This window comes from Aplidium turbinatum, chromosome 15 (genome assembly GCF_918807975.1).
Source record: "Aplidium turbinatum chromosome 15, kaAplTurb1.1, whole genome shotgun sequence".
Classification (NCBI taxonomy): Eukaryota; Metazoa; Chordata; class Ascidiacea; order Aplousobranchia; family Polyclinidae; genus Aplidium; species Aplidium turbinatum.
Genome location: NC_137486.1, coordinates 5,274,954 through 5,347,042, shown reverse-complemented (window position 1 = coordinate 5,347,042; position 72,089 = coordinate 5,274,954). Strand labels below are relative to the sequence as shown.

The 72,089-nt window shown below is 38.2% G+C and overlaps 3 protein-coding genes across 4 annotated transcripts; all 3 read right to left on the bottom strand.

Moving 5' to 3' along the window:
* Positions 1-29,445: 29,445 nt before the first annotated feature.
* Positions 29,446-43,926, bottom strand: LOC145784286 (uncharacterized). Of its 2 annotated transcripts, none has more exons than XM_082596078.1 (6): positions 43,865-43,926; positions 38,136-38,282; positions 37,601-37,690; positions 35,594-36,304; positions 32,993-34,231; positions 29,446-32,911 (listed from the first exon to the last, which is right to left on the bottom strand). In XM_082596078.1, exons 2-6 carry the CDS (start codon positions 38,269-38,271, stop codon positions 31,863-31,865), a joined length of 3,225 nt encoding a protein of 1,074 aa, XP_082452204.1. In that variant the 5' UTR covers positions 38,272-38,282; positions 43,865-43,926; the 3' UTR covers positions 29,446-31,862. The 2 variants fall into 2 exon arrangements, with proteins under 2 accessions (XP_082452204.1, XP_082452203.1); XM_082596077.1 differs by lacking the exon at positions 43,865-43,926 and adding an exon at positions 40,714-40,847.
* Positions 43,927-59,423: 15,497 nt separating this feature from the next.
* LOC145784721 (uncharacterized) lies at positions 59,424-60,026 on the bottom strand. Its single transcript, XM_082596576.1, has one exon. The coding sequence runs from the start codon at positions 60,024-60,026 to the stop codon at positions 59,424-59,426; it is 603 nt and encodes a 200-aa protein (XP_082452702.1).
* Positions 60,027-60,107: 81 nt separating this feature from the next.
* On the bottom strand, positions 60,108-62,706 carry LOC145784720 (uncharacterized). Its single transcript, XM_082596575.1, has 3 exons — positions 61,357-62,706; positions 61,046-61,050; positions 60,108-60,750 (listed from the first exon to the last, which is right to left on the bottom strand). The coding sequence occupies exons 1-3, from the start codon at positions 62,704-62,706 to the stop codon at positions 60,108-60,110; spliced, it is 1,998 nt and encodes a 665-aa protein (XP_082452701.1).
* Positions 62,707-72,089: the final 9,383 nt, after the last annotated feature.

Genomic DNA, 72,089 nt, shown 5'->3' with positions numbered 1-72,089 from the left:
AATCAAAAATCGTAGTCTGAAAGTGCCGCCCCCAGACGTGCCGCCCGGGGCAGTCCGCCCCTCCCGCCCCCCCCCCCATAGCTACGCCACTGCTGAGTGATGGTCTAATCCAGGGTGGTCCAAACCCTGGCATGCGGGCCGCATGCGGCCCGCGTGAAGCTTTTGTACGGCCGGCGAACACTTTGTGCATGCCGGAATTATCAGTACTATATCCAAGGTTTAAAAATACACCTACGTTTTATACATACATTACATTTTCCACAACCCTAAATAAGTCGCGCATAATCGGGTCAATAGGTAACTATGAGGGAACAATGTCGGCTTGTGACAATACAAACGTGCGTTGATATTTTGGTTTTGTTGCTAGCACTTTGTCCAGGCACTTTCTCCGTTATGAAGCGATTAAAAAGCGACACACGGAACAGAATGGCTGATGAAACCCTGGATGCCTGCTTACGTCTGTCGACCACTGAATTTAAACCAGAGATCGACACTATATGCAAAAGCAAAAAAAACAATAAATTGTTTTGGTTTGCTAATTTGTTGATGTGTTATGTATCGTATCTTTTTTACCAGCTGAAAATCACTTTTTGAGTCGTAAGCAGAGATTAAAAAGTGAGTTAGGCGTGCAGCAAAACATTAGGTCGATCAGAATAGCAAACTCAGTCCTTTTTCATTGCAACTGTATTTTGTCAGCGACAAGATTTGTTAATGTTCATAGCCTGCGAACAGTAAGAATGTAGCTAAAACAGATCGAAATCTATAGAAAAGAAGTTCAAAATCGCAACCTAATTAAGTTTTTATTTAACAACGTTTCTACTTTCAGCAACGCGTTATCATTTCTCACTATGCGGCCCGTGAAGTTTTTCTCAGACCCTAATGTGGCCCTTCATGTTCGCAGTCTTGGACCACCCTGGTCTAATCTGTTTTGACTAAAGCAGCAGAAATAATTAATAGATGACGTTAGTAAAGTAGAAGGTCCCTTCAGGTGTCACTATGGGAGAGTTTTATTCTGGTTTTACTGTAATTTGTAATAAATCTTTCGAAAAACACAAAGCAAGTGAACTAGCACTACTGATTAACCTACAAATGGCTTCTTATTAACTAATGTCCTTAGAAGCCACTTATCAACATATCTATCTGCAAAATAATAAACTTTTTTCTAAAGTTAATCCTAAAAGTTTTGCATAGTTCTTTATTATCAACATCTAATACTTTAACATTTTTTTTAGAGACTTTCAACCACTAATTAAACCTGGTCATTGGTCACGGAGATTCACTGAATGATAAGATAGTGACGGAGACTGTCAGAGCTCGTTGGCTACATGGCCGAGTGGTGGGAACATATTCGCTACGTTCCGAAGGACGTCAGTCACCGTTCTAGAGCGCGCAAGTGTATCTCAGCAAGTATAATGGTATGTCATAATTGGGAGCAGATACTTCGATGACGTTGTGTCCATTTGTTGCTTCTAGTTGTTTGTTGTGTTGCATTTGTAATCGCAGTGTAGCCTACTTGATGTTGTCAGAATGGGTGCAAAACAAAATGTGATTATTTTTTAAGAAAACATTTGCTTAAACCTATATTTTTTGGCAAGAATCATCTTTGCGGTCAGCAGCTGGCTTCCACAAGTGGCGCGATCACTCGCTTAAAAGTAACGAGTTTTTTCGCTATCTTGTGTGGATATACAATCTATACAAGGGTATCTTTATTTATTCCAACATTATAAAATATTTATGGCATAAAGATTATGCGTTTCCAGCGCGTACCACTTTAAAAAAGCCAACCAAGCACCGAAATACAGAAAAGAGAAAAAGCACAACGCTTTAACCTCGGCCTGCAATCTATAACCATCATTGTAAGTGTAGTGCAATAAGGTGACAGAGACAGCGAAAGGCAAACGATGCAATTTATAGTCCCGAGATCAAAATGTTCGGGTACAATGTAGAAGCAACGCAAGCTGTTGACAAAGTACGAAAATTCATGGTACCGTATTGTTGATACTTGCTATTCCAGCTAGCAAAGTTGTTAGATGTTGAATAAATGAAAATGAAACGTAGACAAAGAAAAGTCACAAAAAAGGATCTTTTTATCAGTGGTAAAGACTGATTCCATAAGATAAACAAAGTGGCTAAGTTACATTTAGTGTTAAAAGCAAGGTTAGTCATGTTGCCAAAGTTCTATTCTACAATTGTATTCGAAATAGGAAAAACCTAGAACATCACACAACTAAGACGAAAGAGAAAATTGAATTGAGTTCTGTCTTTGTCATGAGTTACGAAGGGGGGTGGGGGGACTTATATACCAGTCCCAGGTATACAAGTCCCCCCCCCCACCTCCCTTGGTAACTCATAACAAAGACAGGACTCAATTCAATTTTCTCTTTCGCCTTAGTTGTGTGATGTTCTAGGCGTTACCTTCGAAATAAGGAGAAAAATATTTTGATTTATAATAAAATCGTTATTTATCGACAAGGGTATTGCATTGGGTTCAACTGCTCTTTGCAAACTTGATTAGCCTAATTTATAACCAAGTTCAAATCTTTACTTTCGATACTTTACAAGTGAAAGCTTGGTATCGATCACTTTCAACTTCCTGTTTAGGGATAAGTAAATTTTTTCCAGTTCGTATTAGAAGTTGGTATGAGCCCCCCCCCCCGTATTAGGGCCCCGTATTAGAAGTTGGCCGGGGGGGCCCTGAAATTTTGTGAGAAGTTGTTGAATGGTTTGATATGCTTCTGAACAGCTGATATTAGTCCCACAGCGGACTTACAACCCCCCTTTGGCACGCGTGTGACGTCACGATATTGAGAATGATGCTTTCAGTCTCCATGTCTCTAAAACAAAGCTTGCCTAATTTAAAGCGAAACTGCATTAAAAGAGCGAGTTTTGCCAATACCAAACATTCAAACATCTCAGCCAGGAATTGACTTTTAAGTCTGAGTTCGGCATTTGCTTCCACTTTGAACTTCTTGTAAATATTTCACATTTTATTGGATGAAAAAGTGTCTTTGTAGCCTATCCAATCACAGTATCTCAACCAATCACAGCAGAAGAAATCGTCTCTGCAAAAACTTCTTATTCTTCATTTGCAAAGTGCAACGTTTATTGATTGAAAAACAGCGTCAGATGTGGCTCTGTCAATTGAATATCCAATAAATTTGCTTTGAAAACAAACCTAAACCACACAAGTTAATTGAGCAACATAAAACTGTTTAATTAATTCGATATACTTGAATGAGGTTGTGCTTGCTTTGAAGTGGAATGCATCTTGGAAAATATTTTGATTACAAAACATGCCACATAAACTAGGAATAGTATCTATACAGCTCAGAGAAAGATGAAAATAGGAAAAAAATAATTAAGTTAGAACAAATCTTGCGTCACTAATCGATTAAATTTGTAATACTCTGTGGTGCAATAAACGCCAGCGACACAGACAGATCATGCAGCATGCCAGATTGAAATGGATATTTTGTACCTGAGGTTTCCTTTTAGCATATAAGCCCAAAGCAAATCTGCATGAATTTAATTACAAAATTAGGAAGTTAGTCAAGTTACAACTTTTATATTGAATCTTCTTTTTAACTGCTAGAAATACATGGATAATAATTGGTTGATTAATGGCAGAAATTTTTATTTTTAAACCGAAAAAGCCCCGTCAGCAGCTCAACCTGTTTTGTATACTTGTAGACTTTATAGACAAGAGACTTTGAGCCACTCCGCAGGCCCAGTCAAAAAAGTACACAGAATGAAGATTTCGTTTGTTTTTGAAGTGCTGTTCTATGACAGTTATTGCATCAACTAGGTGCCATTAATAAAGCAACCTGTCTTTGAAGCTTGTTGCTCAATCGTAGCCTACAATCAGAAGATGGAACAACTGATATTTTATCTTGAGGCCCTTTTTGTACTTCTGATTAATTGGACTAAAACAGTAAGTTAAATGCGTCATTAGACATACATGGTTCCGAAAATAATGAAGAAGAAATGTGTTTATACTCTGATACATTATTGTTTCTTCTTGCTGTTTCTTTGTAGATAAAAAAAATAATTGATTGAATTTCTATCCTCGGACTGGGAAAGGTTCTTGCAGAGCTTAATCCTGGCAATTTTGCATACTTGTAGAGGCTTTGAATCACTGATGCAGGGCCGGTCACCGAAATTGACAAAGTGAAGTTCCGATTGTTGAAGTCTTGTTGCCGGGAATTATTCCATCCACTAGATGCTGCTGAATGGAGAGCAGTCCTTAACGTGCGTTGCTCAAGTGCACACCTCGAGAGTCGAACCAGCACAGCTTGATCTTGAAGCTTCTTCGTTCCAGAAGTCACGGGCTAACCAAGTGAGCTATGGGGCGGGCTACATTTTGTTTCCATTATCTTCCAACCGATGAATGTTTGATAGGCCAATCTTTTTACTACAGTATCTTAGTCCAACTAATCGCATTTTGACTTGAACATTTCAGCTGCGTTGCCTACAGGTTACAGCTTACAAGTACTTTTAGACCTGTGTAAGCTCTGACCTAACCTTAGAAGAAACGTAAGCCGATAAGGAAAGTGCACAAAATGCAATCTGCATTGATCTGAGATGATTTCAGAAGTAGTTGGATCGATTGATTGACAAGCAGGCTTTTAACTGCAGTGAATCTAAATCAACAAAAGCCATGTCATCACAAAAAACTGTAGAAGACCGTGTCGAAATTACACACGTATGGACAAGAAAACAGCACAAGTTGAAAGTCAGGTCACAAAAATGTCAAACAAACAACACTGGTCTACACGATTTTTGCTGAATAAACTTTGAAAACTGATTCAGAGTAGTTTTGGGGTGCTGAATCCGAATCTGGCCTCAGATTTTGGCTATCACATCAGGTTTGTGAGATATGATAACAACAAATTGTTACTTTTGTCAAAATTGAAAAATTTGACGTTGCGTTTATCATATAGCCTACACGTTGTGCTATGTCCAGAAATCCAGGCCATAAGGTGCATAATTATCTGAAATACACCCACAAACTACAATTTTGATACCAATTTGTTTTCTAAGCAACACTATTAACAAGGCAGTAATAACACGCTAAAAGTATAACTGACTCTCTCCCCCCATCAATGTTTTGCATGAAACCACAAAGATTTAAGCAGGCCTGTGGCGATGGTTGTCCAGTAACTTTATTGAGCTGTTTTGGCCTGTCTAACACTAACCTTTCGTTATAGCACTGCATATGTTGGTAGTAAACGCAAAGCCAAATCTTTCACTTTTGGCAAAAATAAAGTATTTTTGTTATCATATCTCAAAAATTTGATGTGATAGTAAAAATCTGAGTTCAGATTCGGATTCAGCACCCCAAAATTACCTGAAATCAATTGTCAAAGTCCAAACAGCAGAACAAAAATATTTTTTTGTAGACCAGTGATAATTAAACACCACGGTTGGGCTATCTAAAAATAGCTTCTAGAATTCGTGGATTATACGTTGTACGAGATTTCATATTATGCAAAAGCAATAGCCTAGGTACCGTATGGCCTACAATAGTGGCCATTAGTAAGTTTTCACGTTGTTTTTTAGCTTTTGCGATTAGCCCTGTTTTCAAGTTCAATCTGTAGAAAAAACGTTCTTTTAGACACTTTAAACTGTAAAGATTACTCTGTCTTAATGATATTGCATTTTACGTTTAGCCAGACCCAGACGTTAATTTAAAGTTGGTTACTTCACAGTGTAGATCCTAACGATCTGTATTAGCCTGATGCTGCAGGTTCGTGGTGGCAATATCGAATTACACGAGCTTTCGGAACACAGTTCCCTAGTCATGTGCTATGACGAATGGTGTTGCAGTCTGTGAGTGGTTCTTAAATGTGGCTCTTTGGTTTAGCTTGAGGCTGCCGGCTATTGATTTTCCGTGCTGTTAGGCGTTATTGCTGTGAAAGCCTAACAGCACGGAAAATCAACAACCGGCAGCCTCAAGCTAAACCAAAGAGCCACATTTAAGAACCACTCACTGACTGCAACACAACACCATTCGTCATAGCACATGACTAGGGAACTGTGTTCCGAAAGCTCGTGTAATTCGATATTGCCACCACGAACCCGCAGCATCAGGCTTAAACAGATCGTTAGAATCTACACTGTGAAGTAAGCAACGATCATGCTGCTAAAAGCGAAACTCAATCAATTGCATGAAGCTGGTTACTTGAAAATTTTTATCGTTCTTTTCTATAAATCGCAGTTAGAAGCAGAATGCTTCTATTTCGTTTGAGCGATTTCTTTAGAACAAATATATTTTTAAACAGAATCAACATAAAAAAAAAACTTTGTAAGTGACACAAACAGAAATATTTCCAAATGATTTGGAAACATTTTTTGTGCTAAATTGAAAAATCTGAATAATGAGAAATTAAAATTCTTTTTTTTTGAATGCACAGCGAAAAGAAATAACCAAAAAATTTTGGTCAAAGCAAAACGAAATATTTCGAAACTTCAAAATATTATTATTTCTACTTTAACTGAAAACTCCATAAATGATTCGCCATCATGTTACTGCGTCCCCGGCATAAGATAAAGAAGATTGAGTAAAGTTCAAGTTTTCATAGTTTTTATTAAGTACAAATACTGTATTATATAAGTAAGTATAAAATATATAAATATTATAAATAGTTACACTGAGCAGCACATATTTAAGAATAAACATTGAATGAAAAATGAAGAAAGTACAAATACAAACAACTTGTGGTCTAGTTAGTTTACATTACTGCAATAAGTTACTTTAAAAACTAAAATCGATTAGAGTCTAGCATTTCCGCATCGTCACTGTAAACTTTTGAAGCACTGAATTGGGTCTATGAAAATGGGAAACGCCATACTCGTGTTTCACCCCTGCGGGTTTCATTTTTGTTCGATCGGGGCCTTAATTGCTTTACAAATCCTCACATCCTCTTGATTACTTTGCAAAGTACAAGTTCTAAAAAAAGCTATCTAGTTAAACTTATATTTCAAAGGTATTTTGATGATCAGGAGTAGCCTATACTTCCATCTCTGATATAATCATCATCAATGCAGCATAAGTAGGCCTACATCAATATAAAAATCTTGTTAATCGGATACTGTTTTGGCAATTTCTTTTCCATTGTATCAGTTTTGGAGATAATCAATTGTCTTGGAAGAAAAACTGCAGACTTCAGAATGAATAATTTATTGAGCATTCTTAGACAGTAGCTACACTGAATTATCTAAAGGACTACAAATTTGTATGAAAATATTTTTTTGTTTTGACTTACTTCTAAATTGTCATACAAAACATTTAACGTTTATTTTAAGTGCAAGTAAGACATGAACACAAACAGCCTTCTATGAAATAAAAATAATTTATTTGTTTTTAAATAAACTTTTTAAATAATTGACTGGAATGACGAAGACACTTTGTTGGGTTTTGGAAATTTGAGACTACTTGAAAGTAAAAAAACCAAACTTTGTGCTTACTATGTTGCAAAATCATGTCAAAATAGCAAGTAGAAATAACTGCAGCTTTCCCAGCGAATTTAACATGCAAAAATACATAAGTAGGCTATCAATCAAATTTGAATTGCCGAATTGCCGAAAAACTTCACGGCAAAAAGTACTGCGTCAGCTCTTAAAGAAATTGACGGCGTCAGAGCTAATTTCTAGCGCTATTTTAGCCAGGGTCTCACAAAACAGAAGTATTTCAACCAAGTTTAGGCTGATAATAGCTATAAGTAAAGAGCAGGTATTATGTTTTGAGACTGTATTGTAATTGGCTGCTGTAGCTTATTAGGTTAGTTATTTCTTTGTAGAAACACAAACATTTCAAAACGTTTGTCCAACAATCTGCTGCGTTTGGGACGCATAATGTCCTTTCCAAGTGAAAACATGCGTTCCACAATAGGGTGCGGTGAAAAATTAAAATTTTAGAATTTCAACAAAAAGTATGTCTTAAATGGTGGCCCAACACCTAAAAACATGTCTGATGGTGTTTTGGAGTTGTTGCTCCCCTAACTGTCCGTGCAACTTTGTAAAGTTGTATGCAGGGGGGCCAAAATCATAAAAAATAGCATAACTCATGATCCATGTGTCGTAGAAAGTTAATTTTTGGCTCTATGGAATCAGAAACACCATGTTTTTATTTGTTCCAAGAGAAATTTCAACTCTAAGAGCAATAGAATCTAAGTTATGCTGAAATATCTAAATTTGAGACATATTGTGGGCAAAACTGTCACAAAATTGACAACAAGTTTAGACAAACCAATGACAAAATTTAAACAAGAAAAATTTTCATTTCTGTCATTTGTCAGTGCTTGACTGTTGAGCTTACACTTCAAATTTCGATAATGGAGCACTGGCTTATAGTATACTGGTACTGTAGCCTACAAAACAATGATGCAAAATTGTGTATGATGCGCTCAAATAACTTTGGGACAAGAAACTCTGTAGTTTGGGCTAATTACCGGTACTTAAGCTAAGCTCTTTAAATGTTGTCACTTGACTAATCAACGTGTGGGACATTAATCATAAGCAATACATTACACAATCATAAGCAGTGCATCAGTCAACACAATACGATGTGTTGTCAGATTTATTTTCTAAGAGAGTTTGTCGACAGTAAATTGATGCTTAGTATGAAACTTTTTCATAAGTTTTCTTGATTTGATTCGCTGGCGTATCATGCCATCTCGTTTTTCAAAACCAGCTACTGCTCCAGCAGCTTCAGTAACAAGCTTGACATGTCTCTCTACTCTTTGATTGTGACAGGGATGTTTTAAACTCAACGGTTTGTCATACAGCACGTTTAAATCAGCATCATTTAAGTCCTTGACAGCAGGTGGCTCTGTGATGCGTTCGAGTGCCAAATCAGTAAGTTCATGATATGACTTTGCCTTGACATTAAGTTTTGGTAAAACAAATTTTCGAATTGCTTGGTTGGAATTACTAACATCTTCAACAATTACATCTTTTTCTTCTCGATGCCATCCAGAAGTAGAGCCATCTCGTAATGCTCTTATTTTATTTACACCCAATCTTCGAATATCATCATCCTCTTCACACAACATTGCAAGCAAGGTGTTTTCGTGGTGGCCAAAATAAGCATTTCTTTGAAGAGTTTTCAAGGCCTCATCTTTTACTTGCTGATTTTAAAATTTGATAACACGCTCGTCGTCGTCAACATTCTGAAGAAATTCTTGCTGTCATCAGAAATCTTGTTATTCAGTTTGATGTCAAACCAAGAAGAAAAATATACTTTCAAACAAAATTCAGCCAAAACTTTAAGGTTCTTGGATCTTCTACATCCAAGAGTTAACCACCGAGAGTGCACGATAGGTTCTACTTCCATAAATCTCAAATCCTCATCCACTTCTCCTAAAATGATGCACCAACAAATTCTATAAGCGTAGAATTGGTCTGAACTTAGATCATCAGTAATGTCATTTGGTAAAGTCGGGAAAGTGGAATATGGAAGTGGCTGAAACTCTGCAATAAGCCATTCGGAAACTGAACCGCCAATTTCTTTTCCAATTGCACCTGAAAAGCTGTCAGGACTTTTTGTGCAACCATCTAGTAAGGAAAAAATTGTAATGGCAGTTCATTGCAATGAAGTAAACAAATTACCCATTGCAATGGGCGTTGAAGGTGTCTCTCCAGGTTTACAATACAACCATTGATATTGCCAGTGTTCACAGCAGTTCCATCAGAACCAATAATTTTCAGTTTATGCTCCAGATCAGTTCCTGACAAGACATTATACAAATTTTTCAGCAAGTGTTTCTCCTTTACTATTGCTTGTTGTAAAGTGTGTCAAATAAACTAAGTCCTCTGGCTCACCCACAACAACAATGTAGTGTTCTTCCAATTGTGTAGACATTGAAGTTTTTCCTGTTTGTTCTTTTACCAAGGTTAGAGTTAAATCCTTTCTGCCATCAAAATAAATCGCATCAACCAGCTGAAAAAAGTTCTCTTCGTTTACTCTGACTTCTGTTCTGAACTTTTCTCGTTCTCTTGGGCCTAAAATTCGATTTTTACACGTAACTTAAATTCTATTGCTCTTAGAGTTAAAAGTTCTCTTAAAACAAATAAAAACATGGTGTTTCTGATTCCATAGAGCCAAAAATTAATTTTCTACGACGCATGGATCATGAGTTATGCTATTTTTTATGATTTTGGCCCCCACGCATACAACTTTCCAAAGTTGCACGGACAGTTAGGGGTGCAACAACTCCAAAACACCATCAGACATGTTTTTAGGTGTAGGGCCACCATTTAAGACATACTTTTTGTTGAAATTCTAAAATTTTAATTTTTCACCGCACCCTATTGGCCTATTCCACAACAGCGCAAGATGGTATTGGTGTGTTGTATTTCAAAAAAAAGCCTTGAAAACGTTTACTCGGAAAGGTATCACTGTTCCAAACGTGCTGTGATGGTGTAGCATATATAAATCCTTTAACGAGGTCCACTGCACCAACATCACTCTTTTCAGGGGCATAAAGCTCTTGAAATAAAGAATCTTCAACCTCCGACATTCATTGATTTTTCGCTTTCTCTTTCTGATCCATCGTTGTCGATACTGCTCACGATATGAGTGATCACCATTTGGCGAACTTCTTCCGCTTGTATTTCCAAGGAGCCATTCCAACCAACGAGAAAGCGGGTAATTCGGACGAGTCGCGCTGGCCAGAATACATTGTGAAACTCTCATTGTGAAACGAGATTTTCCATGAACACAAAAAATGACGCTTAGCGCGTGAAGCTTAAAATCGGTAAAATAGTTGACGGCGCTATCACTTCCGTCAACTAAAATATAAATTGACGGCGCTAGCCTCCGTGTCAACAAAAAGTTGACGCCGTCAACGTACAACACTGGGCATTGACCATGATATGACGTATTCTTGGTGACTGACAACTCAATATGACTGTAATTCTACAACTCAGGTCTTCAAATTGTAAGCTATATGCACGCGCTGTAATATAAAAATAAAGCTTGGGAAGTGAAAAGGGTTAATGCGTTAATGCTTGACTAACAGAAGAGTAAAAATGTGTCCAGAACGTCTCGCTGCAAAGCGCAAACTCAATGCAGATGTTAAAAATCACTGAAGCGTATTGATGAAAAGCATTGTCCAGATCGCAGCAATTGTTTTGAGTGTAAATTTGATGTGCAGAGTAAACACTTCAAGCAGCTCTGAAGGAGATAATTTGCTGAAAAAGGTAGGTTCGACTATACAGGACAGCAAATTTAAAAAAATGTGTACATTTATTTTTCCAAAAACGTAGTAGCCTAACCCTATCATAAGCTACAAGCATAGCCTGCAAAGAATATCTGAACAGTTTACTCCACTACTTGTCGATAGGTTAGGCCTACCATATTTTCATCACCCAAAAAGAGGACATGTTTAGTAAGCAAGCAAAATGCCAGTGGATTTTTACGTTTAAAATTTTTACATCTTCTTAGATCAGGGGTTATTAACCTGGGGTCCATAAACCTCAAAGGGGTCCGCGAGGCGTGCTCAGGGGGTCCGCGAAAGTTTCCGAATTTGCAGCATGATTGATAAATTACGACATTAAAAAAATAGTTCTGCTTTATTTGTGTATTTACAATGATTTTCAAACTGTACCACGCAACGCTATGGTGCGTCGTTTGAAATTTCAAAGGGCGTCGCACAAAAGTTTGGCTTCCTAACTAGAAAAAATTTCATACAAAAGACTAAAATCTTTTCATAAGCCTGTGTGTGTTCAACTTAATTCTTTTGAGACAGCAGGTTGTTGATCAATGCTTAATTTAGAAATGGAAACGTTAGTCTGTAGCCTATTAGCACTCACGGTTTTTCCATGGCTGTGATTACAACGAAATATTGGTTACAAATGAAAAAAGAGAGACATTTTTTGTAAAGGTCACAAAAACTTTATTCATTTGCAATAAAATTTGCAGAAAAGCATTAAATCAGCATATAGAATACAGATTTTTGATCCTGTGTGCCAAGATATAGCTCATAACATAACTTCGTCAATGTCATCAATCATCATAAGTGCGTCGCCAGTTCAGCAGATTCTTCTAAGTGTGTCGTTTCAAAACTTACAAAAAAGGAGACGCGATATGCTATAAATTTTTTAGGGGTCCACGACCGCTTCGAGGGCACCAAAAGGGGTCAGCCAAAACAAAAAGGTTAATTAAGAACCACTGTCTTAGATGATTATAGGGCTATGTAGCAAGAAGTGACAAATGAAAAACATAACATATTTATTTGTTAGATTCAGTCAATGAACATTTTGCTGTTCATTTGATTTTCTCAACAGAAAACATGCGTTTTACATTTACATTTTGAGCAATAGCTTATTGCAGATGAAGAATTACTCGATTTTTAACAATTAATTAAAATAAATCTATAGTTCTGCAATATTTGAACTATTCTGTCCATTTTCTAATATGCCATCATTTAAACAAAGCTAATGCAAGCTAGCTATCAAGTTTATAGTCCGGGAGCGGGGATGGTTGACCCTGCATTGTTGTATTAAGTTTTTTTTACTGTTGATTTTGGTAGCCAAGGGTCTCTATTTTCAGAAACTGCTTGATGACATGTTGTCACCTTTGGGCAATTTGAGAAATTCAAGATGGCGTCCAAGATGGCCGCCATTACCTATAAATGACCATAACTCCCTATCCATTCACCTTAGGAAGGTGATTTTTGTCTCTATACCTAGGTTGTAGGGGTCAAGCTATCCATTAAAACTAATTATTATCTTAATATCGTATTACATAATGGTAATTTCCAAGATGGCGTCCAAGATGGCCGCCATTACCTAAAAATGGCCATAACTCCCTATCCATTCACCTTAGGAAGGTGATTTTTGTCTCTATACTTAAGTTGTAGGGCTAGGGGTCAAGCTATCCATAGAACGAAGTATTATCTTCATATCGTATTACATAATGGTAATTTCCAAGATGGCGTCCAAGATGGCCGCCATTACCTATAAATGACCATAATTCCCTATCCATTCACCTTAGGAAGGTGATTTTTGTCTCTATGCCTAGGTTGTAGGGGTCAAGCTATCCATTAGAACTAAGAATTATTTTAATATCGTATTACATACATAATGGTAATTTCCAAGATGGCGTCCAAGATGGCCGCCATTACCTATAAATGAGCATAGCATAACTCCCTGTAGCCTAAATCCCATGTAACTATCATATTGTAGTAGACGGGCACTAATAATTCACTATTGTCTTTTTAGGTGCTGCCCGTCAGGGCCCGATTAACCATGATGCACATGAGGCACAGGCCTCAGGCCCCCTGGTTTTAGGGGCCCCCATTTTTTTACATTAGTACCGTATGTGTAGGTAGTGAAAGTTATTGTGCCTGTGTGTCCACAGTGGTTATTTTTGAGTAACAATTTCAAATTGTGTAACGATTTTGCCGTAACAGTTGAGCACTCCTGCTCTGCATTGAAAGCGATTGCCAATAGGGGCTCCTAAACTTAGCTGTGCCTCGGGCCCCCATCAGCCTTAATCTAGCCCTGCTGCCCATAGCCTATAATATAGTATGACGATCACCAATAGTGAAACATGAATGGAGAACAGTGCTTTTTCGTGTCCAAATTTGGATGTGAGAATAAGGCTGAACCGTTGAAAGACACTGGTCCTGTCAGTATTCAAAACTTTATCAAGCATAGCAAAATCTATGGGGACAGGTATCATGAACTTCTTGAAGAAAAAGTTAGTGAAAATCCTGAATGCACAGTTAAATGTCACAGAAACTGTGCTTCAACATACACTTCAAGCCTCCAGGTTCAAAGGCATAAAAGGAAGAATCCAGAAAGTTACTCGTTTTACATTCCGCCTAAGACCAGGAGACGGTCATCACTGCCAGGGTTTATCTTCAAAGTACATTGTTTGTTTTGTGGTGAAACTTGTGTGCTTGAAAAATATCCGAAACACCCTAAACGTTGGCGACCAGCATATTCATGTCGGGAAATAGGCAGTGCAGGTGGCAAGAAGTCACTCAAGCAAACTATACGTGAAGCCTGTGAACGGCGTCAAGATGAGCTATCAGAAGTTGTGCGACAAAGGGTAGATATCACTGTAAGTGACCTTCACGCAGCTGATGCAAGGTATCATGTGGATTTCCGAAATAGCTTCTTGTCAGAAAAAATGTGGCTTCAGCTGCAACCAAGTCTGATAGCCAAACTAACATTGATTGTGCCTTTGAATCACTTGTTGTAATGATCAAAGACTCGTCCGGCTTCCTGAATTCAGTTGAGTTGCATGAAGCATAGGCTACAAAGAATTCGAGAGTGATAGTCTCACACGTCGTTTAATTGTCCCAAACCAGATTTACGCAAGGGTGATTTGCCTGCAGGTTATTGGGCGGGACAAGGTTGTGCTTGGTCATGAACTTGCGTCAGTTTCAACATCCATGTTTGATGATACTGGAGATATGAGGGTTGTGAAATCTAAATCTACCTTAAAGAAAATTCTCCAAGTTGAGGTGTCTGATAGAGTTGCTGGCAGCGCAGAAGGTTCTACTAACCTCTTCCAAAAACAAGAAGCAACTGATAGTTGATGATTTTGTCCAGGATAAGAAGTTTCGTGAGGACAACACACAACATCATAAGTTAGTGGTAACAGGAGCAGATCCGGTGCCAATCAAAATCAGTGAAGGTAGAATTGTCATCTCACGGGCAGATCTGTTAACTTCACACGAAGAAGCAGATAACGTCATTGTTCAACAGGTCTTGAGTGGGGCCTCGCAAAATGCAGAAAGCAAAATCACTGTCGTTGCCGATGACACTGACATCTTTGTACTGTTGCTACATTATCATCACATGGCAAATCTCAAGAATGTTGTATTGATGGAGTCCCCAATCAAAGGAAGCGCGGTGCTTGATATAGGAAAAAAACTGTACAGAAGCATTGTCAGGTAGTCAAATGACTACTCACGGCACATGCACTTTCTGGCTGTGACATCGTCGCCTCCTATTTCAAAATTGGGAAGGCTACTGCATTCATAACACTTCGATAATTCAAACGAAATATGGTTGGGTAAAGGATGACCAAAACAAGTCCCTTCAACTAGTCACCCTACCTGATGAAGTCGAACTAGCCCCAGAGATGGTATACGACGTCTAATAAAATATGGATGCCACAGTACTACTCCATGCAGTTCACGTGCTTGTAGTTGCAACTCTGCTAACATGAAATGCACAATATTTTGCGCCTGCTATAATCGGGTTGCTATAACCTGACATCATAGAATAGTATGTAAGATAATTTAGTGTTACTACGGCCATGAATTTCACACAAATTGCGGTGGGATGGCGCAACGTTGTTGGCTTTCCAATTATGCAAACCTGGTTCGACTCCCGGCTTCAGCTGGTTGTTGAAAAACACCGCTCACCTCTACCCAGGGTGTAATAAATTGGGTGGGCGTAGTTGCTGAAGTAAAGGCGGCCGAGAGAAAGGAACTGGCCACCCTACTCTCCTCAGTGCCGAAGGCTTAGTACAATGAGAACCTTATCTTCTCATACCCGACACTTGAATCAAGTATGGGACCCCCCTTTACCTTTTACGGCCATCTTGGAAATTACCATTATGTATGTATTACGATATTAAGATAATACTTAGTTCTAATGGATAGCTTGACCCCTACAACCTAGGTATAGATAAAAATCACTTTCCTAAGGTGAATGGATAGGAAGTTAAGGTCATTTATAGGTAATGGCGGCCATCTTGGACGCCATCTTGGAAATTACCATTATGTATGTAATACGATATTAAGATAATACTTAGTTCTAATGGATAGCTTGACCCCTACAACCTAGGTATAGAGACAAAAATCACCTTTCTAAGGTGAATGGATAGGGAGTTATGGTCATTTATAGGTAATGGCGGCCATCTTGGACGCCATCTTGGAAATTACCATTATGTATGTAATACGATATTAAGATAATACTTCGTTCTATGGATAGCTTGACCCCTACAACCTAAGTTTAGAGACAAAAATCACCTTTCTAAGGTGAATGGATAGGGAGTTATGGTCATTTATAGGTAATGGCGGCCATCTTGGACGCCATCTTGGAAATTACCATTGTGTAATACGATATTAACGTAATACTTAGTTCTAATGGATAGCTTGACCCCTACAACCTAGGTATAGAGACAAAAATCACCTTCCTAAGGTGAATGGATAGGGAGTTATGATCATTTATAGGTAATGGCGGCCATCTTGGACGCCATCTTGAATTTCTCAAATTGCCCAAAGGTGACAACATGTCATCAAGCAGTTTCTGAAAATAGAGACCCTTGGCTACCAAAATCAACAGTAAAAAAAACTTAATACCGCAATGCAAGGTTAAGGGAAAAAATGGCGTTTGGCTCCCAGACTATTAAGACTCCTTTGCACTAGCATGGGTATAGATCGAACAGTTTAACATCATCAATGCCAACATTTTTCTCTGACAGATACTTCCACACACCACTGAAAAGCGTTAACCTATTCTTTGGTGTAAGACAACACAAGCAATAAGCATCCAATCAAAAGATGTGAACTCGAAAAATGAAATTAGTGGTCTATAGGCTACGTCCAAACAGGCAAAACAAAAGTCGAACAATGAAAATACGTCTGACATGGTCATCGAGTAACACTTCCTTCGTTTGCCACAGAAATAAATGTATCCACCATATCCATTGCAAGCAATGTATTGTCAACCTCAAAGTCAATAAACATTTTTCTTAAACAAGGATAACCTACTTCTGCCACAGCTCACAGAAAACATAGGTTACTTTTCTTTTTTGGTATCGTTGCTTAGCCGTATTTAGCTTTCGCCAAGGTAACATAAAAATAAAACCTCGTTGAAAATGATAGCAATGCAAAAAAGAGGACATTTGAGCATTTTCAAGTGTCCTCGGAGGACAATTCATTTTTTATGAAAAAAGAGGACAAATCCTCCTAAAAGAGGACATATGGTAGCCCTACGATAGGTTGTATGTGATAGCCATTAGCCAACACCGTAAAATAGCTTCTTTTATAACTGTGATTGTTTCCAGGTATAGCCTAAGGTTTTTTAGTTCAGGTCTAAACTTGTGCTTTCAGTGAGTTGTAAATACACTCTTTAAAAGAAACAAAGCGTGTAAGTGTAGCCTACTCAGCACAAAAGCTAGAAAAAAGGTATGGAAACAAAAGAGTTACTAAACAAAGATCGAACAGAAAAAGATCCTGAGAAAGTCCAGGCGAATGCTGATCCTGAACAACAAGAAGACAAAAATGCTGCTGATGTAAAACAACGTAAATCTCAATACTATGCCACGTTGTCCAGTACCAAAAACGATTCAGTTTCGCATGTGCTGAAGCCGGTTTGTTTCGTCATGTTTGGTATGATGCTCACATGCATAGGAATTGCGTTGACAATTTTTCATTTCATGTATGAAGATTCTTTGTCAAAAAACTTTGATAATCCTCCATATTATACCTATGGTCCAATTTCCGTTTCTATCGGAGTAGGTTTGCTGATGGTCGGATTGGTTTGGTCGGTAGTCAATTACAGAAAATGGGTTGAAAGACCCAAGACACCTGTTGCAAGTGCAATGGCAGTCGCAACAACCTTTGCTACAAGTGCTACCTACACATCTGAAAACATTAACTCAACACGTCGTGATTCCACGAAGGAGAGCAAGCAAAGTTAATCACTCAGAGGCGAACTATGGCTACGGCTTAACCGCCGCATTATTGGAATATTTAACCATGCAGTTCAAGTGTATCACTTTTCATTATAAAAACGTTATTTCTCGTAACCTAACTGTTGTTAAGTGTTTATTTCAGACCTTGCAATCCATATGAAGCGAAGAAAGTAGGCTACTTCAACAAATTCGTTTGCATGCAACATGCTCAAAAGACGTAGGCTAGCATATACAATAAGATACATTAGGGTAGCGCAGGGCCGGTGCAAGGCTATTTTGTGCCCACGGCAAGGTTTAATTTCTGCGCTCCGTTAGCTCAATATTTTACTGTAATAAATGAACAGTCAAAAATCTTTTCGTTTTTGTAACTCAAATTATTGCTGGATAAAATTTAGGGCTGCCATATGTTCTCTTTTAGGAAGATTTCTCTTTTTTTCTCATACAAAATAAACTGTCCTCCGAGCAGGCCCGGATTTAGGGGGGGGCAGAGGGGGCAGTTGCCCCGGGCCCCCCGATTTTTGAAGGGCCCCCCTATGTGGAAAAAAATGTGATTTTGTGTTATTTTATTCCTTTTGACCTTTAAAGTTTCTGCAAAATGCTGTGCAGTACTGGACTGATGCTACTGTAGACGTAGAGATAGTGTTTACGCGCCGTAGGCGCGAAAAATTTTTTTGCACGGGGGCCCCCCGATCTAAAAGTGCCCCGGGCCCCCCATCAGCTAAATCCGGCCCTGCCTCCGAGGATACTTAAAAATGCTCAAATGTCCTCTTTTTTGCATTTTCAGTTTTCTTACTTATATTTTCAATCGGATTTTATTTTAAAGTAAATTGAATCTCTATTATCAAAGTAACCTTTAACCTACAGCACAGCTTGTTTCAGAAAAGTCTGTTTTCAAGGGGCTGTGACAGAAGTGTCCTTGTTTAAGAAAAGGACTTGTTGACTTTGTAGTTAAATGCGTTGCTTGTAGATATGGTACTGTACAGTTATTTCTGCGGCAATCAAAGGTAGTGTTAGCCTCGATAACCATATCCAGAAGGATTTTCATTGTAGTTGTGTTGCCTACTTGAATTAATAGACCACTTCATTTGTTGAGTTCAATGTTTTAATTTGATGCTTCTGTCCCAAACTAAAGATTAGAATAACGTTCAGCTTTGTGTAGCCTATAGTATTTGGCAGAGAAAAATGTTGGCATTGATGATGTTAAAGTGCCTCTGACAGAAAAATAAATTCGCTAAATTTACCTAAGATACCAAAAAGATGACACTAACAAACTTTTCTCACCAGCAAATCGTAAAAAACATCAACAGGCTACTAAGTTACACGCTTGCAAACTTTCGTTGACATCGGCGAATCTGGCACTCATTCAATTGCGAAAATAAAAACGGCAACACCGCCGTGACGTCACAGTAAGCGGGAAGGATACATTCTTTCTCTGTGATGACTTGGTAAAGTATGGTACGGCTACTGCAAAACGTGAATGTGTGGGGCTCTGTTGATCTAAAGCATGCGCAAATTAAGAATTACCGAAATGAAAAAGTGAACTTATTATTACTATCAGGTTTCGATCAAATAGGTTGAGTTTACTTTTATCAAACAGCATCTCAATTCAATTGAAACTGCAGTTTCATAGGGCTACAATTTTCATACTTTTTATTTGTCCTAATCTGGCTATAGCCATTTGCAGTGTAACAACAGTAGGCACAAACAGCACCTTTGATTTATGGTTGAAGCAATGCCTACAAATTGCTGTTTATGTGACATTGTCAGTGACAAAGACCGTGTGCTTTCTTTTCCCACTTTCCCACAAAACAAGGTACTGAGAAGAAAATGATCAAAGTTTTCTTCAAGTGTTCGAAAGTGGGATGGGCCGTACAAAACTAGTCGTATATGTTCACTTCACTGAAGATGATTTTGTTAATACCACTAAAGTAAAAATGCCTACAGGCATGTGTTGGAGTGTATACTACAAGGTGATGCTCTCGGAAGCAACAATCGATGCCGTCATGCATTGTTTGGCGAATCCGAAACAATTTTCCAGATCCAGATGGCCGTTACACAGGATTTCAATGGCCAACTGAAGGCACATTATGAGAAAGAGAGAGAACTTTTATTTATTTTTGAATAGTGATGATGAATTAAATATGAATGATGATTCGTACGATTTCTTCATTTTTTACTTAAAGTATATTTTAGGTTTTGTAGGAACGTATCCAGTACAGTTTTATTAAACTGTAAAAAACAATAAATCTTCGAAAAAAGCAACCGCTTGTACCAACTCCGACCAAACTGTGATCCACCAATTACATCTAGGAAGCGTTTGTTTCATCTGTTGCTAACGACGTCCACTTAGGATGACGTAATACCACCAAAGTCGTCCCAGAGCAGTGAAATATGGAGTTTCGCCTGTGGTGGCGCTGCGGAGCAGTCGTTTGATTAAATTACGCCCTAACCAGTCGAGCTACGAGGTTAAGATTAAAAAGTTCGCTGAGTGTAATTCTGCGCTAGGAAATGCTTTAAAAAGTTACTGTACTTGGATCCCACCTGTCAGGGGCACTTTAAACTGTTCGCTCTACACACAGTCCACACGAAAGCTTATTTTGTTTCTAGCCGAAACTTTTAGGCCTATTGCATAGACCTAGTCCAAAATGTAAAAAAAAATCATCCAGACAGCAAATCAGTTCTTATGCACATACATTCAACGTCTGCAGACTAGGGTTATGACTTGAAAAAAAAAAATCAAAATTTTGTGTGTCCTGTGGTCACAAATGATGAACTTTTATGTCCTGATTTGAAAACTCACAAAAGTTAAGACCGTTTAAACAAAAATCTCCCGCACCAAATTTTTCCAGTTTTCAATGTATGAAGGATGGGCTTTTTTTGTAGATATAGAGTTATAGACTATATAATGTATATATCGACTAATTTGAATTTGCATGACACAATTTCAATTGCGAAGATTTGAAATTTTTTTTTGGTAAATTGTGATTGCACAGATTAAATTATTCATATCATGGCTTACCACAAGTCAAATGAATGTGTTGAGAAGAACGTGGTAACCTGGACGAAAAATCTTGCTGTAAGTCAACAAGAAGAAGAAACATGCCAATGATTGAAACCCTGATTAATTATGTTCGTATTCCCAAAAAGAAAGACATTATCGGGCGATACCACTCACTTTTGGACCAAGCTAAGGACAAGACTACAAGAACGAGTCTAATAGCTGATGAATTAATTATTCTCTGGGCAAAATTGAACTTTCCAGCGGTGACAAAGCAAACAATAATCTCAAAGCTACTGAAATTGATGGAGAAGCAGAAGAAAAATAGAAAAACAAAAATGGATTCATTTAAAGATGAAACAGAAAACCTGTTTGACATTACCAAGATAGAAGGAGAGTGGCCAGGGGCGCCGGAACGATTTTTGACTGGGGGGGGGGCAGGATTATGAAAAAAAGGCACTTTTTTAAGTTTTAAGGTAATGCTGGGCAGTTAGTTAATCGTTTTTCCCCAATTAGCCATGTAAATTGAAATGCGAGACAGATGAAGATAAATGAATGAAACATATTGACATAGCTTGAACAAGCAGGCTAGAAACGAAAGATAAATTTCACGTTCACAGCGTCACAATCTGCTGCAAAGTATAAAATGTGTCTAGGGATAATTTGTATACAGTATATAGACAAATATCAAACCAATCCAAAGTGCATCTTACGGGCGTCGGTGGCTCGAATGAGCTCATTTGCAACAGCTTCTAAGTAAATGGTGTCCATCACCTGTTTGTGAATAGTCGCAAACATTCAGTTATTTAAATTGTTGTCTGTCATTGTGGTACGAATGCACATTTTTACTCGCCTTATGGTGCTAAAACTGCGTTCAGCATTCACCTTTCCTAATTTGACCCTATACCATAACGGCTTACTTACACTTTTCCTTCTAAAAAATTTTAACTTCTATAAGGTTCTCACACTCTTTGCTATGCTAAGACGTTTGTAGGCTACCATTCCTTAACTTTCCTACAATTCTGTATCCCTCATATCTTTTTTCTAACTAAAACCAAGACCACGAGGAACATTTTCTTTTCTCATAAGTCAGCCATCAACAATATCCCGACCATCCGGCCCAAACTTTGGTCCTATGCAATGCAAAACGGTCCTTATAGTGGTGCCTCGAATCATTGGCGTTTGATTTTTACAGCTGGTTGTAACATCAAACATAGTTGTGACAAAACCGTCATTGAAGAAGCATGGGAGTGTAGAATTTCAATAAATTATGTTTGTGACCTACACAATAGCTCATTCTCGAGTAGCCTACCGTCATGATACAAGAACTACATACCGGTATACAAATAAGAATGGCACGAAAGGGCATCATGTAATCTACTGCGATATAGAATTTTGTGTGTGAATAGGTGGGGTAATATATATTAATTATTTTTGAGGAAACAATGAAAGATTGTAATTGGGCTAAAAGCGAATAGCAGAAATTGTTATATTGAAAAATATGTGCAGTAGCTCACATGACTTTAAAAGGGCACCATTGCCACCCCTTGCTCCCCCATAAAGAGAAAATTTGAGGGCAGGGGGCGATCGCCCCCTCTGCCCCCCCGCTTCCGGCGCCCCTGAAAGTGGCTGTGCCAAGAAGACAAAAAACTATATAACGTACAAATTAAATCTAAAGAAAAAATTGGCTATACAACCAACTAAACTGCTCCAAAATCGTCAATCCACCCTTCCAAGAAAGTGCGAACATCAAGTGCTTCACATACCAGTACCAATGTGGCTTCACATTATGTCACACCAAATGAAGAAGGTGAGACGACATCAAGTGATGTCGAGAGTTGTACAAGTGATGTCGAGAGTTGTACAAGTGATGCAGACAGTAGGCCTACTATGGCAGAATACAGTGACAATATTACCCAGTCAAAACCAGTATTGCAATTTTCTACATCGCATGCATCAAAATTGGTTATACGTAATTCTCTTTCAACCAACAAAGCAGTAGTTGTCTGTGCTAGCCTGGCTGATGATGGAATCAGTGTTCCCACACCATCACAATCTGGTGTTTGGAGAGCAGTTATAAGAGATGGCAACAATGCAAAGCTAAAATTAAAATCAATTATGAAAGAGGAGAATAATTTCTGTTTACCCTTTGAAGGAAAAAAGATTGGCAAACATGAATATCAGGTAGTATGCTTGAAAAGTCCATCAAGAGAAATCAAACTAAACTGGGTGTTCTAAAATGCGAAAATGGAACAGCTCTAGATATTTTCAGCAGTCTAGAAAACCTATTAGATGAATATGATGCATGAAAAAATTTGAAAATGATCATATGTGACACAACCAGGCCCGGATTCAGGGGGGGCAGAGGGGGCAGTTGCCCCGGGCCCCCCGACTTTTGAAGGGCCCCCCTATGTGGAAAAAATGTGATTTTGTGTTATTTTTTTCCTTTTGGCCTTTAAAGTTTCTGCAAAATGCTGTGCAGTACTGGACTGATGCTACTGTAGATGTAGAGGTGGTTTTTCTCGCCGTAGGTGCGAAACATTTTTTTGCACGGGGGCCCCCGATCTAAAAGTGCCCCGGGCCCCCCATCAGCTAAATCCGGCCCTGGACACAACATCTGTTAATACTTAATAATTACAACATCTTGTAACATCCAGGCTTGATTATTCAAATTCATTGTAAATAACATTCCACATTGTACTATTTTGCGTCTTCAAAGATTTCAGAATGCTGCCGCTCAGCTAATTACTTTAACACGTAAACATGAGCATATCACTCCTATACTAACATCCCTGCATTGGCTTCCAGTATTGTATCGTATTCGCTTCAAAATATGTCTATTAATTTATAAAGTTTTCCGTGGTTTTGCTCTAAACTATCTGGACACTTTGTTTGTTCATTATAAACCTGCCAGAAGTTTGCGTTCTCAACATCAATTGCTCTGTGCAACCCTTCATGTAAGACACAATAATGGAAATCGCGCCTTCCCAGTTGTTGTTGCCAGTTGCTGGAATTGTTTGCCTATTTGTGTAAAAGAAGCTGAAAATTTAAATGAATTCAAAGCTCGCTTGAAAACGTTCTATTTCACTGAACGTTATGACTGAAAATGCAATATATCAGCAAGGGTATTTATAAACCACAGTATATTGGTTGCCAACATCATATTCTTGATAGAGTCAGCATGTATTACTATTAGAGCTCTTCAATCCAACGTCTTCAACAAAACCAACTCTCAAAAACAAATTTTAGACAATGTGGTGAAACACTACGAAAACTTGCAGCAGTCCTACATGCCAGAAATTGAGATGGAAATGGTTGAAAACCCAGAATGGAGGGATGATTTTAAGTTTCTCTTTGAGTTGTGCAGAGCATTCCGCTTCTTCAAAGAAAATGGTAAATTTCCACTAATCAAATGGCATAAACTTCCATCTCTACACAATGCTAGATGGAATTCAAGAGACATTTATGCTATGATTGCCTACTTCCTCATGCCTAGATGGACAGTAATTCTGGAGATATCATGCTCATTCATCGCAAATGCGTGGCAGGAAGCCTGGTTTTCGAACCAAAGGTTTAAAGATGGAATATACAAAAGATTATTTCATGCTATCTTTAAGCTCGAATGTCCTGGAGCCTTAAAACCCATTGGAATTTGGATAAGTCCGTTGTAGATGTCCTATGCACTAACATAATTGCATAAAGGGGAGTCAAATTGATGGAAGAACTTTACCAGAAATGCAAAAAGAACAAATATTTGAACATTAAGTTTGTAGCAAAGAATAAGTTTTGAATTGTAATTTTTTTTTTACATTTGGACCAATGTCAAAAATTAAAGTCAGTTTGTGCGGGACATTTTTTACGATTTGAACAAAATAATTATAATTTTCAAAATTTATATCAAAATGTTCATTGATTCCTGCTACAGGCAAAAAAAATTCCTGGTCATAAGACTCATAACCCTACTGCAGACGTGTAAAAAAGAATCGATTTTACGCAAAGAGATCCTTTCTGACAGGGATATTTTCAAAGCAGTTGGCCTCTACAGGTTTTTTTGAATTTGTTGCCTGTTTATGAGATTGCCATAGGAGGGACATTAGCCCAGGCAGAGGAACAACTAGCTTCCAACGATACGGCCAGATCTTGAAATAGTCCAGTCAAGCCTGCAAATTCCTAATCTGCAAAAGTTGATTTTTTAAATTAAAAAAACACAATATAGCCTACTTTCGCCACACAAGTGTGGCGAAAGCTTATTAATAAAATTAAATTTGATGATTTGGTGTAATACGGTCTACTTTATTTTAAACATTTTATCACACTACGCATCCTATTTGTTTTGAAACAATAAACTTATTGTAAAATTACTCTTATAAACATTTGAGTTTTAGTAACATTTTCAAAATAAATATAGACCTAAAATTATCGTGATATTGGTTGACTGATTTGATCCTTGGACAAAAGACGATTTTTGAGAGCTTCATCCTGGCAGTTTCACATACTTGTAAAGGCTTTGAACTACTGACGCAGGGCCGGTCACCGAGATTGGTAGAGGAAAGTTTCCACTTGATGGAGTGTTGCTGTCTTTAAATTATTCCATCCACTAGGTGCCACTAAATGGAGAGCAGTCGTGATGTGCATTGCTCAGCACGCACCCCAAGAGCCGAACAAGCGCCATTCAATCTTGGCCTACGTGTGGTAGCCAGTGGCAAATGCCATAGGGATGGTTGGTTTTTGAATCTTTATCCTCGGACTGACAAAGCCTTGATTGGTTATTCCTGGTAGTTTCGCGCTCTTGACACAGGGCCGGTTACCGAGATTGGCAGAGTGAAGTCTTGTTGCCGGAGAATTATTCCATTCACTAGGTGCCGCTGAATGAGAGCAATCCTGAAAGTGCGTTGCTTTAAGCGCACACCCCGAGAGTCGAACTAGCGCCGCGTGATCTTGAGTTGAGACGTAGCCATCTTGTTTAGTTCATTGCAAATTTGATGTTGACTTAGGTTCTCAAATAGATACGTTGCAAGCACCATGGATCTAAAATACAGAAGTCGTATAGGTCTACCTTAGCCTGACTACAGACTTCCCAGGACTTGAAACGGCTGCGCATGCATGGAATTCGAAAGCAAAGTGTCTACCGATTGCTAGCCTATACTTTTAATATGATTCATCGAATAAAAAAAATTCAATCTTGAGTAAATAAATCATTTGAAAGATTGATGCAAATTCAATATAAAAATACAAAATTCCATTATCTTAAAACTGACAAAAACCAAACATTTGATTATGAAAGCCTTCACTCAAACACCAGTCTTTTTTACATTGATTTAATCGCTGCTGACGTTGAATCGATGTAAAAATGGACTGGTTTGGTAGTTGGGTTTTCAACGCTGTATTCACAAGAGTAAAAAGCTTTGTTTACGTAGGTTTATGTTAAACCGATGTGCATAAAACGTACATAACATCAAGTGAGCCTCATGTAACAACTCGTTAAAATGCAAAAAAAAACTTTTCCAGAGTTTCAATGGACTCCACAACGCGATGGTTGCTTGGTTCGAGTCCTTTTATGCTCAGGATTGAGGGAGAACAACCTTCCATAGCAAGTCCAATTTGCATAAAAAATACATTTGCACAGACAATGTGATCAGGGCCCATCTCCCCTACTAACCTCCCTGCTACAAACTCTCGGTTGTACGATTGTCTATGTAGCTTACTCTGTACTGCCGATGTGGGGCTCCATACGTTGAAACTTAGCAGGTCAATGGTCACCAACCTGAGGTCCGTGGAAATTTATTTAATGGGATGAGTTTAGAAGATATCGCTAAGAATTCATGCACGAATTCACTCTTGGTAACTGTCACGATTTCTTTCTATCTCTTACCAGGAAAAAGACTTGGAAAGGTTCAATGACGTAGTTTAATGGGTCAAACCGAAAAGCAGTCAATTAAATGTCGAATAATTCTACTAGTGGAATGATAATCTAACTTCTTGAAGGACTTTAACGAACGGCTTCTCAAATAACTCTAATTTCGATCAGAAATTATATCAGCATCAATTCTCATCTACTTGTATTCGATTACTTCAACTCTCAATCAACAATAATTTCTGCATCAACTACCAATCCACAACTCATAACACAACTCCCATAATCACATAATCAACTCAATAATCATACAACTCGCATAATCACACAAATTACACCACTATTTATAAAAGGTTTGTTCGGTTTAGTAACTTCGAGAAGGTTACGTAATGTTGCATCACACGATCTCATCGTTCGGTCACGTAGCATTGAGCGGCATAAACAAGCAAGTTTAAAGAAAACTCTGGAACTGCACGTAGCAATCGAAAGACCTAGAATACACGTTACATAACACAAATTTCGTAATCAGAGGTTACTTCAGGATAATGACCGATGATAACCTATAGCATAAGAGTTTTACAATCAAAACAGCACGCTCGATCGAAATACAAGCAGCCCGTCGCAAGACCTCGCACATTGATTGTGACATACGCCCCCCCTTAGAATATTGTTGCAAACAATATAACAACACAATCAATACAAAACATACCACAAAACAATTAATTACTCAATAAAACAGTTCTCATTAGTCCATCGTTGCATGATCTACCAACGACAGCTTTTCTCAAAACAATAATTACGTTTACTGTGAAAGTTTCCATCGTCCTCAATGACTTCAGTGCACTGGCGAGCAAGATGACCCATCTTCCTACATCGGAAACACTTCCTCTCCGGACAGTCCTTGGCGAGATGACCTTCTCTGTGACAGTTGTAGCAAGCCTTTTCATCAAAAGAGCAGCTCCTGGCTATGTGTCCAATCTCCCCACATCGGTAGCAGTGGTTGTCACGGCAACGTCTGTTTTCCGAATGTCCGCCGTCAGCAACGCACTCCCTGTCGAAGTGTCCGCATCTACCGCATCTATAGCAAACTCCAAATGGTCGTCTCCTGCCTCTTCTCCTCGGTTCTTCGCGCTCATTGTATCCATGACCGTAAGATCGTCGCTGGTTATCTGCAGAACAATCTCGAGCAAAGTGACCATTCTTGCCACAAGAATAACAAGTAACTTCAGAATTTCTCTCAATCACATTTCCGATTATAAGATCAACTAAAGAGTTTTGTAAACATAACGCTTTCACAGTCCCACTACAATACGGAGTTTCGATATATATCTTCGCTAACGGTCCTTGGATTGAAGTGTTATTTATCGACATCACAATTTCAGTTTTTCCCGTTAACTGACTGTCTTTAACCAAATCTCTCCTCACCATTATATCCGTGGAACCAGAATCACGTAAAACTTTTACCTTTTTGTTTCCAACTTTTCCATCCACTACTGGCAGGTAATCTTCAGGTATTATTTTTTCGCAATCATCTTCATCCGGTCTCTCCTCCCCAAGCGTGGGTTCAGGAATCATTAACGCACAACCACCTCGATAAACGTCCGTGTCTTTATCTTTTCCAAACTGATTGGAAAGAGAAAACGACTTGTCCTTGCATTCCTTCGCTTCGTGTCCTTGCCTATTGCAACGATTGCACCACTTCCTCGACTCCTGATGATTTCTATTAGTCTTTCTCCGGCAGTTAACAGCCTTATGACCTAAGCCATTACAATTAAAACAACGCACATCTCTTGGAACAGCACCTCCTTCAAAATTATTTGTTTGCTCCTCGTCATTATCGCATGACAACGTTTCTTCAGTCGACAACTTCTCATCATGAGCAACTAAGTACTGTTCTGCCACACTGGCTATGTCTTCTAGAGTCCTTGGACTTCTCTCCATTAAATAAACAGACAGATCTTTTGAACATGAATCTGTGAATTGTTCCTTAACTATAAGGTTTGCCAATCCGTCCAATGATTGTTCGGCCCCCGAAAGTTCAAACCATTTTAACAAAAGGTTTCTTAAACGTTCAATAAATTGACCTGGGCTTTCGTGTCGTTCAGGCTTTGCCTCACGGAATCTTTGACGGTATCCATGCTCGGTGAAATTGTATCGCTTTAACAGAGCTAACTTCAATCTTTCGTAGTTCATGGCCTCTTCTTGCGAAAGTCTTGAATATACATCAAGAGCTTGTCCCGATAATAACATGCTTAGCTGGGTAGCCCACGTCGCCTTCTCTAATTTGGCTATTGTAGCATATCTTTCAAATCTTAACAAATAACTATCCAACTCATCTTTTTCTTCAACAAATGATGGCAAATCTGGACGTCTAACTTGCGCCACAATAACATCTCGAGCATTATCATTAGTAGAATTAGATCGCTCACCAATGTCCAGCTTTTGTCTTTCTAATTCAAGTTTTAACTTTTCCAATTCATATTGCGCTCTTCTTTCTTCTGCTTCGCGTTGCGCCCGATTCTCTTCGGCTTCTGCTTCGCGCTGCGCCCGCTTCTCCTCAGCTTCTCGTTGTGCTCGATTTTCTTCAGCTTCAAGTTCTGCTTTCCTTATTTCACGAGCAGCTCTTCTATCTTCTCTTTCGTCAGCTTCTCGCTGAGCTTTTTGGTCCATTATCTTGTGATACTCTTCCATCACAAACTGAGACTTCTCATTACCAGTCAGCCCCATTCGTTCAGCCATGCTCCCTAAGTCTTCAATCATCTCATGTTTGACAGTATCCGCCATCTTGTTGTTAATTTATTGTTCTTTCAATAAATCCTTCGGTATTCTTCGGTTTATTCCCGGACGAGCCCCCAAAATGTCACGATTTCTTTCTATCTCTTACCAGGAAAAAGACTTGAAAAGGTTCAATGACGTAGTTTAATGGGTCAAACCGAAAAGCAGTCAATTAAATGTCGAATAATTCTACTAGTGGAATGATAATCTAACTTCTTGAAGGACTTTAACGAACGGCTTCTCAAATAACTCTAATTTCGATCAGAAATTATATCAGCATCAATTCTCATCTACTTGTATTCGATTACTTCAACTCTCAATCAACAATAATTTCTGCATCAACTACCAATCCACAACTCATAACACAACTCCCATAATCACATAATCAACTCAATAATCATACAACTCCCATAATCACACAAATTACACCACTATTTATAAAAGGTTTGTTCGGTCTAGTAATTTCGAGAAGGTTACGTAATGTTGCATCACACGAACTCATCGTTCTGTCACGTAGCATTGAGCGGCATAAACAAGCAAGTTTAAAGAAAACTCTGGAACTGCACGTAGCAATCGAAAGACCTAGAATACACGTTACATAACACAAATTTCGTAATCAGAGGTTACTTCAGGATAATGACCGATGATAACCTATAGCATAAGAGTTTTACAATCAAAACAGCACGCTCGATCGAGATACAAGCAGCCCGTCGCAAGACCTCGCACATTGATTGTGACAGTAACGCTTAGTTGTCCAACTGTCAAGAGATGTACGTATACGCCGCAAATTCTACGCCGTAGACTTTTTTGTTTACGCTAACGGCCACATTTTTTTGGATGGTTGTTGCTTGAGGCTACGCCGTAAAGTTTTCGCGGTTTAGCGTATAGCGTCAACGCATACTTTTTAATGTCTTTTTTCGCTACAACACGCCAATACCTTTCAGCGCTGCACTTGAAAGAATGTTTTCAATGGGCAAAAACATATTGTAACCAAAACGCAGCGAAGTGTCAGATGAACACTTTCAGATGCTTGTGTTTCTTCGTGGAAATTCAAAATAAAACTTGTTTGTTTCGAGTGGTTTATACCGTGTGAATGATTGGCACCTAGCAGACAAAATGAGATTACGCTAGTGTATGCGCTGACGCCGCCAATTTTTTTTACAAGTTACGTTGACGCATACGGCGTATGGCTTTTCGAAAGTTTGCGTTTACGCTGACGGCGTCAATATTTTTTGTATGCGCGTACATCACTGCCAACTGTCCCTACCCAGACAACGAAATACGTCATTTCCACTGGCTGGGATAGGCTTGGTAATTATTTGAAAGGAGTCCGTGACAGCACAAAGGTTGGGGGTACCACTGTTAAACAGATAACATAAGCCTAAACACACGTCATGACGTGACCATGATGACGTCACCTTTAAACTAAGTGACGTCATTTGTGAAACGAAAAAGGTTTGAAAAGGTGCGCCAAGTATTGATTTTCAGGCGTTGAGCTGGCCGACTTTCTATCAAACACCGTCGCGCGACACCAAGGTTACCAACGTGGTATTCAAGCAAAACACTGCCACAAATCACTCGCTACTCTCTTGGGCCGAAAAGGGTGAAAGTTTAAAATAAATCCATGGATCATGCACGCTCATCAAAGCTGTCTGTTTATATTCATCAAAGTATGATGTACGCGTACAAAAGAAACAAGATTTTGACTCAGGATCGATTGTTGTTAATTCCCTGCATGATACCACCCACATAAGCGAGGCGTCTGATAATAAAGCGACGTTCTCGAATATCAGGAAAACTGGAAACCCTGTGCCTGATTCCCAGCTGGCAAATTTGCTCTTTACAACAATTCAACGACTGCAAACGTTGAACTAATGTAAAAGCTAGGGGTTTTGCCAGGAGTTAGAATTTCTGCAAGCATCAACTAAGCCAACAAATCAGTCATTTCATTGTATTGATTCAAGGTCTGCACATGTTGAATAAATGTAAAAAAGGAGCAATTTTATGGTTGGGCGGTGCTTCGTGCAATGCAAACCCCACAGCAGAAAATGGGAGGCAGTAAATCAACACTTAAAGACGGGGAGAATACACTAAAAACGGAAAGAAAATCAAGAACCAGACAGCAAATCAGTGTTTTTTGATATTAAAAATTGTAAATTTTTAATTTAAAAATTTTGAATGTAAAAATGACGGATTGGCTGTCTGGGCCATAAGCAAAATAACAAGTGAAAAACGAAGGTATTCTCATCGGCAAAACATACATCGGATAAACGCAAAATATTTCATCGGAACAAGTCGGTTGCTCAAAATATCTGTCATTGAAGTTAAAAACAAAAATGATGATGTGGCAACACCGTATTGGTGAAATTTGATTAAAAAGTTACACAATATAATGTTGTATTTCATCGAATTATCGTGGCGCAGTCATAAGGTAGGAAAGTCGGCTGATTGAAACTATGACTGCTGCCCAGAAAGCACAATCCGTCATTTGTACATTTTACGTAAGCAGACGTTGAATCAATGTAAACGACGGATTTTACTGTCTGAGTAGTGGCTGAGCAGTGAGCACATTAGCCGGATGCTTTGCTAATGGAAGCTTCCGTTTTGATAGAAGCGGAAACGACAGCGGTATCGGTCTTTGTAGTGGCAGATAACGTGACTGAGGAATCGCTTGCTTTGACAGGTTCGCTGCATTTCGGTGGAGTTGTCGCCATTTCGCTTTTCTGTGCAGCTTGCGGCAAACTCTGTTGCTCAGTTACTTGGGGTTGTCCTTGAGGAAGTCTAGGTTTTGCACCGCTTGGGTTCAGTGGCACCCCGTGAACGGAGTGAGGGAGCACTCGTGGATATTGGTTCGATGGCATCTGGCCTTGCTGCCAGGGGAATGGCGGCATTCCTGAAGTGGGGTATGTCAGCCACCCACCGGGCTGCAAACGGGAAACTTCAGCAGGAGAAAGACGTTCTTCCAATTTGTTAGTGGCTTCTGGAGGTTTAAAATTAATTGAGCCTGATAATCCACCTGGTACACTTGAAACAGAATTAACAGGCAAGGGGGCTGTGTTCCCAAACCCTTTATTCACTGCTCCTGGCGCAGGACTGCCCACTCCATATTGATCCACCGAAGGTCGTCTTGAAAGAGAAGACGGTTTGGAAGAATTTGTTCTTCCCACTTGATGAGGTTTCGGTGTCCCACTCCTGCTTCCATGAGAAGTCAGCGGAGATGGAGATCGAATCATTTGGGAGTTTTGCAAATGAGGAGAAGGGGTATTGGGATGCCCCAGTTTAGGACTTGGACTTCCAAAAGACATTGATTCTGCAGAAGACCCAGGAGATTTTAAAGATGAAACTGAGCTCCTTGGACGGGACTGTTGGGAAGCTGCAGGAGGAAGAGTCGGAAACCTTGCTGAGGTTACTCTACTAGTTTGGCTGGAAGAGCACGTACTCTTCAACATGATAGACATGCTTCCAGAAGGCAGTCTTCCAATGGAGCTTGTTCTTCGCCTCTTCCTCCCACTCTGCATAAGGCTGGGACGATGATGCTGCATGGGTCGTGGTTGTCCTGGTGGTAAGGTCGGAAGACCAGGAGGATGCTTCATATCAACGTTCGGTTGCTGGAAAGCGTCTGGAAAATTGCGACTATTGTTATTGTTTAAGTTACTTGGTTTTTGATAATTACTTATGAATGCTTGTCCTTGAGGCATACCTGGGTTGGGCATCTGCTGACCACCGAGGTTGTCAGGACCAACTTGGAACTGCTGCTGGGGGCGACTGGGGCCATGTTGCATCATTGGTCCCTGAGACATGACGTGATGGAATGGTTGTTGAAATTGACCTGGATTTTTGTTGGCAGAACCTGGGGGTTGTTGCTGCTGTTGCTGCATCATTTGCTGAAGTTGCATTTGTTGCATCATCATTGGCCTGGGAACGTGGTTCGGGTCAAACTGAGGCTGGTATTGACCAGACATTTGATTCATAAACATCTGCTGCTGTTGTTGAGACATATTTGCCGCTGCTTGTTTGTGTTGAAAGACATTTGCCTTACTGGCGTCAAATCCTGGTGCAAAACCGGGGTTACCAGTTACAGGCATTGAATTGTGTCTCCGAAACATGGGCAACTGTTCACCGGTGGGCCTCACATTTCCGTTGGCGGAAGATATCGCCATGTTTCCGGAAAATGGAATAGCCTGCGCACCGACATCACTTCGACTGATCGTTTCAATGACTGGAACTTTAGGATCTTGATTCATTTTCATCATGGGGTTTGAATGCTGCATCAGTTGCTCTTGGCCTGACATATCAGGTTGTGCAAAGCGTTGGCCCATAAACTGCCCTTGCATGCCATACATTCCACCGAATGCTTGAATAGGATTTGAACCCGTCGGGGTGGTGATTGTTGAAGATTTAGGCTTCTTTTTTCTCGCAGGCTTTTTCCGTTTCGGCTTTTCATTTGCAGCAGCAGGAGTGGGGGGAGCTGCCGAGGAAAATTGGGCTTGAGGAGGATTTGGGAGAACTCCCATACCTGCCGAAGCCTCGTTTTGTAATAAGTTGACAAGCAGTGGGCTGTCCATAGACATGCCTTGTCCCATGGCAGCAAATTTGTCGGGTCGCATGTCTCCAATCTGTCCTTTAGTGGAATCAGGAAAAGAAAATGGAAATTGTCCAGAATGAACACTGGACCCAGGTGATGGCATCGTACCCTGCATACCAGGAGTTCCAGGTGGCATATCTGAGTTGTTTTGCATCGGAAAATTGCCAGTTGGGAGATGATTATTCGCTGGCTTGTAAGTGTTTTGTTGCTGCTGGATCATTGAGGTTGGCGGCCAGTTGCCCGGCTGTATGTTTTGGTGGAGATTACTGTTTCCCTGTTGAAGATTGTTTGCTCGAAAATTTCCTTGCATATTATTCATGGGTGAAGGTTGGCTGGTAACTTGATCCACGATCCCTACAAGTTAATACTAGTTAAAACTTTGAGAAAATATTTGAAAATGTCACAAAATTAAACGAATAGTCAATTCATCTCAAAACTATCATAAAAGTTAATAATAGTTTCTATTGACTTGAGATCATGCTTGCTACCTACAGCTACCCTACAATAAATAAATTTGCCATTTTCAATTTACAGTACAATCAAATTAACTACAATATAATGTGTTGATGATATAGCCTTTTTGGGTGTGCGTAGCTTATGTTTTCCCGTTTCAAATATACGTATTGGATAAGTTTTGCATCACGGCAATTGTGTAGAGAAAAACTGTGATAGGAATTAAACGTTAATAAACGAAAGTATCTGCACAAGATAAGATATGCTCATTGCTCAATGGATAAAATAGAACTTTGCGTCAAGTAGTCTTACGGTGAACTGTACCCTGCAGTGAGATCTCTGCGACAGGTCGGCCGCATCAGAATGTCGTACACCCGCAGTATACAGATAGCAAATTTTTGTCTGTTGATCCGTCTGTGTTTCTTAGTTTCAAGTGCACTAGACAACCTTAACCGACTGTCAGGCTAGAGAGCGAATATGCAATCCAGGATTTAAAAGTGCTTTTTTATTGTTTTATTAACATAACATAGACTGAACATAAACTATCTACGAACGTTTTCGGCCATACACATGTGACATGTTAGCCCTTTTCAAGTAACGAAAAAATAACTGATTTTACATCTACATTGAAATAAATAACTGATCTTCACACTAAATTGAAAACGAAATGCATAAGAATGAAACGGCATTTATTTCAATGTAGATGTAAAATCAGTTATTTTTTCGTTACTTGAAAAGGGCTAACGTGTGTATGGCCGAAAACGTTCGTAGATAGTTTATGTTCAGTTTAATATATTATGTTAAATGCCGTGTGGTTGCTTGGTTTCATCTGTTTATGGTTGAAGAAAGTCACCTCTTTACCAAAATTGTATAACATAGACTGTAGTGTAATAACAACTCAACATGAAATTGAGCATAACCCACCCTATTAAACCCTCAACACTGTAAAAAGGTCATGGTGAAAATAGCGCTTAACAGCTGCGCCGAACAGTTACCTAAAACCGCAGTGCAGATACTGTTGATGAGAGTTTAGTGTATGCTGTAACTTTGATAAATTTCAGATCACAGTACTAAGGAATGTGACTAAATGCACTTCTATTATGTTGCGACACTAAAGATTCACGTTTGTTACCATACATTTAATACTGTAGATGCTCAAAAAAAGTTGACCTCTAAAAGATTACTCAAAAGAATTAATCGCTCGTAAGATTATGCATAAAATGTTAAGAATTATTATGCATTTGAAATGATGATAGCACTGACCTGTGTGGGGCATTGTTTGGCTGACATGAGCTTGGTGATCTTGTGATAACTGGCTCATGGTTTCAACAATAGAAGGTCCCGTTTGAGGAGCAAATACTTTTTGATCTGTTGACATTTTGTCAGGAGCAAAACTGCTTGGAACACTCTGTTGTTTTTGCAAATCTGGTCGCATTTGCATCATCATGTTAGAAGGAGCAAAAGTAAGGGGTTGATGATTTGGGCTTATACCAGGCTGCATATGCTTTGGTACCATCTGTTGGGGTTGCTGATGTGGGTCAAACGTAGAGGTTGAATTGGGATTCATTTGAGTTGAACCAGTGGTCACATTCGTCCCAGACAACAAGCTTTGTAATTGAACTCCCATAATGTCTTCTTCAGGGTTTTGGTGGTGCATTTCTTGGTTCCAAGCTTCGGAAACTATCTGCTCCACGCTTGGAGATAGTTGTGTTATGTTAAATGGAGGATTGTGGTTTGGGTTCATCGTATCATTAGTAGAAAGAGATGCTGGCCTTGCAAACTGGTCAGCCGGTCTAGCAGGTAATGACGGCTTAACTTGGCTAGCTTTGCTCGTTTTGTTGCTTTTATCTTTGGAACGTCGACTACGCTTCTTCGGGGCAGAAGCAACTGGTTGAAAAATCTGAGGGCCACTAACAGGCTGGGTCATGTTCATCATCGACGGGTCAAACAATGGGTCATGCATTGTCGGTGCACCTAAAAATATAATTGGTTTGATTTTAAAATTATAGAAAATAGGGCAAAGAATTTGTAAAGCAAATTTTATTCATAACTGAAAATATATATGTGCAAACTTCACAAGTTCATATAAACTCCTTACAAACTTTTATTTTTGCCTTTACGTTTTCTTTTGCTTGAGAGCACTGAAGTGCAAACAACGAATAGTAACCATGCTTTATTATTCAATGATTTGGCCTACTCTACAGTATGTCAAAGGTTTGAAAAACTAGGTTCAATTATCGTAAGAGCAAAACTAGATCAATGTGATGTGAAAGTTTATTATATCATAAACAACAAATATGTATATACTGTAACTATGGCACTTCATTTGCTTTTTCATTCACCCAATAATTTTTTGTTTTTTAAAAGCTCATTCTGAAAGCCTTGAATGTATGAAATCGTTTCTGATGAATAATTACCATGAATACTTTTTATATTGCTGCAGTTGACTAGCAGTATTTAAATATACATTCGATATTCAAGTTACTAGCCTACTGTGGATCAAAACCAAACAATTGCATTTGCGAAAATAAGACAAAACAAACTAAACTACATAGCAAACGATTTATTCTTTCGCACTTTGAAATACAGTTTTATTTACAATGACATTCTTTCACAAAAATGAATTGAATTGTAAATTTTCAACTACAAACACCTGTTTTTACAAACCTTGAAAAATTAAAAGATTTCTTAAATTGAAATTTTCCTAGTGTGCCTTTAATATTAATTTATTCGGAATTTAAAGCTGACCACAACAAGGTTAGTTTATTAATATTTTGCATATCTAATTCCTTAATTTTTAACCCTTTGACCACCAGCAAGTTTAAAACGCACAATATCTCGCAAACAGTGGCTTTGTTGATGGTTGTTGATCTTTTAAATGAAAGATGATGCAATGGAGAAGAAAAATATACAAAAATACATGGTATCAAAAAGTATGGTTTGTATACATATATATAGACTTTTTGCTGTCAAACTTGAACAGTATCAAGTATGAAAAAAAAGGCAGATAATTTTGTCAAGGTCAAGAATTAACAAATATGACTATATAAATCTTTCTTTTTACATTTTTGAAAAGAGAAATAATTGCTATTTGTACAACGTTCATGTGAAGATCATTAAGGTGGCATTTATACATGAGGCATTTTAGGCCGACAAATTTGTGATCACTCATACGCGACAATGGGGTAAATTTTTGGTGGCGGTCAAACTGATACCTAATATATACACCGCTAAGTATATTTCCACAACACCCTGTCTGTATATTATTACCCTGTTGTTGGATGGTTGGTTGCTGTTGCAAAACAAGCTCCTGGGAATTTCCTTCTCCAGCATCAATAGAAAGTTTTATAAGATCCTCACCTGTAGCAAAATTAGTTAAAAACTGTCTGAAACATACAATTGTGATGATCCTTAAAGTCTTCTAGTCCATCATGAGCATTCTTTTAAAATTTAAAAGCAAAATGTAAAAAAAACGTTTTCTGTTTAATATTTTGGACAAAATTGTTATAAATTTACCGTCAACAACATTGAATTGCATAAAATGATGAACATCTTTAAACCAGTCTGTAACATGGAAAAGTTGGCGATGCTTGGATTAGTTTGGGCTGGAATAATTGTACAAACAAAACAGAACTGAAGAACTTCTGCTATGGTTTGTAGAGTTCTTATTTCAAAGTTCTTGCCTACACAAAACTCGTGCTTTTGTTTATTCGCTAACAGAACAAAATAAAGTGAACAGAACTATGATAGACCAAATGTAAAGTGATCTTATGATATTCCAAAAAAAAATCACGAACAATGCTACCTTCAATGTGAACAGATAAAATTCCAAGTTCCTTCAACTGGTTGCTATCACTCACAGCAAGTTGCTTTAACTTCATGACAGCTTCCCTTGGGATGCTAAATGTCACTTTAACGCTGTTCCAAGGTTCGATTTTCATCACATCACAATCTAATAAATGAAAAAATTTATACACAATAAAAAATTGACATATGTATCAATTGATATATTACAAAAGAAATGTTTTCTGACAGCTTTCAAACACACAACAATACTGACTCGGTTACATGTTTTTCGATATAAATAAATCTATTTTCATGCCAGAGAGCCTATTTGGGGTCATGAGCTATATAGTGGTTGCAAGAAGGTGGTTCAGAAAATGTTTGTTATCAAAAATTAGAGATGGTTAAAAACTTTTTATTATTGTTGTTTTAATTATTTGTTTGTTGTTGCTTATCCGTTTGATTTGTTTTTTATACTATTTCCAATCGTTTCATACATTTTTTTCAAGTAACAACTGTTTTTCATTTATCAAAACAAAGAACTGCAAAAGTGTTAAATTATAACTGCAGAATAACTTATTATGCATGAGTTTGCTGCAGTTTTGACTAAGTTCTGTAAGTCAGAAGTGAGGCAGGATGCTCAGCAAGTGGCATCAATACACCATCTAACTTCAAAGGTTCATTGTTCAGTACCAGTGGTGACCATTAACCATGTTAACAGTCAACCTTCCTTGTTACTTAATTTATTTTTATTATGTTTCTCGGCAGCCGATTTGTAGCAAGAATTGACAGCGATTAGTTTGTTTATTTCAATCCTGTCATTTTTTTTATTGCATATATAGCTTATAATGATGAGCCATTTATATAGAGTATTATGATGTTCTTTAAAGTCCCATTGGTAAATTTGCAGTCTAGTTGACATACAAGTTAACTTATCAATAAAATAAATAAAAAATAACATACAGAGTACCACACTAAATTGGGAAATTCAAGTTCTTTCAATTTAAATTTATTATCTTTGCCAATTTAATGTGGTATCTCTACATTTTTTTTATTATTTTACCACACAGCGTGTCCTCAGCTCCTCATGAATCCTTGGTAAAATCAAAAGAAAATTATAATAAAACATTTAGTGTTGAAAGTTTTAGTTTGGTAACTTATTGATGTCTTGATTATTTTAGAAGAAATATTTCAGAGAAGCAAAAGTACAAATTTTGTTCCAACATTTAAATTGTAGACAAATTGTCGGTGGAAAAAACAATCGGTTTTTTCATTTTTTTTTTTTAAACGAGCACAAAAAACAACTCGCATCTCTATCAAAGACGCAACATGTCAGCAGGCTATTATACTTCTGTGATGCACCACTCTGTTGCTGACAGGGAAACAACAAAACAACCACAAAAATAAATATATATTATATTACTATTTATAAAATATTAATATATTGTATTTGAATAAGTTTTGCACTTGATAACTGTTTTCTACTGCACCATGAAACTTTAGATAGATAATGCAGAACTTGCCCATATCAGTTTTTACTGTAACTGTTTTGGCTGTGCTTGCTGCATTGAGCATCATATCTCAGGAATATACAAAATAGCACATATAAAAGCACTTACAATGTAAATTCAAGTGCATCAATTGTGAACTGTGGAGGAGGGTGGCTCGTTTTTGAACTTTTTTTTTAAATTCTCTCGGGGTAATGGGGAAATGGCGCCAATGAGTGAGAAAACGCTCATGACAAAATTTGAGATTCGTAACAAATTGTCTTCAGCCTCCTCAGTCCTCATGGGGCCCAAAAATCGAAAACTGGGGTCAAAAACGCAATTTTTTTCAAAAATATTTTTAGTTTGGGTAGATACAATATTGTTTAGATATATCTAATTTGCCTAAGAAAAAAAATTGGAGTCATTTGAACTATTCCTTCAGCTTCCTCACAGCTTCTGAAAATTTTCATTTTGCTGAAAATTTTGCATTTTTGTTTGTGGTTACATAACTACAAACTTCGTCAGTGACGTAAATTCAAATAGAAAACGTCACTTTTTCCTACCAAACTAATTCAATTTCATTAAAAAATGACGCAACAGCTCAGGGCAAGTCTATAAAGAGGAATACAATGACGTTTCATAGCTGGCAAAATGTCTAACGTAATTATGTATCATGTTACCACCCGCAAACATGCGAAATTTTCCGCAAAATCGAAATTTTCATAAGCTGTGAAGAAGCTGAAGGAATAGTTCAAACGACTCCAATTTTTTTTCTTAAGCAAATTAGATATATCTAAACAATATTGTACCTACCCAAACTAAAAATATATTTGAAAAAAATGCGTTTTTGACCCCATTTTTCGATTTTTGGGCCCTATGAGGAGGCTGAAGACAATTTTTTACGAATCTCAAATTTTTTCATGAGCGTTTTCGCACTCATTGGCACCATTTCCCCACTACCCCAAGAGAATTTAAAAAAAAAGTTCAAAAATGAGCCACCCTACTGTGGAGTATGACCTAAGTGTCAAATAAGCTAAAAAAAACAAAAGATGCTTATATCAGAACTGACCGTCACACAACATGTGCAACAGATGTTAGCAACAATGTTCTCACCTGATTCTACAATGCGTTTGATTTTGGTTTTAACAATATTTACTTTCTCAACCAGGCCTTCATCTTCATAATTTCCATCAAAGATTACCTCAACATTCATGATAAAAATACTTTCAAAATACACTTAAACCAAGCTAGTTCAACAAAAATGATTTATAAATACATAAAACAATATAAAATAAATAAAATCATTATAAAATAATATATATATATCAAATTCAGTTACTCCTCACTAAAAACCTTAACAACCTGTTTTACCTTATTAGGACCACCAGAAAGTACTTTTTTTTAACTTAATTATATATATTCTATTTCTGAAGATTCTACACGGGTGACCCAAAAAGATTCGTACCCATGAAAATTTCAATTGTGACTTTGATTGAAAAGCTTTTTATTTCAAATTACAACCACACATTATTCAGTTTAGGGAAGACCATTGACCAGAGTTTTAGCTTTTTCTGTCAATTTTTAGTCAATTTATGGCTTTCCCAAGATGTGTTCCAAATGTGAAAAAATCGAATAAAACATGGGTTCGAATCTTTTTGGGTCACCCTGTATGATGCTTTCTGCCCCGATAGCTCATTTGGTTAGCACGTGACTTTGTAAACAAAGAATCTTCAAGATCAAGCGGCGCAGGTTCGACTCTTAGGGTGTGCGCTTGAGCAACGCATTCTAAGAACTGCTCTCCATTCAGCGACACCTAATGGATGGAACAATTCCTCGGCAACAACACTTCAACAATCAGAAAACTTTACTCTGTCAATATCGGTAACCGGCCCTGCGTCAAACCCACTTGAAACCTACTTATGGGGGCTTTTGAGGCAGGGCCGGTTACCGATATTGACAGAGTAAAGTTTTCTGATTGTTGAAGTGTTGTTGCCGAGGAATTGTTCCATCCATTAGGTGTCGCTCAATGGAGAGCAGTTCTTAGAATGCGTTGCTCAAGCGCACACCCTGAGAGTCGAACCTGCGCCGCTTGATCTTGAAGCTTCTTTGTTTACTAAGTCACGCGCTAACCAAATGAGCTATCGGGGCAGAAAGCATCATACAGGGTGACCCAAAAAGATTCGAACCCATGTTTTATTCGATTTTTTCACATTTGGAACACATCTTGGTAAAGCCATAAATTGACTAAAAATTGACAGAAAAAGCTAAAACTCTGGTCAATGGTCTTCCATAAACTGAATAATGTGTGGTTGTAATTTGAAATAAAAAGCTTTTCAATCAAAGTCACAATTGAAATTTTCATGGGTACGAATCTTTTTGGGTCACCCTGTATTTGAATCAGTACATTCTGCTGATCCTTATATGGGGAAGCAGGCCGTTAAAAAGTAAAGAGCAATAACTGAATTTGATGTAATGCGCTCTGCTTTAATTTTTTACTTGGCATTGAGCACTTTTTTTGTATTAATAGCATTAATTCATAAAATATATATCTATACATACTATTACGTGCTACACATATATATATACATATTCTATAAACAGATTAGATCAGGTATGCCCAAAATGCCATCATGACAAGAATTTTAACTGAAGTCTGAAGTTGTTTTCATTAGAATTTAAAGACAAAGATTATTTAAACTCCATTGTGTCAACGTGTCATGCCAAGACGCATGATTGGAAAAATGAAACTCATGCCTAGAACACACTCAGCACATCACCCTCCCTTGGATATTTGTACAAATTGTCGAGTATTTTTTCTGTTTATACCATCAGCTTGTTTATACTGGGAGCTAATGGAATGGAGCTTCTATGTGTGTGATTTTGAGCTTTCCATGTGTGAGCTTCCATTGTGTGATTTTCAATCAGCGGCACTTCTAGATAAAGAGATCTTACTGACAGTATCTCCTCTTGGACCAATGCTGTCTCCTGGGGAAGAATACATGGACCAGCTATCCTAGCATTCGGCCTAGTTAACTATGCTACATCAAACAAAAAGAAAGGTTGCTTAAATGCTTAATCACGTAGAGACCAGTCGTTGCTTAATGCATGCAGGTTGCAGGTGTTATGCCTAGTAACAGCACAGGATCTGTAACCTGTCTTCAAAACTCAATTGCAGAGTAGAATTGACTGAATTTTTTAGAACCAGATCTTCTTGCATTTTGGTCAGTGCCATTTCTATAGCAGACATGACACTTGTTACAAACGGTTGGCAAACTGGACAGCCATCACTGACCACAATAACTAAAGAAATTTACATTAAATTTAAAGCATAGCTTTAGCTCCTGCAAACCATAAATCTATCTTGGAACTCCTTCAGTAGTCCTTGCAATTTTTTTTGTATTTTTTCACTTTGTGATCTGAAATTTTGTTGGGCAACACTAAAAGGTGGAAATGCGGAAATAAGCCGGGCATGAAATGGCGTATTGTCCGCAGAAGTAGCGCTTTAACACCGATGTAGAAACGAGGAAATGCGATCTTGGCGTCCATATTGTTTAACATAGCGATAACTCCATCATGAAAGAATGAAATGTTGCAACATTTGCATTTTGCTTCTAAAAAATAAGAATGCAGTCCTAAATGACAATTTTGTGAATATACTTTATGACAAAAAGCAAATATGATATGAGATTTTGTAATTGTATATAAATTTAATTTGGTTGAATTTTTTGCTTACTCAAAAGCCAACCTAATGTGACGCATTTGAAAGTGTTGTTTCTCATAATAAATTTAAATCGTTGTTTAACTTCTACTTTGTACTTTACTATCGTTTCAACTTTACAAAATGTCTTCTCTTGAGCTGTTGGCAGTTTTCCGCGCTTATTTCTGCGTTTCCGCATTTCTGCCTTTTAGTGTTGCCCAATTTTGTTTTCAGGGATGCATTTGTCTGCCCCTTAGCTCTGTGCTTATGCACCAGCCTCAAGATCAAGGCACGCTGGTTTAACTCTCGAGATGTGCGCTTGAGGAACACACTTTAAGGACTGCTCTATATTCAACAGCACCTAGTGAATGGATTAATTGGATGCAAGTTATTACGTTTCCTGAACACTTTGTCCCCTCAAAAGATTGAGAAAAAAATAGAACAAAGCCAATATCGCTGATCAGAGTTTTCGCAAACATTTTATAATTTTCTACTTGAATTAATTATTGAATCTTTATGGGCCACCACAAAATAAGTGCACATGCAAACCCAAACCCTAACTTTAACCTTAATCCAAAAGACCACCGTCACAGTGCTTCCACTTCTGACAATTGATAAATCCTCTTCAGTTTCCATTTTTGTCCTGAAAAATCCCTTTTTTCTCAATCGGAAGTCATACAAAATTTCCTTAAAGGCAAGGTTATTTTTGATGTTATTTAAGTTAAAAAAGATGATAATACAACTTTAAAGTTATTGTAATCTCAATTAAAGTTATTTTAATCTCAATTTTTTTTCAGTAGCACCGGTATGTCGAAGCAGCAATGTTTTATTAGAACAGTAGGCGGAAGCAGCACATATTATGCAATAACATGGTTTAGGCTACTTCTTTCGTTCATGGTGTTCAGCTAAAAAACTGCTTGTCAGATAGTCGGTTCTGGGACATTTACCACCTGGAGTCCTGGACATCAATTACCACTCTCATCTTTCCCACCCGAACTCTTAACCTATCCATAACACCGAAAATGTGCAGGTGGTAAATGTCCAGTAACGAATTATTCATCGATTAACTAATTTATTTATGTGTTTAGTTCGGTTTTCCTTGATGCGCTAACTTGTTCAACTCTCTATATAATATAGGCTGGGCTATCTTTTTTTCTCCTTGTTAGTAACGTCTTCACAATCATTTGAGACTGATGAAAAACTTTAGGATACTAGGCTTATTTATGATACTGACTCAGTCTGACTGTGTACGCTATACCGGTACATGTTGTATATACACACTAAACAGCCTAGCTTCAGTGGCGTAGCTAGGAGGGGGGGCGGGCGGACCGCCCCGGGCGGCTCGTCTGGGGGGCGGCACTTTCAGACAGGACGTTTTGTTTTTTTTGTTGATAATGCAAAAGTACACTGAAAATAAAAGCAAACAGAATGGCAACGTTCAAAACAGTGGCGTAACCAAGGGGGAGGAGGGGTTTGGGGGTTATAACCCTCCTTTGGCATGCATGTGACGTCACGATATTGAGAATGATGCTCTATGTCTCTAAAACAAAGTTTGCCTAATTTTAAACGAAACTCCATTAAAAGAGCGAGTTTTGCCAATACCAAACATTCAAATATCTCAGCCAGGAATTAGCAACAAGAAAACATTGAGACTTAGCTTTATTAAGTTACCGAAAAACTCCCAAGAAAACATGATCTTATCCTTTTGCTATGCCACCGGACAGCACCATTTTACAGGAATATTTATACTAGGGGATTTATACCCACATTTTTGTTGAAAATGCTCTCAGAATGCACCAAATCCAAAGTAATTTTTCAAAATTTTCTGGGGGAGGCCCCCCAGACCCCCGCCGCTAGGTGTCGTTTTTGGCGAGGACGCCGTCGGGCTTCGCCCGCCGGCCCTTAAAACCCCCTCTTTCAAAATTACTGGCTACGCTACTGGTTCAAAACATACAATAATTACACTTTAAGTCAATTAAAAAAATTTCATTTTCACATGCTTTTTCTTGAAGGGGCGGAAAAATCTGAATCCGCCCCGGGTGGCACATTCCCTAGCTACGCCACTGCCTAGCTTGCTCTATTATTATGACACCATACCGTAATACCGGGTACGGGTAGGTTAGCATAGGCTGTAACTAACTTTTCTAAACCGGTAGGATAGCCTACTATTAGCCTAAGCTTATCACACCTAACTGCACGTCGAAGCTCAGTGAACTTTGTCATTGCTACTCAAGTTCAACCGTAAATCAACGGATTACCTAATTTTAACTAAAAGAATTGAGAACTAACTCACTCACTGCACTCACGCCCAATTCCCAAAATGGCGAGAATAAAAATCAAGCGACGGAAAGGCGAGAATGGAAGAAAAGAGAGTAAGAGGTGTTCCGGAAGGTGAGTGGCGACGGAAACCAGCTGATCATCGTTATTCCAGTCGTTTTTAGAACTTTTAAAAGGGAATATTAATAAAATTTTCTTTAAAATTGCTAAAAACAACAATTCCCTTTTTAGTTCAGTTGTTTTTATTTCTGACCATCATATCAAAACAATACACGTCAACATAGCAAAGGTCGAGAAAAGGGTAGAAGCGACAAAACGCGAAGGTTAAAAACGTTTTTTAAGACCAAATTTCCTTATAAAATTGTTAAAAATCCCTAAAAAATCCTTCCGATCTTCATTTCCTTTTTTTATCTTTCGAAGCGTTGAAAAATCCCGATTTCGAGATAAAATCCTTCAAAGTGAAAGCACTGCACCGTCATTCTGGCAGAATAACTTTTCCGCTTTCCGCCTAAAAAAGTTATCCGTGAATAAGTGCGAGGCACAAAATGCGACATGACATAAGTTCGAAAAATCTTCGAATAAAACTCTAATCCACAACATGTGCCACTTAAATTTTACATGCATTAGATTCAGTATTAAATTACCTTTCCACGGATGTGCACCAATAGGATGGCATTTGGAAGAAACTCCCAGCAGAACGCTTCAAAGATGCTGGAGGATATATTTACAACAAACATTAAAATAATAAGATTTTTGCAGAATTGACATCTCTTCAAACATCTTCGAATAAAATTACAATCCGCAATACGTGCCACTTAAATTTTACATGCATCGGATTCAGTATTAAATTACCTTTCCAGGGATGTGCACCAATAGGATGGAATTTGGAAGGAACTCCCAGCAGAACGCTTCAAAGATGCTGGAGGATACATTTACGATAAACATTAAAATAATAAGATTTTTGCAGAATTGACACCTCTTCAAACATCTTCGAATAAAACTATAATCTGCAATACGTGCCACTTAAATTTTACATGCATCGGATTCAATTTTAAATTACCTTTCCAGGGATGTGCACCAATAGGATGGCATTTGGAAGGAACTCCCAGCAGAATGCTTCAAAGATGGAGGATATATTTACGATAAACATTAAAAGAATTGCGGATTATAGTTTTATTAGCTAAAAAACTGCTTGTCAGAAAACTGCTTGTCAGATAGTCGGTTCTGGGACATTTACCACCTGGAGTCCTGGACATCAATTACCACTCTCATCTTTTCCACCCGAACTCTTAACCTATCCATAACACCGAAAATGTGCAGGTGGTAAATGTCCAGTAACGAATTATTCATCGATTAACTAATTTATTTATGTGTTTAGTTCGGTTTTCCTTGATGCGCTAACTTGTTCAACTCTCTATATAATATAGGCTGGGCTATCTTTTTTTCTCCTTGTTAGTAACGTCTTCACAATCATTTGAGACTGATGAAAAACTTTAGGATACTAGGCTTATTTATGATACTGACTCAGTCTGACTGTGTACGCTATACCGGTACATGTTGTATATACACACTAAACAGCCTAGCTTCAGTGGCGTAGCTAGGAGGGGGGGCGGGCGGACCGCCCCGGGCGGCCCGTCTGGGGGGCGGCACTTTCAGACAGGACGTTTTGTTTTTTTTGTTGATAATGCAAAAGTACACTGAAAATAAAAGCAAACAGAATGGCAACGTTCAAAACAGTGGCGTAACCAAGGGGGAGGAGGGGTTTGGGGGTTATAACCCTCCTTTGGCATGCATGTGACGTCACGATATTGAGAATGATGCTCTATGTCTCTAAAACAAAGTTTGCCTAATTTAAACGAAACTCCATTAAAAGAGCGAGTTTTGCCAATACCAAACATTCAAATATCTCAGCCAGGAATTAGCAACAAGAAAACATTGAGACTTAGCTTTATTAAGTTACCGAAAAACTCCCAAGAAAACATGATCTTATCCTTTTGCTATGCCACCGGACAGCACCATTTTACAGGAATATTTATACTAGGGGATTTATACCCACATTTTTGTTGAAAATGCTCTCAGAATGCACCAAATCCAAAGTAATTTTTCAAAATTTTCTGGGAGAGGCCCCCCAGACCCCCCGCCGCTAGGTGTCGTTTTTGGCGAGGACGCCGTCGGGCTTCGCCCGCCGGCCCTTAAAACCCCCTCTTTCAAAATTACTGGCTACGCTACTGGTTCAAAACATACAATAATTACACTTTAAGTCAATTAAAAAAATTTCATTTTCACATGCTTTTTCTTGAAGGGGCGGAAAAATCTGAATCCGCCCCGGGTGGCACATTCCCTAGCTACGCCACTGCCTAGCTTGCTCTATTATTATGACACCATACCGTAATACCGGGTACGGGTAGGTTAGCATAGGCTGTAACTAACTTTTCTAAACCGGTAGGATAGCCTACTATTAGCCTAAGCTTATCACACCTAACTGCACGTCGAAGCTCAGTGAACTTTGTCATTGCTACTCAAGTTCAACCGTAAATCAACGGATTACCTAATTTTAACTAAAAGAATTGAGAACTAACTCACTTACTGCACTCACGCCCAATTCCCAAAATGGCGAGAATAGAAATCAAGCGACGAAAAGGCGAGAATGGGAAAGAGAGTAAGAGGAGTTCCGGAAGGTGAGTGGCGACGGACACCAGCTGATCATCGTTATTCCAGTCGTTTTTAGAACTGTTAAAAGGGAATATTAATAAAATTTTCTTTAAAATTGCTAAAAACAACAATTCCCTTTTTAGTTCAGTTGTTTTTATTTCTGACCATCATATCAAAACAATACACGTCAACATAGCAAAGGTCGAGAAAAGGGTAGAAGCGACAAAACGCGAAGGTTAAAAACGTTTTTTAAGACCAAATTTCCTTATAAAATTGTTAAAAATCCCTAAAAAATCCTTCCGATCTTCATTTCCTTTTTTTATCTTTCGAAGCGTTGAAAAATCCCGATTTCGGGATAAAATCCTTCAAAGTGGAAGCACTGCACCGTCATTCTGGCAGAATAACTTTTTCGGTAGGCACTTTAACGTAGGACAGTTTTCCATGCGAATCAGCTGTTTGCAGTCATGTGACTCACGCCATGATTGTAACCTTATAAACTCAATTGATTACAGTCAATAAGATCCTTCTTGCACTCAGTTCAGTTGCAGAAGAAAAAAGAACATTAGCAGAGGGTGGGAATTGAACCCACGCAATCGAAATGACTATTACCTTGCCCTAACCTTAACCCATTAGGCCACACTGCTTGTGGCGATACATTCACTTAATTTTCTTTGTATCAAAAATCTTTGGGGAAGATCGGACGAAAAGATCGGAAAAGATCGGAGAAGATCGGAATATCACGTACTGAGTCACATGACTGAAATCAGCTGATTCGTATGGAAAACTGTCCTACGTTAAAGTGGCTACCAACTTTTTCGCTTTCCGCCTAAAAAGTTATCCGTGAATAAGTGCGAGGCACAAAATGCGACATGACATAAGTTCGAAAAATCTTCGAATAAAACTCTAATCCACAACATGTGCCACTTAAATTTTACATGCATTAGATTCAGTATTAAATTACCTTTCCACGGATGTGCACCAATAGGATGGCATTTGGAAGAAACTCCCAGCAGAACGCTTCAAAGATGCTGGAGGATATATTTACGATAAACATTAAAATAATAAGATTTTTGCAGAATTGACACCTCTTCAAACATCTTCGAATAAAACTATAATCTGCAATACGTGCCACTTAAATTTTACATGCATCGGATTCAGTATTAAATTACCTTTCCAGAGATGTGCACCAATAGGATAGCATTTAGAAGGAACTCCAAGCAGAATGCTTCAAAAATGGAGGATATATTTACGATAAACATTAAAATAATTGCGGATTATAGTTTTATTCGAAGATGTTTGAAGAGGTGTCAATTCTGCAAAAATCTTATTATTTTAATGTTTATCGTAAATATATCCTCCAGCATCTTTGAAGCGTTCTGCTGGGAGTTTCTTCCAAATGCCATCCTATTGGTGCACATCCCTGGAAAGGTAATTTAGTACTGAATCCGATGCATGTAAAATTTAAGTGGCACCTATTGCGGATTATAGTTTTATTCAAAGATGTTTGAAGAGGTGTCGATTCTGCAAGATTGTATTATTTTAATGTTTATCGTAAATATATCCTCCAGCATCTTTGAAGCGTTCTGCTGGGAGTTCCTTCCAAATGCCATCCTATTGGTGCACATCCTGGAAAGGTAATTTAATACTGAATCGGATGCATGTAAAATTTAAGCGGCATATGATGCGGATTATAGTTTTATTCAAAGATGTTTGAAGAGGTGTCATTTCTGCAAAAATCTTATTATTTTAATGTTTATCGTAAATATATCCTCCATCTTTGAAGCGTTCTGCTGGGAGTTCCTTCCAAATGCCATCCTATTGGTGCACATCGCTGGAAAGGTAATTTAATACTGAATCCGATGCATGTAAAATTTAAGTGGCATGTATTACGGATTATAGTTTTATTCGAAGATGTTTGAAGAAGTGTCATTCTGCAAAAATCTTATTATTTTAATGTTTATTGTAAATATATCCTCCAGCATTTTTGAAGCGTTCTGCTGGGAGTTCCTTCCAAATGCCATCCTATTGGTGCACATCCCTGGAAAGGTAATTTAATACTACATCCCATGCATGTAAAATTTAAGCGGCACGTATTGCAGATTATAATTTTATTTAAAGATGTTTGAAGAGGTGTCATTTCTGCAAAAATCTTATTATTTTAATGTTTATCGTAAATATATCCTCCAGCATCTTTGAAGCGTTCTGCTGGGAGTTCCTTCCAAATGCCATCCTATTGGTGCACATCCCTGGAAAGGTAATTTAATACTACATCCCATGCATGTAAAATTTAAGCGGCACGTATTGCGGATTATAGTTTATTCAAAGATGTTTGAAGAGGTGTCATTTCTGCAAAAATCTTATTATTTTAATGTTTATCGTAAATATATCCTCCAGCATCTTTGAAGCGTTCTGCTGGGAGTTCCTTCCAAATTCCATCCTATTGGTGCACATCCCTGGAAAGGTAATTTAATACTAAATCCGATGCATGTAAAATTTAAGCGGCACGTGTTGCGGATAATAGTTTTATTTGAAGATGTTTGAAGAGGTGTCAATTCTGCAAAAATCTTATTATTTTATTGTTTATCGTAAATATATCCTCCAGCATCTTTGAAGCGTTCTGCTGGGAGTTTCTTCCAAATGCCATCCTATTGGTGCACATCCGTGGAAAGGTAATTTAATACTGAATCTAATGCATGTAAAATTTAAGTGGCACATGTTGTGGATTAGAGTTTTATTTAAGATTTTTCGAACTTATGTCATGTCGCATTTGTGCCTCGCACTTGTTCACGGATAACTTTTTTAGGCGGAAAGCGGAAAAATTATTCTGCCAGAATGACGGTGGAAGGAAGAGTGCTGCCAAATCGTTTCAATTTTTTTTTGTTTTGTTTGTCGGCTGTGTAGCCGAGTGGTAAGAACGTCCGCGCGACGTTCGAAAGGACGTGGGTTCGACACCGCGCTAGAGCACGCGGTTGTGTCTCGGCAAAGACACTTAATGGCAAGCCAAATTAAGGGGAGCAGCTGACTGGAAGACTATATGTCACTTCGCTGCTTCCTGTTGTATCGCATCTGTGATCGGAGTGCACTGTAGGCTTATGTTATCGCAATGGGCGCAAATAAAAACACGATTATTATCATTATTATTATCAGACTCAAGATGGTCCATGTTACAATCAAACATAAAAAGTAAAAACAAAGCAGATACTCAAATTCGAAGAGCTGAGTCGTAATGTACCAAAAATTCATATGCAATAGGATTCATATGCGTATAGGCTACCATGTTTAGTTGGAAACTTGATTAATCTCTGCTTGCTTCTTGGAATTTTGCGTTTAGGCCTACGTTATCTTAAGCATTTTTTTTTCTTTTCTTTTCTGGTGCGTATGTTGAAGCGCAGGAACATTTTAACGTTTTATGTTTTTTCTCTTGTAAACTTATTTAAAGAGCAAATGGAGCAAATTGAATTCAAGAGCAAAATTAAAGAGCAAATTGAATTCACGAACATGCAAGCTGGCACACGCAAATTTACGAAAGTTAGGCAGCGGGCACCTTAACTTTGCCATCTCCGATAGCTCAATTGGTTAGCGCGTGACTTCTGGAACGAAGAAACTTCAAGGTCAATAGCGGCGCTGGTTCGACGCGCAGTGTGTGCGCTTGAGCAACGCACGTTGAAGGACTGCTCTCCATTCAGCGGCATCTAGTGGATGGAATAGTTCCCAAGCAACAAGACTTCAACAATCGGAAACTTCACTCTGCCAATCTCGGTGACCGGCCTGCGTCAATAATTCAAAGCCTCTACAAGTATGCGAAACTGCCAGGATTAAGCTCTGCAAGAAGCTTTCCCAGTCCGAGGATAAAGATTCAAATCAATCATCAAAGAAGCTTTGTAGAAAAGAGGCTGTCGTCTGAATGTGAGCTAACGGCGTGGCACTAGTTTTTTTAGGATTCTTGTTCCGTATCTTCGTTTTGCTGTGTTTTACATCAGCCATTTCAGTGTACAGTGCCAGTGCAAACATCATATGGCGCTAGTTTATATCACCTCCCATACTGCACCAAACCCGACGTTTTTCCTAAACCATTGACGTGCAATATCAAAATCCTACAATCTTATAAGGGCGTTACAACGTTTTATTTTTCTCTTGTAAGCTTATTTTAAATGGCAAAATCGTCATTTCCGTATGGTGGCAATTGACTAGTAGACCGTATGGTCTTCTCGTTTGTCTCCCTGTCGGTATGGGAACTTGTGTAACTTTTGCATTGTGTATATATTAATTGCATATTTCAAACATGTATCTATGTTCCTGTTACTGACAAATAAAACATTGATTGATTGATCGGCTACAAAGATTGATGGAAACAGTCTCCGTTCGGTTCAGTTGTTTTTTATTTCTGACCATCATATCAAAAACAATAGGCTCTACACGTCAACATAGCAAAGGTCGAGAAAAAGGTAGAAGCGACAAAACGCGAACGTTAGGCTAAAACGTGCTCTGTTCGCATTAGTTCATAAATTCATTGATTGGAAGACAAGTTACATCGGGTTACAAATACAAACTAATATAATTTTTAACGAATGAGAGCTTGAAAAGTTGTGATATTGTTATCAACGAATGCAGAGTTGATGCTGCATTGTCTCTGCAGATTCAACATCATTCTGTAACAATTATTGTATTCAACACGTAAACGATTACTACTGGAAAAAAGATAGTTACACCACAGTTGACAGGCATATTATAAAGGCATATATTGATTGATTCAATTTTTATCCTCGGGCTGGGAAAGCTTCTTGCAGAGCTTAATCCTGGCAGTTTCGCATAGGCTACTTGTAAAGGCTTTGAATCAATGTCGCAGGCCCGGTCACCGAGATTGACATATAGTAGAGTTTCCCATTGTTGAAGTCTTTGTTGCCTGGGAATTTTTCCTTCCATTAGATGGCGCTGAATGGAGAGCAGTCCTTAACGTGGGTTGCTCAAGCGCACACCCCATAAGAGTCGAACCAGCGCAGCTTGATCTTGAAGCTTCTTCGTTCCAGAAGTCGCGCGCTAACCAACTGAGCTATCGGAGCGAAATTTATACAATAGGAACGAATTAAACACATTTTTAACAGCAATCAAACATTTGGAAAACCTTGCTTTTAACATGTTTTCAGCACAATAAAACGACGGTAATTGTCGTTTCATATCTTCATCACCGGATAGCAAGTCGTTAATTATTAGCCTACTTCTAAATATTTCACAGAGTTTGCAAAGCAGATACGTTTTTCATTTAAATACCGGTATATGTTTGGATTAAAGTCAAGTTTCAACCTCTCAAACTTATTGTTTAGACTGCAGGGCTTCCCAAACTTTTTTGCTCACGACCCCTTTTAATCTCCTAAAATTTTTCGCGACCCTTCACAGTTAAAGTGATCATCATCAACAGTATCATAGCCGATGCGGCCTTTGATGAACTAGATGCTCAGTTCGTAAATTTCTCCAGTGTTCCCTTTGTCGCGCAGTGTCCCAAAGTGTTCTTGGTTGGCTGATTGATGTATTGAAATTGGATATAAATGTTGTTCTTTGTCTGCCACGAGCACGTTTCCCGAGAAGGCGGCCGCTAAGACAGAGATTTTCGAAATCTTCCTTTCTGATAATGTGACCGAGAAATTTGAGTTGCCTTTGAGTTATGTTGTTCAATAGTTCCTTATCTTGATGTACTTGGTTCAAAACTTCTGCATTTGTGATGTGATCCGTATATGAAATCCTGAGCATTCTTCTGTAAAACCACATACCACAACTTCTGTAAAACCACGTTAAAGTGATAAATAGTGCAAAATATAGCCTAGGCCTACATTTGTGATATTGATGGAAAGGTTTTGCAGCCTACTGGAAGCACAACAAGGAACCAAACACATTTACTCAAGTGGATGTGTAACATTTCTGGGGTGGCTGCAAGATTACCACACCAGTCTGTTTTATAGGCGAAATCAGTCATCCTTGGCGAGTGCTGCCAGACGCAATGGTAATAATATTAAAACTTGAAAGTAGGCTAAACAGTAGAATTATGAGAACATTGGTCTGCACTGCAGAATATTGGCTGGTGACGAATACGAGACAGCAGTCGGTACAGATGTGACCATTTTTTTGCTACAAAGCAAGTCCAGCCGTGGCATATTGGTTCCAAGGCGGTTTCAACGTTGCTTAGCTTTGATGGTCTTTGTTCATCAACGTTGAAAACGCTGACTCGCACCAATGTCGTCGTAGGTAGGCTCCAGCTCGTGTGCGAGCATTGGCTTTATTTTCCAGTCGGATGTGGCTTTGGACACCTAGTCTGTAGTGGAAAAGACGTGGGCAAAAGTTACGTTGTATGGAGAGTTGGGAACGTGCTTGTATTAGCTTATTTTAATGTTTTATTTTTTCTGAGCCTTTTGTATCCTTTTTTTTTTTCGAAAACATTCCGTGCCTTCTCTCGTTCTCTTTCTTCAGATCGACCTATCACTGGCAAGTTGTTCCCACGATTCTAAATCAATGTTTGCTGGGTTGTGGGAGACTTTACCTGATCTTTGCAATTGCGTCGTTGGTGAGGCGATCCTCTCAACGAGTGCCCAGCATTGGCCACAGTTTCCTCTGCTGAAAATTTTCAAGACAAATACGTCAAAACAAACGACAGGAGTGCGATGAGGCCTATTGCTGAATCATGTAATGGTAGGTAGATATTCCGCTTTAACGTTACGCCAAAAAGTGTGAAGGTATTTTGCATAAAATTTATAAATTTCCACAAAATTTAAACTTAAAGTCAGAAGATAGATCAGTAAGATCTTCCTGAGAGAAGTGCTCGGTAGGCTACAGCTGCTTGGTTTTTACGTTGCAAATAGGTTTTAAATTCAATATAATTTGGTATTGTCCAATTCTGGAAGAAAATACTTCTGAAACTGTTTTAACAGATTTGACAAACGTTTAATAACCAAAGGCTTAATAAAGTTTAATTTCACATCATTGTTAACCAAAAACTTTTCAGTAAATGAGAACAATGCAAGTGAATCATTTTCAACTTTTTGTTTCCAGATGTTTAGATGAACGCTTTGATTTTAGATTTCAATGTAAAAACATAGATGTTTTCTCTATGGAGGAACAACTTAAGTTCGTTCAGTTTATTAAGCAAATCTGATAAATAGCATAATTTCAAGAACCAGATGTCATTGCGAAAATGGTGGGCAAAGTCTGCATTTTTTTCGTTAGGAAAATCACGATTTCAATTTTCAACACTAATGTAAGTTAATCTTTTTAGCTTCAACTTTTAAAAGCCATCTTACTTCACATTGCAATAAAAGGGTTTTAAATTCCGATTCAGTTTTACCACATCAATTTGCGAACATATAGGGGAGATTGCCCAACAGTGCCCCGGGTGCCTACAGTGCCCCTCCCAGCGTTTTTCGCAATCCGTGACAAATTATTCACTCAACTGTGCATTACCATGGTCACGTGGTCCGTAGAAGCTGCTGAAACTAAGTTAGGCAGAAATAAGTCATTGCTTGTTGTTGGCAGAAATGAAAGTTTGTTTTAGGGGGTAAAAAGTAAATTTTCAGAACTTTATAACTTTTTTTGTTGCAGTTTTTACGGTGGCTTCAGAGATGCTTCACAAGTTTTTCATGCTTGGTCAGTCACTAGACTAGGTTTCAGTAATAACGTTTCAGATCGTAGGCCTCGGTAAAAAAAACTGACGCCATCTTGTCTTGTAGGCCCGTGGCTCCAACAGTGCCCCACCCTGAGGTCTCCTACAGTGCCCCACCCTGAGGTCTCCTACAATGCCCCGGTGGAGCACTGTTGGAAGCTATGAGATTGTATTAATCAATATGCAGTGCCAAAATGATTATCAACATTTTATGTTATATCAACAATATTATAGGTGTTGGGGAGTTTTTGGTAGCCTGTGTTTCTAAGTTTCGGCTGTGGAAGAAGCTTCGTGCCTGAACTATATGTTGGCCTATTGTTTAGTAATTTTGTCTGTCAAATTTGGTTATTTTGCTCCATAAACCAAGCCATTTTTTGTGAACCACATGCCAATATAGGCCTACCAAAGTGTGTTGTGTCTGTATCTTGTGTTAATCATACCTTCCATGTGGCCAAATCAATGATGTCTTTAATCTCCTGCATTGATTGATTGATTGCATTTTTATCCTCGGACTGGGAAAGCTTCTTGCAGAACTTAATCCTGGCAGCTTCGCATGCTTGTAGAGTAGAGGCTTTGAATCACAGACGCAGGCCCGGTCACCGAGATTGACAGAATGAAGTTTCCGATTGTTGAAGTCTTGTTGCCGGTGAACTATTCCATCCATTAGATGCCGCTGAATGGAGAGCAGTCCTTAACCTGCGTTGCTCAAGCGCACACCCCGAGAGTCGAACCAGCGCTGCTTGATCTTGAAGCTTCTTCGTTCCAGAAGTGACGCGCTAACCAATTGAGCTATCGGGGCTATTATTGCATGTTCTTTCACTGATTGACTGTTGAATAAACACCTTCCTTATTGCAATTGGTAGTTAGGGTTTAGGTCATAACACCAAAGCTTTTAAAAAAGTAATTACAGCAACTTGGGCTGTTCTATAAACTACAGCTCAGTGTGTTCGCATGGTTCCTTGGAACCTATTCGCATTATTTCGTTTAAGCACAGTCACCACGACGGGCAGATAGCGTGTCCTACATATTATGATAATTGTTGCTGTTATATGTTGTGTCTGTGATAATTGTGTAGCATATGTACCACTTTTAAAAGGTTTTGTCTTGACCTGACCAGCTCAGTGACATCCATCATGTAAAACAATACCGGTACTAACACAAGTTTCATACCTAGGGTAATCATTGCAAAAAGAGTGGCTCAACATTGCAACTAAAGACACCAATTACTTTGATAGAGGCACTGTTGGATATGGTATCCAACAGTGCCCCGGGTAGGATCCAACAGTGCCCCACTTTGACAGGTGATTTTTAACGCCTGATTATGAAGTTTGTGTAAAACTTTTAAACTTTTTTTTATGTGGAAATACTAAAGAAAAGGAGGAAGTTTCATAATAGAAAAAAAAATTGAAAAAATTTTTTTTTTTATGTCTAAACCTCAATTTTCCAAAAAGCGGGGCACTGTTGGACACTCTCCCCTACGCGTACTGAGAGCGCGACTCCCAATACAGTTACTAACTTGCACAGAAATGTTAATATTCAGTAGCCTACTTTGAGTAAAATTGGTACACTCTCTGCGACCCCTGAAGTTCGTTACGCGACCCCTTGCGGGGTTGCGACCCCCAGTTTGGGAAGCCCTTGGTTTAGAGGACCCTTTTTGGTGTCCACAAGGCGGTCGCAAACCCCTAACAAAAAATATCTGAAATTTTAGTATTTTGCGACTTCCAACAACGGAAAAATATGTTTCATAAGTTCTGAAGAGCAGGGGCATTGACAGGGGGGTGTAAGATCGTATAGCGGTGCGGGTTGACTGATGTTAAAACACCCGATCTACACTGAGGTGATTCCACTCGAATTTGTCTGCTCGCATACCACCAACAAGCTGGGATGATTGTTCTATGTTGGAAAAACGCGCAATTGTCTTCGAAGCAATCAATTTGTCCTCGTCAGGTCGCGGTTTTTCTCTGAGGAAAATAACCGTGACTTTACGAATACGAAAACGTATAATAATAATAAACAGTTACAACAATATAGACATCATACGTTTGGTATGTTAAATTTCATAAAAGATATACGGCTGGTTAACAAATGAGACAAACTATGAATAAAATGAAAATCATATTTACCGGTTGTTGACAACCCTTTTTCCAGAATGCATTTACAAGGTGATACGCCTAAGCATTATATCACGACTTATTCAAATAGAATAGAATCATAGTTAACAAATACTCCAGAAAGTCTAATATTACCTTTCTTAAATTACGATCAAGAGTTCATTTCAATAGCTCAGTCATGGCCACCTGGAGATGCGGCCTGATTTGTCACATTTTGCAGATTTTGATTACAGCTACTGCTAGTGCTTGACTGACATTTTTTGTGATGTTTTTACTTTTTGCGGTTTCCTAATGACAAAAAACTTTTTTGTTGCCTTGGGGAAGCAGAAGCAAATGAGAAAAAGTAAGTTGAAAAACGCAAAATCAGACTGTTATTGAAAATTAACAGTCTGACTAAAATCTACAAAATCAAATTTTCTTTGTTTTTCAACATGTGAGGATGTTAAAACCTATTGTGTCATCTGGGGAAAAGAATAAAGAAAGCGTAAAAATCTAAATTTTAGAAAAATTTATTTAAACGTTCGCCCAAAGTTAGAAAAACCTGGAAATTTCTGCAAAATGTGACAAATCAGGCCGTATCTTTAGGTGGCCATGGCTCAGTTAACAAATACAGTAATCTATTTCTAAACTGCTAAACAATTCTATCCGTTCATACGTGTGAAATTGACGCAAAGGAATGTTCGCGTAGATGAGCTACTATTGCAGAATTTGAGAAATAATGCGAAGTTCTTCTATTTAAAGCCATGAATTAGGAAAAAGGCTATTCCTGATGCTGAATGTAAAAACGTTACAGTTGCATAAAAAGGCCGTTCGTTGACGTTAATGCTGAGTATTTCACAATACAACGAATCTTTAAGAAATTGACACAAAGAAATACGTTTACAAACAAGTGAACCCATTTAGCATAGAATTAACGTCAAACTGTGCTATGCCAATGTATACACAGATGTAATCTCACAATAATTAATCAACTGGAAAGAATCCGACAACACAGGCTATTTTCGATGCGTTGAAAGTTAAAAATAACACAATTTCAGAAATATGGGCGCCACCATATGACTAAAGGAGGCATAGACTCCTTTAGTCTGAAAACTGTCAGAATCTAAGATAGTTAATAGACTTGTTTTTTCCGGACGCTACAGACAAAGGGAGAATTTAAATGTTGTTTCTGTAATCCAACAGACAACCAAATTTCCAGATAGGAAAGTTTTGATTTCGCTCACACAATTTTTATATTCACAAAAGTGATGTTACATCCTCCCCCTTAAAATGCTAACGAGGGATGAGATACATTTTACAAACACGCAAACATCACTACTTCTATGTTACACTACTACAAACAAGTGTCCTTTACATATACAGTACATAATTAGGCCTAGGTATGTGCATACAACTCATTTAGTGTCTCTCGTTGTAAGCATGCTACCAAACATAATGTCAATCATTGTTCTTTTACTATGTCCGTAATGTCATCTTCTTTCGAGGCGATCCCATCTGCTTCCTGGATGAGGCACAGTTTTGCTATAGGCCGTTGAATACTTCCCGACTGCGTGAGAACTTCTACAATTCGAACGACTTCTTTTTTGTCAGGAAAGGATCTGGTAACGCGACCCATTCTCCATCTTCCACGAGGAACATTGTTGTCAACAACAAGAACGATATCGTCTTGGTGAAGGTTACGTTTCACGTCTGGCCACTTTTGGCGTAAGGCAATGGTTGGAAGGTACTCGCGAGACCACCTTTTCCAAAATTGATCTGCCAGGTATTGGACTTGTCTCCAACGACGCCTTATGTAATTATCTTTTTGGTTAAACAAGCCTGGCGGCAAATTGCTTTCTGGTCTCAGTAATAACAAGTGATTTGGCGTAAGAATCTCGTCGGCGGTTGGATCAATAACAACGGGAACTAAAGGACGAGAATTAAGAATTTTCTCAACTTCAAGGAATAGGGTGTGCAAAACATCATCTGTAAGGGTTTGTGACTTTAACAGGACATTAAAAATTCGGCGGATTGAACGAATCATCCTTTCCCAAGCTCCCCCCATATGGCTAGCTGTTGGTGGGTTAAAATTCCATTTTATTTGTTCTTGTCGAAAGAACGTGCCTATATTTTCTTGATTAAGAGCTTAAAGAGATTCTCGCAAAATTCTCTCGGCTCCAACAAAGTTGCTACCGTTGTCGGAAAACACTTCTTTGGGTTTACCTCTGCGGCTGACAAAACGGCGAAAAGTGTTGATGAAGGAATCGGTGGAAAGATCAGGAGCGACTTCAACATGGACGGCTCTCATGGTGAGGCATGAAAAGACACACCCGTAACGCTTTTCTAAACTGCGCGCACGTTTAGTATAGAATGGACCAAAATAATCTATTCCTACATGTGAGAAAGGAGGCTCATCCGGTTTCAGACGAGCAGGAGGAAAAGCTGACATAAGTTGCTGAGAACCAAGTGCGCTACGTTTGCAACACAGAACACACTTACTAATTTCTTTTCTGACAGCAGCTCCACCCTTTATGATCCAAAAACGTTGGCGAAGCGATGTCCATGTATGGGACATACCAGAATGGCCAACCAGGACATGGTGGTTTCGAATGAACAAAGTTGTCAAATGATGTTGATAGGGCAATACTGCTGGGTGTTTGGATTCGAAAAGTATCGGTGCATTTTCTAACTGTCCACCAACTCGAAGAACACCACTCATCAGGCATGGACTCAACTTCGAAACACATCGAAGATTCGGAAGACTCTTTAATTCCCTTTTGAGTGCTTTGCTAGAAGAAGAAGAAAATTTCTTAAGAATTACAAACACAGGCGAAAAGACTTGCTTCTGTACATAAGATATGAGACGTAACTCAGCGATGTACAGTTCATCAGCAGTAAGACGTCCTGGAGTTACAGAAGACCTGTCTTGGACAAACTTGCATCAGCAGTAAGACGTCCTGGAGTTACAAAAGACCTGTCTTGGACAAACTTGCAAAACCGTTTTAGCCATGCTGTGGCCTTTTTTAAACGGTGCAAGGTCGAAAAATAACTAATTAGATTGTCTACGGCTACTGTCTGACTTACCTGAACTGCAGAGACAATATTAGGTGCAAGAGGCTGAAAATCTAAAGGAAGAGACTCAAAATTCAGGCTACTTCTGAAGCGGGAATAGAAGGCCAGAAGTCTTCTGTTTTCCACAATAACTTCGGAGCTTTTAGCCATCGAGACTTCAACAACTGAATTACAGATAGGCCGCGAGATGCATCGTCGGCTGGATTGATATGAGAATTGACGTGCCTCCATTGGGAAGGCGTAGTTTGTCGATGAATTTTTGCCAAACGGTTTGACACAAAGGTCCTAAATTGTTTGTTTTCATTATTAATACTCCTTCTTACCGCACTAGAGTCAGCCCAAAAGATTGACTGACAGTTTGAATAATCAAGTTGAGAACGAAGCCATTTGTCGGCTTTAACTGCTAACACCGCTGCTACAAGTTCCAGTCTTGGAATACTTTCTGATTTGGGTGGTGTAACTTTAGCTTTGCCACACATAAAGGAACAATGAATAGATCCCGTATCGTCGACCAGGCGCAAGTAAGATACAAACCCGTAACCTTGAACAGAAGCATCCAAAAAGTGATGAAGTTGATGACTAACAACTTTACCAAAGTTAAGAGGTTTAAAACAACGAAATAAATTCAACTCGCCAAGATCATGCAGTTGCTTAAACCATGTTTGCCACTCAAGCACATCTGAATTCCGCAGTTGATCATCCCAGCCAAGTTTTTGCTGAATGATTTTTTGCTGCAGAATTCTAGCAGTCAGCACGACTGGAGCAATGAATCCCAATGGGTCATACAGAGAATTAACAGCAGATAGAATGGAACGTCTCGTAAACGTTTTCAACTCAAAATTGTCTGAAACCTGAAACGAAAACTGGTCATTGGAAACGTTCCAAGAAACACCTAGCACACGTTCCTTCAACGGACTGTTGAGATCAACATTCATAACAGATATCGCTCTATCATTTTCAGGAATAGTTTTAAGAACTTCCTGACTCGTTGAAATCCATTTTGTAAGGTTAAAGCCACCAATTTGAAGCAACTCTCTAAGCTGTTTGACTAAAAGAAGAGCGTCATCTACAGAACTAGCAGACGTTAGACAATCGTCTACATAAAAATCATTTTTAACAACATCACATGTAGCAGAGTTGAAGTTTGAACCGAACTCTTGTTCAGTTTGCCTCAGGCAGAAGGTCGCACAACAAGGCGAAGATGTAGCACCAAAGATGTGTACCAGCATACGATGGCTGACGGGAGGTTTAGAAAGATCTCCTCCAGGCCACCAAAGAAAACGAAATGCATCTTTGTCATGTTCTTTTATTTTAACTTGATGAAACATCGCTTCTACATCTGCTACCAAGGCAATTGGCTCTCTGCGAAAGCACGTCAATACACTAACAAGGCTATTTACAAGATCAGGACCTTGCAGCAAGGCGTCATTTAAAGCTACCCCTCTGTGCTGAGCAGCGCAGTCAAACACTATTCTGACTTTGTCTGGTTTGCGGGGATGAATCACTGGATGATGTGGCAAGTACCAAACACGTTTTTGACCTCCTTCATCATCACTATTTGATTCGTTTACAACCTCTGCATGGTTGTTTTCTAGATACTCCTGCATTTTTGATGCATATTTTTGCTTCAATTGATCGTCACGTTCAAAGCGTTTTGTTGTATTTACAGTCATGTAAATACATTTCGTTGTATTTACAGTCATGACAAATTGTGAGTGCCAGTAGAGGGGGTTGCCAGTTGCGCGGCTTTTCGGCGGAATTGGGCTAGTTTAATTTTTGAGTGGCAAGCAAATTTTAGCAGTTGCAGTTATTTTCGTTTCATTTTTACCGAAAGTTTTTTCGATTTTACTATATTTTGCGCAATTTGTCGTAGGCTAAATTAGAATATTTTTGGGCTACTTTTCAGAAGCAAATGAGCATGAAATTAAAAAAATATATATATCTGGTAACCTTGACTAGTAGGTTGTTCAACTTTGCATTTCTGAAGCATGGATCAATAATTCTGCTCTCTCTAAAAGAAATAAGTTAAACACAGGTAGCCTTTTAAAAAGATTTAACTTTTTAAATAAGAATTTGGTGAGTTAGCAAGCCAAACCTTTGTGCAACACCTTTTGAAACTCCAAAAACGCACCACAAATAAAGCATAACCAATCGTTTTTAAATATCTTAATTTATCAACGATGCAGTAATTTCGGAAAATTTCAAGGACGCCTGAGACGCTTTGCAAACCCCCGGTTGAAAACCACTGCTTTAGATAAATTTTAAAATAGTTGTTTAGAGCAAGTTTTGGGCTATCGTTGGTATAAAACAATAATTCTTTCAATAATTAGAAAAAACCTTGCAACATTTTTGCATAAAGTATCCTTTACTTGTCTGGTAGATAGCCATCCCTTACGTAGGGGGTAGGGCCTGCGGCTTTTCTTATGTTTCCTTGCGTCTTATTGCCGTTGCGAAATCTAGAGGCCTTTTTGGTCTCTGCGGTTTTGCTATAAGAATTTGTGCGTATCTTTAAGAATTTTTGCCGTTTTTTAGGGATTTGTAACGCTAACAGCAGCTTAATTGTGCTGCAAGGATTCTAAGTTTTTTATGTATTAAAAGTTTAATAACCAGAGGTTCAAGGTTTTTCCTTAACCCCTAATGACAGCAGAACCGTTGCTGGCGTAACTACGCTCCGATGACACATTGAGTCTCGCTTTTAGCAGCATGATCGTTGCTTACTTCACAATGTAGATTTTAATGATCTGTTTTAGCCTGATGCTGTGAGTTCGCTGTGGCAATAGTGAATTGCACTAGACCAGGGATGGCGAATTTTTTTTTAGTGCATGGGTCACAAAAGAGACCTTAATCCTTAAAAAAGCAAAAGTGGGTCATACATTCAATTACATGTTAATGCGAAACTTGCTGCTGCATCTTCTCTGCAAGTCTTATTATCCTTGGTTGGTAATCCGTAGTTTTTAGCTTCACACATTGGTCACAGCGGTAAACCATAATCTCTTCATGGGAAAATTGTAACATAAGATTCCCGGATCCGTTCGTCTGTATGTAATGACCGAAAGAAACACTCTTCTGGAAACGTCTATTCCAGAATTGTATTTCTGTAAAAATAGCCACTGTGTAAGTTAGCGCGTTTGGTGGACTTGGACACCCGCTTCCCTTACGGATTGAAATTACGTGCTGACTGTCACTCTCTGCTGCACCACACGCAAAAGTTCCAAATTTCTTTTACTTCAGGGAAATGACAATAAGCGGTTTTCTAGAAAAAAAAAAAAAATGATTTTAAACACAGACAATTAACTAGGTGAGTTGAGGTTGAAATTAGTAGTTTTAAGTTATTCGCTAATTGTTGCAGGGTTGAGAAATCACAAAATTTAAGAACGGTGAATCTGTCTACCGGTAGCCTACTAACTACACACACAGATATGTAGCGTGTACAAACAATGGCATAACAGTACACTAAAACATATAGCACACATAAGATACATTACATACCAATTTTGGTTCATCCAAGTCATTAGCTGGCTTTGTCCAGCATAATTAACACAATATCACATTTACAAACAAGCATACAACTGCTATTGATTCTCCTTTCAAAGAATAGAAAACATATGGTCAGATGGTGAATGCATGCCTGACAGCATCCCTAATCCCAAACAAACTCATAACTAAATGTGCCCTGCAATCTCAACTAGCACCTACTCCTAGCTAAACACTAACAAAAGGACTGAAAAAACAAAACGAGGACCAATGCTTGAGATTACAGAGTTTCCCCAAAGAAACTGATTAATAGTTTAATGAAATAAAAAGGGACAAAAACGCGAGAAATTCTACACACTGGCTGTCGAAATTGGGACGCAACACCGTACGCTACTAAAACTTGTCGCTACAATGCAAATTACTTGGATAAAGACGGAAATTTCGTCCAGCTGGCAAGCACTAAGCAAACAGCCAAATATTCGACCACTCTTCAAGCAACAATTTTAAAAATGACGAGAATAAATTGCAATATCTCAAACGCACGTAGGCAGCTACTGTGACGTAATAATGATAAGTTATTCAAACACCTGTTCAAGTTTGGCTTACACCTGTTCAAGTTTGGCTTACACCTGTCCAAGTAATTAATGATTTAACGAAGATGTAATTTTATGCTGCAGCTGCAATGTTTTACAGGTCTTGCAATCTGCTCATTTTTTAGAAATATTCCATTACGTAATACGCTACGATTCAGCAGACCTGAACGGTTTTACATGACGTTTGATCTGGTGAACAATTGTCTGGAACACACATGCAGCACTCATATCTGAGCTGAGACGATTCCGTGTGCTTGATTGTATAAAATTCATGTGCGAAAATAAAGATTCGCACGAATATGAAGAACCAAACAACGTTAACAGAGCTACCTCAAATCTTTTCATAGTTTCAAACGAATTTGGCAGAGAGTTCCACTCTGTAAGAATTATATTTTCAGCATGGTTTTCAACAGCAGGAAAGTCACAACCATCTATATCTGTTTTCATTTCAATTTTTTGTAGGAGATGATTTAAGTCTACAAATTTTGTTTTCCAAACTGCACTTTCTTGAAAGTCTATCATTTCCATTTCCAAGTTGTAAAGACGAAGCCATTCGAAGTTTGATAACACTGGTCTACACAAAATTTCAGGTTTGGGTTTTGACAACTGATTTTAGCTAATTTTGGGGCGCTGAATCCGAAAATGAACTCAGATTTTCTCTATCACATCACGTTTTTGAAATATGAAATATCCCTAATTTTTGAAAAAAATCAATTTTTGCCCCCCCTCTGTTGTCAAAACAAGGAATTCTGATGCAATAAACACTGTTTTACCTGCAATAATCTAGCTTTGATTAACAAACAAGCATTCTATATTATATTCACACAAATTTGCGTTGTCTTTATTAAAATTTCATGCCTTGGAATAAAAAATAGGCATGCAAAAGAGCAACCATAATAACATCAAACGCTACATTATGCTGACGAACATGTCGATAGGACAGTGACAAGGTATTTTCTGAATTATAGCCTACAGTTCACACAATATGCACATAGACATTCCAATGGAGTGCAGAAATTCTGAAGACACACACAGAAATAGCAAAGTGCCAAAATAAAGATTGATTCAAAGGGACTTGGGCAGGGCGAGTTCAGAAACAGTCAAAAAAAGAGCTTTCATAAATATGAACTCTTCACTTATAAGCTTAAAAAGGCTCTTTTGAGGGACTTTCTTTTATGAGCAGCATCTGGAATTTCTCTTTTAAAACTACAACAATAGTCGGCCATCATGACAATCCTACCGACCTTGATAACGTTCCTGCATAATTTTAATATCCTGGTGGAAACGTTCACCCTGTTCTTCACTAACTTTCTCAAGGTTTTCTGGAAACTCATCCGCATGGCTTTTCAAATAGTGAACTTTGATGCTCATCCTGCATCCCAAATCTTCAAAACTAAGCAGTAGCTCCCTTAAAAGATCTTTATAATTTTCTGCTTTTCTGTTTCCCAAAAAATTTCTCACAACAGCACCGAAAGCATTCCAAGCTCTAGCCTCGAATGGCAACATTGATTTTACAAAATTTTCATCCTTTAACAATTGCCTGATTTGTGGTCCATTGAAAATCCCAGCTCTTTTTTTCTCTTCACTGAGACCAGGAAAAGCATAACATATATACTTAAAACACTCTCCTTCATGATCCAAAGCTTTTACATATTGTTTCATGAGACCAAATTTGATGTGAAGAGGAGGCAAGAGGATCTTTTTGATATCAACTAACTGATCACGTATGATATTTTTGTCTCCAGGTGTCAAGGTGAGCCTTGGAGCCCACTCTTCTTTGTTCCAGTGCTGATCCTTGGCCCTGCTGTCCCAGTAGCATAGGAAACATGGGTATTTGGTGTAGCCACTTTGTTGCCCCAGCAAAAAGTTTACCATTTTTAAATCTACACAGATGAGCCAACCATGCTCATGGTACTTTAACTTTTCAAGAACGGTTTTGATGTTCTGATACTCTTCTTTCATTGTCACCGAATGTCCTATCGGAATAGAACCGTACACGTTACCATTGTGAAGTAGAACACACTTCAAACTTCGTTTGGAGCTATCAATGAAAAGTCTCCATTCGTCTGCATCATACTGTGGTAATCCCATTTCTAGAAGAAGCCCTTCTATATTGTTGCAATAAACGAAATTGGCCCCTTGTTTAAAAAGTTGGCTCTTTTTGGCCCTTTTTGAACGTGCAGTTGGCTCCTTGCCAAATTTACATCTGGTAACCCTGCTGCACAGAGATAGCAGCTGACCCACATATAACGCCTGAGAAGCCAAGACAGGGAGTTCAAGCCAGCATGGAAAAACTCAACGCTACCAATCTCCACTATGTCCTGTTACGATTATTATCATAACAGGAATTTTTTTTATTTTAAAGGAAATCTGAACCAATTTATGAATTTAGTGTAAAAATATCTCTATGTTTGAAAGTTTATAGCTGTCAGAAAATAATTATATTTGACATTTTACTGCACTAAAAAGGGTAAAAATTGGTCAATTTCATTAATAATGGCAACGATAGAAAGAAAACTTGATGTGATAGAGAAAATCTGAGTTCATTTTCGGATTCAGCGCCCCAAAGTTAGCCAAAATCAGTTGTCAAAACCCAAACCTGAAAAAAAAAGTTGAAATTTGTAGACCAGTGTAATTCAAGATTTTCAAATTGAATTGCATGCGGGAAAAGAATGAACTGCTATCTAGCTTTCGGAACTGGGTAAACCTTTCTGACATTACATTTTTGGCCTCTTTTCTCAATAAAACATACTTGTTGAGTGCAGTTTGCTTTTGTTCATAAGTTAATTTGGTGCTGGTAAAGTGCTTCAACAACTGAGAAAAATATTTCAGCTGACCTTGTTCAAGGTCTACAGAAAAAAATAGCGAGTTTCTTCTCAAACGCTTTAATGTGCCCAAACATGGATAATACAATATTTCCACAGCCTTGCAACTTACTAGCCTACAGTATTTAACTTATTGCAATGCATTGTGAAATCAGCAAAAAAATGTAAATCATTCAACCACGTACTTTCGCTTAACTCTGGATATTTTTGATTTTTTTCAGCTAAAAAAAGTTGTACTTCTTCCAACAATTCAACAAATCGCTGTAAAACATTACCACAACTTAAGTTGTGTCAGACTGCTATATGGCAATTCGATACGGTACTAGATTAAAATAGGGTGGGGCCTTATTACAAATATTTAGTAGAACATTTATTCTTTGCTGAAATATTTGTTTAAATTTCATTATTTTAAAAAAGACAAGTGGGTCACTGAAAATCTGTGATGGGTCACTTCGTGACCCGCGGGTCAATGGTTTGCCATCCCCGCACTAGACAGTTCCCTATAGTCATGCGCTATAATGACGAATGGTATTGAAGTCAGTGACTGGTTCTATAATGTGGCTCTTTGGTTTAGCTTGAGGCTGCTGGCTGTTGAGTCTCTGTGCTGTTAGGCGTTGTTGCTGTGAAATTTTGTTGAATCAGTTGATTAGTAGATTAAGTGACGTAGTTCTTCCCTTTCGGCACGGTTGTTGATTTTTGGATTCTGTCTGCTTATGAATATGGTATCTTTGAAGTGTAATTGTACCGCGGTAGAACACCAATTTTTGAATGAATAGATTTTGAATTTAGAAATAAAAAAAATATGAGTAAACTCGCTTGTGTGGGGGTGAGGTATATAAAGCGTTTTTAGATTAAAAGAAAAGGGAAATAATTACGTAATTTAAAATTGGCAAATATCAACAATATGTTTACGATCGTAAAACAACAAGAATGAACTCATGGTAAGATTTTGTCATAAAAGTGAATTGCGGAGATATAGAATAGTTGTTACTTCACAGCAACTTTATTCCTTAAAAGTCAACAATCCATCTCTCAACCGGCAGTTATTCGCCTATGGCTCACCGTTCCTTTTGTGTATGTTCTAATTGTTTGTCTAATCCAATGTCTGTAGTTTACACTTCATGTGATCTGTTTCCCGCCGTATAGTGTACTCGAAATCATTCTTGTATCATTTGTTCAGTTTGTGCTTTTCAGTCCAGAGTATCGTTACAGTTATAGTGCAAAGTCAAATTTATATTCCGATTTTTCCTTTTATGTATATTTGCAGATTTAGTTCTTGATGAGGACACACGTACGTGTCGAAAACGTTTGGTTCATTATGTTATTGGATAGACTATTTTGTTTTGTGTGTAATACATTATGTTAAACTCGCTGATATTACTATGTTTACTTTGTTTTGCTTGTCTATGGTTCAAAAGTGCAACACTCCATCAAAGCTAAAAATTATTGTTGATGAAATCACCGATTTGACGTCATAATGCATCGTTTTGCTTAAACAGAGAAAATTGAGAGCCATCAATCGCTATTAAACAGAAAATATAGTATAGGCTAGTTCTACTTGAGTTGTAGTCCAATTCATAATGAAAGCGTGTGTGCTGCAAACTTGTGATGGGACTCTTCCTATTTCGACAGAAAGTAATAGGCTACTTGCAAAAATACAAATGCTGTTTGATTCTGTGTCAATATATTAGTTCCATAGGAGCAAAAGAAGCCGAACTGGAGTGATTCTAAGAATAGGCCAAAGTATAACAAAAACATCAAGTAACTTAATAAACAAAAATGCTGCCCGAAAAAATTATAAGTGTAGATTCTAAATGAAATAATAACAAGTTTAGGTTGTTACTTGAAATATTTTAAAATAAAATTTATCAATACGAGGTCTTTTCGTTCAGTAGCCCCGTGCAGTAAGCTATAACGCTGTACCGGCGGTAGTTAGGCCCATGAGCTACGGTAAATTTTACGGTTTGTTTTCCACGTCACGCTTCATTGGTTGGCTGCGGGAACGGTCTATTCTAGTTTAAATTTTCAAACGTTTTACAAAAATCACCAGTGAAAAAACTGTTTGGTGTATATATAGAAACAGCCACTGCGTATTTTTAAACTTATTTTTTGTGACCCTTGGTGTCAAAGTTATTGCTCTCCATTCAGCGGCATCAAATGGATGTAATAATTCCTCGGCAACAATACTTCAACAATCGAAAACTTCACTCTGTCAATGTGGGTGACCGGGCCTGCGTCAGTGATTTAAAGCCTCTACAAGTATGCGAAACTGCCAGGATTAAGCTCTGCAAGAAGCTTTCCCAGTCTGAGGTAAAGATTCAATCAATCATGTGCAAATCAAACAACTCTACTCAACTATCCTTCTCTTTCATAAAAAATCTGTGTAGGCTACACGTTCGAGCTCTTTCCAAATTGTTGTCTGTTTCAGAGTTGCCAGTTTAGAAAAATTTCTCCCAATTCAATGACACAATGGGTTCTTCTGATTTAAATAAGCTAAACTAATCACAAAGTGTTTAAAATGATAATAATCTGGGTTTATTTTGACATATTGTTAATCAAACACGACTGACTTCATCAGGAAGCTAGATCAGACAATAGCTACTTGTCTAGCACGGCAGAACATAAGACCAGATTAATGTAAATCAACCAAACATACAAAATAAAATTCAACATCGAAACTAAACTATCGCGCGCAATTTCAAAGAAATAAAAAACCAAAAGTTATCAAGCAACAGGAAACTTAAATGAGAGCAGACCTCATGTAAGGGAGTGACCGGCAGTGATGTACGCGCATACAAAAAATATTGACGCCAACAGCGTAAACGCAAACGTTCGAAAAACCATACGCCGTATGCGTCAACGTAACTTGTAAAAAAAGTTGGCGGCGTCAGCGCATACACTAGCGTCAACTCATTTTGTTTGCTAGGTGCCAATCATTCACAAGGTATAATAAAACCACTCGAAACAAACAAGTTTTATTTTGAATTTCCACGAAGAAACACAAGCATCTGAAGTGTTCATCTGACCTTTTGCTGCGTTTTGGTTTCAATATGTCTTTGCCCATTGCCGCAAGTCTGCGGCGTAGAATTTGCGGCATATAGCCTACGTAGGCAGTAGGCTACATCTCTGGTGACTGGTATGAGATGAAGTAACAAATTCCACACGCACGAATTTCATTTTACATCTTCAGGTGATTGTGGAAAACTGGAAATCAATGCTGTAAATAGCTAAAAATGCTGTAAAAATAATTCTACAAGTTTTTGCTGCTTTTAGGAGTGTCATATCCAAAGAAATATTTTGTTGGAATTTAGATTTCTGTCTGGCAACTCTAATCTGACCGCAAAAAGAAAAAGTACAAAGTAAAATCTAGCTTATCTAGGGATTGGCTGCCGTCTCAGATTTTAAAATTTAAAATTGAAATCAACTTCCAGAATTTGAAGTTAAATCTAAATGCGACAATAAACTAACGTATTTAGTTGAAAAGTAAGAAACTCACAGCAGCCTGCCTTGTCGGCAGAAGCTCATTTGAAAACAATATCTTATGGCAATTAAGTTTACGCTGGTACCATTATGCAGTGGCTATTCTTACCATTGTAAATACTGTTTCTGATGTTAGGCTATAGGATTCATTTGAGCATGATAAACTTCTTTCTTTCACCTTCTCTTCAACAATGAAGAAAAACTATGTATATTGCTTCTAAACTCAAAATGTTTTTTTAACGACCTTGATGGCTTGTGCAGCATGTCTGCGATTGAGATTCCAAAGCATACAGGTATTAGCTCGAACTAACAGGTATTGGCTCGACACAGACAGAACTAACAGCCCTAAAATGCTCAACTAACCCTAAAAATGTCTTATAGTTTTTGAAAATTGCGACAATGAGCAGTTAGAGATAACTTTTGCTTGAGTTTATAGCCCAACACACCATATCGGCTTAATTGGTGGGAATAGACTATAGAGAAATAGCCTACCTTTCAGGTAGGCTGTTAGGAGTCTATTAGGTTTAGATGGGTAAAATCAATCACTATTTATCTTCTACACACTTTAACATCCCCATAACACACTTGGCTAAGCGATTGACTTTATGAACAATAAGAAAAGACCAAGAAGGAACAATTTAGCATTTGAGATAGCCTATAATACTAGCCTATTCAGTATTTACA

Bases quoted from the DNA above. Each gene is read 5' to 3' on its own strand.
- LOC145784286 (XM_082596077.1), bottom strand. From the start codon at position 40,813: ATGAATGTTGAGGTAATCTTTGATGGAAATTATGAAGATGAAGGCCTG. The intron at 36,305-37,600 runs GTAATAATATAC...TTATATTTTTAG, and splicing joins ACCAACCATCCAACAACAGG to GTGCACCGACAATGCATGAC. The intron at 34,232-35,593 runs GTCAGTGCTATC...ATTAACTTGTAG, and splicing joins CCAAACAATGCCCCACACAG to GGATCGTGGATCAAGTTACC.
- LOC145784721 (XM_082596576.1), bottom strand. From the start codon at position 60,026: ATGGGGGGAGCTTGGGAAAGGATGATTCGTTCAATCCGCCGAATTTTT.
- LOC145784720 (XM_082596575.1), bottom strand. From the start codon at position 62,706: ATGACTGTAAATACAACAAAACGCTTTGAACGTGACGATCAATTGAAG.